Consider the following 72,089-nt stretch of genomic DNA (forward strand, 5'->3'; position numbering starts at 1 on the left):
GGCAGCTCCACAAGCCTTCTTGCTGCGCTGCCCTGCGTCAAGAGAGAAGGGCAGGAATGCGCTGTATCTAGAAGGTACGGAGCATTCCTGTCTTTTTTCCTTGCATTGTCACACAAAGGACTGGCACAAGCCAAGGTTGTGAGAGAGCGTAGTCTAAATAATGTACTAAAATGAAATGCTTAGATCAATGTGTAATGATGCTACATAGAAAACAATAATAATAGCGATTTTGCTTAAACGTGCACCTGAATTGTGACCACGGAAAATGGCCACCAATGTATATGCAAACTAATAATGGTGAGCAAAATGTTCATGTTATGATTAATTAAGTTTATATTAACATTTATGTTACTGCATTTATATTGAAAATCTTTATAGGCCTTAAGTTAGCATGCGCTGTGGGTTTTAGCTGCCCAGCTCTCATATTAAATGCATTTTTTCTGTTTTTCCAGTGTGCTGACTCGCAAAGGGCCATGACCCTGCAAATGTTCTTTTTTCTTCATCTTGGAAGACAAATGTATCTATGTCGATTCCGTTCCCAAGCGCATATTTGGTGCCTTGGTTTAAGAGTTATGTACAAATTGAAACAAATGTATATTAATGTAATGTACAAGGTCATTTAGACCGATTGACAATGGATCTGCTGACCCAAAAGACGTGCCAAAAAGTGAAGTAACACCGGACGTGCCACCTCCGAAGACGTCAATTATGAAGACCAATCAAAGTGCTATGAATTAATGTGGGGTGACAATTGGGATTACCTAATGCTAAATATGATAGGTTAAAGACAGTGGGGTATAGTAAATGTCCAATAGAATTTTGGGGGAATGTACTATGAAAAAGGGATAAAAACCCATGTCACGGAAGGGTCATTAGAACTAGGTAGGGAATGCTATTGATCTTGTCCAGAAACTCTGCCACTCTGTCTGGTGACTTTGAGACTTATTAAAACCATCCTCACCCATAGGCTGCCCATTTTACACTTTTCCTCCTTACGAGGGAAGTGTCCCCTATGCCCTTTAGTTAAGCTTAGACTGCTGGCGTTTGACGGATGTCCTGGGGACGAAGACTGATCCTGAGTGCTGACCTAATCCTTGGAGGGTAATTATGACAATGACATTTGTAATTTGTCTGTTTGCTTTTTCTTTCTAGGTACCAACTGCTCATTTTGATAGAGACCATAGCTAGATGTTTTTCCAAATTGATGTTCTAAATCTTTTGCATGAAGCCCAACATGTGGATGCTAATCAGTGGTTAGGACAAGGGTTCATCAAACCTGATGCAAATACACAAATGACTGACATTATGCTATGTTGAATTGACGTGTGTTCAGCATTCTGCTATCTTGATCTATGTTTACGCCGTGTTATGTTCCAATATTTGTGATTCTCGCGTTAATGAAATCTTATCACAGTTGCCACATCGTGACTATGCTATTATGCTTCTTGGTATTGAGATTAACCCTTTTGTTCGTAGATTGTAACCAATAGGGAATAAAATTCATAAAATTCTATTAAAGGTGTGGTTATTCATGGCTGAAAGGTCATGGTTGCATTGTCAGTTTTGATTAATGTCTTTGACCAAAGTGAAGTGTATTGTTGTGATAAATATTGATGACATTATTGATATATTGATTGACATATTGATCGGCTATCTCGTCCTACGGTGTCTCTCAACTGGGTCACAAGATTCATTGGCCTAAAACAAGTCCTAATGTGTAATAAATTAACATAAAAGAACGCGTTACCAGTTCTGGTAGCAGAGGGACGGTTTGGCCCTTTGGGGCCCTAGGACGGAAAATCATTGTTTAAATTGTTTTTCTGTGATAATGCAAATTGGAGGTATGATGGGTTTCTAAATTCACCATGACTTTCCTGGGATCTCGGAGCCTGCCTAAGTGAGTTGGGAATGTTCTCTGCGTCATAATGTGTGTAGTATAGGGTTTTGTGCTTGCTCAGCTTATGCCTTTTTCGCAGGTGATTGTGAAATCTGTATGTATCCAGGCCAGGTAAATGTTGTTTTAGTAGGAGTGGGCGTACTCCGCAGTATGAGAGTCGGGAAGTCGGTGTACTTCATGTGAGTGTGGCGCTTTGTGCTCAAAATGATCCATGTGGTTGGTTGTTTATGTGCGGACCCGTCCTGGTTTAAGACTCCGGAGTATATTGACAAGTGTAGGAGACACTTGAGTTTATGTTGTAATCTGTGCGGTTTAATAGGTCAATGGGGTGTGGTTGACAAGTCAAGTTTGAGTCGAAATGTATGTATGAAACCTTCGATGGAGATTTGGCAAGTTCTAAAGTGCACTAGGACGAACCATTGACAAGTCGAGAGTAGAGTTTGCGGGTCGAATTCTGCTTGCGTTTGCGGGAGCTGAGAAGGAGAGAGTAGCGGCAGAGGCTTCAAGTGAAATCTCTGTAAAGTTCTGAAGCGAATGTGTTACCCTTCCTGTAGTAAACCAGCAGATTTGTGTTGTCATTAAAGGTGCTCGCAATAGTTTTGCATTAGTTTCTGTGAATTCAGTGAGGGGTGGACGAGCCGCAAGACTTTGTCAGCTGCAGTGTGTGAGTGTGACGTCAGTGGTGCTGCACTGAGATAGGCTAGTTGTCGAGATGGGTCGCGCACGGATTGGCTGCCGTCCGTGAGAAGCAATAGGTTGAGAAAGGTGGGTGAAGAGTGTCCTGGGAACTACGTCAGTTTCTGATTAAATACAAATAAAAGAAAATCGCAAAATGAATTTTGTCAAAGCATTCAAAAGCGCTCTGAAAGGAGACGCATATATTATGGCAACTGATGGGGAGCCTACACCGCCTGAGGGTACTCCAGCCTACATGGTCATGGAGGAGAAAGGTGTTGCGCCTTGTTTATGGATGAAACAGTGGTGCAAATTAACAGAGAAAGAGGGATGTTTAGCGTTCCCAGAACATGGGACGTTTAATCCGAAGGTGTTATAGAACTTAAGGTGGATGTTAAGTACACAAAAAACACCTCCGAGGCCAGCTCAATATGAGGCTTTAGCGATTTGGGATTTGATGGCTCTTAAACATAGACAAGAAAGGTTTCAGAGAAGACTGAAAAGGGCAGAAAAATCTTATGCAGAGGCTAGGTGGGATAACGAGAACAAAATGTGGAGACGTGGAATTGTAGATGGATTAAAATTGTTCCCAGCAATAACTCAGGGAGAAGAGACACAGGGAAAGAAAGCCTCCTGTAAAACAGATAAAGACTCTAATAAATCTAAAGAGAATAAAAGACCTTGGGAAGAAGAAAATGATTCAGACGATGAGGAATTCATGGACAGATTATTACATGATCGCCCGCCACCTTATGCGATGAGTGACAGTGCTCCAAGCACTAGCGTGGATCCTGGGAACCAGACGTTGGAGAAGGGAGTTGCTGATACGGTACAGACTAGTGATACGACTTCGATACAGAATGGTGTCAGTGTACCCACTGCACCAGACATGCAGATACAGTTGCAGCCTCCACCGCAGATACAGAGAATCTACCCAGACGTTCCAGTACTTGAGACTACTACAAATCTGATAGTGCCGCCAGACCCGATATATACGAAATCAAGGTTAGTGCAAATTGAGTCAACTCCGAAATTGCTGTCCCAGCCGCACCCACAATTGATACCAGGGTATAACCCAGTGGCTGGTCTTCCATTAGTGCCTGTCCCAGGTACTTTGGAACAGACCTATGGAGTTACTGTTCCACGAAGTTTGGGACCAGGTCAGACACCTGCTGCTATATCATTACCTATTACTGTCGGTCCCCCAGTGCCATTGTATGCACAAGGCAAATCTGGCATATGTGATCAGGGAGTAATGACCCAAGATGTGATAAGAGGAGGGTCTATAGGAGCTCCCCAGATGATGGCCCCAGGAGAACAAGCAGTTGAAAAGCCGAGGTCCTTAATAGACCTTAGCCCAGTAGAAGCACCCTTGGAAGCAATGCGTCAGGCAGGGTTGGGGGTTTTAACTCCACAGACGATGAGTATGAACGCCTCACAGTCACCAATGATACATGCAGGGAACATTTCACTGCAGGGTTTTACAGTGCAACAGTTGAACGAATGGCTAGAAAGGACTTATACTTCACAAAAGACTACAGTAACTGCAGTGGAACCGGAAAAGGCAAGATGACTACCTAAATTTTGTAAGACTGGGAGTGGAAGCTGCTGAGTTAGTGGAAGGTACGATGGAGATAAACAGATTGGAGTCATACACTGAAGCAGAATTGAGATTCCTATGCCCCAAGATTACTAAAGAAGTGGGCATGGTGCACCAAAGATTAGCAAACTTGGCAGACAAATACAATATTGACATTGAAAACACTAAACATTTGAAAAGGAGCTATAGATTAGACTTTGATTCAAAAGATTTTGAGCACACGAGGTCTGCTGGAATGAAGGCGCATTTAAAAGAATTATTGTAAAGTGCGCAAATTTGGGGTGCATTCGAAAAATGGGAAGACAGATGGGCAAAGAAAAGAGATAAGGAAAAGGGTGACAGTCCAGGGACAAGTCAAGCCAAAGCCTCACCTGATTCAGAATCAGTAAAAATACTACCCATGAGAGAAACAGCTGGTGGTGTCTTAGTCCATGTGCCGTGGTCCAGAGAAGACATCCTATCCTTTACTAATGATTATCCCAGATTGAGGGAGAAACCGATCGAGTGGTATCAGCAAACAGATAGGTTTGTGAAACTTGCGAATTGTCTCTGGGAAGATTTGAATACCTTGTTTGAGATCATTGTTCCGCCTGATTTGTTGCTCGAGTGTAAGAGAGGGGTAGATTGGCCGATGAAGGAACCGGCAAGGTATAAGGTGACCGGAGCACCCTCTGAAGAGGTGATGAAATATTATCACAAGGTGATTGAGTTTTTGAAACAAAAGGTGTCACCGAAGGTGACTGATTGGCAGAAGATTGACCGGACCTCTCAAGAGGTTAAGGAATCAATACATGCTTACTATGAGAGGTTGTTAAAGGCATTCAAACACTACAGTGGTACTGAGACTATTGAGCCAAAGGACATGAACCATCTTGTGTTCAGATTCGTTGAAGGGCTGAGACCAGAAGTTAGCCAGATGATTAAGAATCATTTGATTTGTTGGCAAGCGAAGCCGATTGATGAAGTGTTGCAGTATGCGAAATACTGTAGTGATGAGATTGAGCTAAAGCAGAAAAAGCTGAAAGAGAAAGTGATGGTGATGCAGATAAGGGCTGCACAGGCAGGAATACAGGGAAATGGAGTCCAACAGACGATACAGCAGCAACCGCAGATGAATGGTATGTTTCAGGCGCAACCAAGAGGTCGAGGGTTTGTGAATCGTGGTCCAGACTTGAATACCGTAGTGGTTCAAAATGACATACAAGGGGTGAAAAAGAAGTCACCATGTCACGTGTGCGGGGGCGTGGGGCACTGGAAATGGGAGTGCCCAAATATGGTGCAGGATGGCGTTGTACAGCAAAGCACTAATGTCGGTACATAGCAAAATGTAAGAGGTCCGAAAATGAGACATCAAACTCCAAATTTTCAAAATAACTTGCTACAAATGCAAGGGGTACAGCCCATGCAGCAAATGCAAATGCCGCGTTTTCAGCCAGCACAAATGCAACAAGTACAACAGCAGGTTCCCATGGTACCTAGACAGCAAATGCAATTACCAATGGCTCCGATGGGACAGCAACAGGTGACACTTCCTCAACAGGTCACAGGACAGGTAATGAGTCAAAATAACACAGTACAGCAATTCCCATTACGAGGTGAAAATGGCATGAATGGAGAGTGGTCAGGTGACAGCTCAGATAGCAAAGAATGTAGACTTGCAGAGTCCCTAGAGGTAGATCAGAGGGGTCCCTATGTAGAAGGGAAGGTAATGGGTTACAAAGTTTCATTCCTGGTCGATACCGGAGCTACACGCTCTACAGTCAGGAGTGTGGTGGCCCCAAAACTGCCACTTTTGGGGCGTACCATAAGGGTGGTCGGAGTAGCAAACCAGTATCTGACAAACCCGATTACAGATCCAGTACAGGTTGAGATCGGCAACTTTCAGGGGCTACATAGGTTTGTAGTCTGTGATTCAAGTCCAGTATCCTTACTGGGAAGGGACTTACTGTGTAAGACAAAGGGGGTTATTACAACTTTGGAGGAGGTGTTAATCCGTCCCAAAAGTGACGGTAAAGTGACGGATATACCACCAGCCGTATTACGAGTTCCATAGGATATAATGGACTTGTAATACGGCTGGTGGTATATCCGTCACTTTACCGTCACTTTTGGGATGGATTAACACCTCCTCCAAAGTTGTAATAACCCCCAAAATGTTCGATTACCTGTTCCAATGATGGAATCGAAGTACAGACAAATAGTGACGATGAAGGAGACGAAGGTCAGTTTTCAGAGGAAGAAACAGGGACGACAAATGAGGATTATCCTTTAATTACCTTGTTTCGATGCTTACAATGATTGATCTACCTGTCGAGTTACAGGGAACAGTGACAGAGAGAGTGTGGGATCTGACAGGAAAGGAAGTGGGACTAATACAAGGTGTGGAACCAGTTAAAGTACAAGTGAAGCCAAATGCAGTGTTTCCCCAGGTGCCACAATATCATATGGCACAAGATGTTCTTATTGAAGTGTCACAAATAATTGCAGATTTTCTGAGGCAGGGAGTCCTAAAGGAAGTTTTGAGCAGTCCATGTAATTCTCCAATAATGGGTTTGGAAAAGCCCTGTGGGAAAGTCCGAATTGTGCAGGATTTGAGAAAAATAAATTAGATTGTGGTAAAATGTTGCCCCATAGTGCCCAATCCAGCAGTGATCATGTTTCAGGTTCCATGTGATGCTGAGTGATTCACTGTTATAGACCTGTCACAAGCCTTCTTTTCGATACCTCTTCATGAGGACAGCCAATTTGTGTTCAGTTTCAAATTCCTGGATAAGGTGTACAGTTGGTGCAGAATTCCTCAAGGGTTTTCTGAATCACCGTCCATTTTCAATCAGATATTGAAAAAGGATTTGGAATCCTTAGTACTGCCTTTTAAATCGCCCCTAGTGTAGTACATCGATGATTTGCTGATTGCATCCAAAACAACGGATAACTGTAAATATGATACCATTGCCTTACTGAATCATTTGGGAAAGAACGGACACAAGGTATCACCTAAGAAGCTGCAAAACTGTCAGAAAGAGGTGAAATGCCTAGGGCATCTAATTGAAAGAGGGTCTAGGAGAATATCGAAAGAAAGAATAACAGCCATACTACAAATGAACCCTCCAACGACAAAAAGGGATGTCAGGATGTTTCTTGGAATGGTGGGCTACTGTCGCCAGTGGATACCCAACTTCTCGATCATCTCAAAACCTTTGATAAAACTGACAGGCAAAGAGATCAAGGATGAGCCATATACCATAGCTTTGTCCAAAGAAGAGCTTGAGTCATTCATGGAGTTGAGAGAGTGCATGTGCAGGGCACCAGCGTTAGGTATGCCTGACTATGCGAAGCCTTTTCTATTGTTTTGTCATGAACGTGATGCTTGTTCTTTGTCTGTTTTGACACAGGTCCATGGAGGTGCAAATCGCCCTGTAGCATATTTTTCAGCTACCTTGGACCCCGTCGCAGCAGCCTTACCGGGTTGTTTGCGCGCAGTTGCAGCAGTTGGTCAGAGCCTTACGCAGTGTGAAGGCATAGTCATGGGATACCCCCTAACAGTAATGGTTCCGCATTCCGTTGAAATTTTGTTGACTCGAACCAAAACTCAGCACATGACAAATGCTCGTCTCACTAAATATGAGACAATCATACTGGGGTCACCAAATGTTTCGCTGAAACAATGTACTGTATTGAACCCAGCAACTTTACTTCCTGCTGAGAATACTGAAATTAACAATGAGGAAGAATTTGAACATGATTGTCTTGAGGTAACGGAATTATGTACCAAACCACGACCAGATATTCAAGACATACAGCTGAAAGAAAATGATTGTATCATGTTTGTCGATGGGTCCTGTTTAGGAGATTCCATCGGAACACTGAGGGCTGGTTACGCTGTGTGTACCACAGCTGGTATCATTGAAGCTTCCTGGCTCGAGAAAGTGTTTTCCGCACAAGTGGCAGAATTAATTGCCCTTACTAAAGCGTGCCACGCAGCTGTGAATCTGGGAGTCACTATCTATACTGACAGCAGATATGGATTCGGAATTGTACATGATTTTGGCCAACTGTGGTCGCAGAGAGGTTTCATGACCTCTTCTGGTTCTCCTGTGAAAAATGGTAAACAAATAAAGGATTTGTTACATGCAATTCAGTTACCTCTTGAGATTGCCGTGGTGAAATGCAATGCTCACGTTAAGTCACAAGATTTTGTGTCCATGGGAAACGGTTATGCAGATCAAGTCGCAAGGTTTTGCGCATTGAACTGTATATCGTTCAAGGAACAGTGGGAATTGTTACCGCAAACTGAAAATTACACATGTTTGAACCTTGCATTAAGGGTGGTCGAGACCCTAGATGAGTTAAAAACATTACAGGGTCATACTAGCAAAGAGGAAAAACAATCATGGCAAAGAATGCAATGCGTACAGAGAGCTGATGATTTGTGGGTCTCAGAAGAGGGAAAATTAGTTTTGCCAAACAGCCTTCTGTCCCAGTTTGCCAGGCTAAACCATGGACAGGCTCACCTTGGGAGAGATGCAATGATCAGGTCATTTAAAATCGATTGGTTCAACCCAAAGTTCAGACATGCCGCAGAGGTTACCTGTCACAGGTGCATCATCTGTCAACAGATGAATGCTGGAAAAGGGACTGTGGGTAACTTTGAGCCACATTGGGAGAGCTGGTGGTCCGTTCAGCAAAATGCAAATGGACTTCATTGAGATGCCTGTTTGTGGAGGACTGAAGTACGTGTTGGTGATTGTGTGTATTTTCAGTCACTGGATTGAAGCCTACCCCACTCGTAGAAATGACAGCCTCACAGTTGCAAAGCTGCTGCTTAGGGAACTAATACCAAGGTTCAGGTTTCCAGTCTCTACAGAGTCAGATAGGGGAAGACAAAAGCTGCATTGTAGCTACCGCCCTGAAGCATCAGGACTAGTAGAGCAAATGAATGGTACTCTGAAATCAAGAATGGCAAAGATGTGCGCAGCTACAAATATGAAATGGCCAGATGCATTGCCCTTAGTGCTGATGTCAATGAGGAACACCCCTGATAAGAAAACAAGACTGTCCCCCCATGAGATCCTCATGGGCAGAGCTATGAGGTTGTCAACAGTACCTGCGAATGCTCTAGTGAATATCACAGATGATATGGTGTTGGACTACTGCAAAGGTTTGGCTGATGTGATTCGCTCTTTCTCTCACCAGGTAGAGGCTAACGCAATGCCACCGATTGGAGATCCAGGTCACACCCTACAAGCCGGTGACTGGGTGGTTGTCAAGAAGCACGTGAGAAAGTCGTGTTTGGAGCCACGTTGGAAAGGGCCATATCAAGTAATCTTGACAACAACCACTGCTGTGAAATGTGCAGGCGTTCCAAATTGGATACATGCCAGTCACACAAAGAAGGTAACGTGTCCAACTGACGAGGATCTTGAAGTTTCCGACACAACAGTTCCAGGAAGAGAAGTCTCAGGGCCAGAAAACAGCCAAGAAGGAACTGAGACTGCAGGAGAGCCCACTGAGAACAGCCTCGTCCCTCAAACAGTGAATGAGTTCGAGAGAGGTGACAGAGTGCCTATCTCAGTAAAGGCGGCAGGAGAACTAAGTCAAGGAGAGGTTCTCCCAGAAGTAGACGGATACGGGTTAGAACTTGAACCCGTTACAGATCAAGAAGAAGAAGAAGAAGAAGGAGAAATAATAGAAAGAGATCAGGGTGTGCCAGCATCCCCTGAGCCGGTTGCAGGTCCATCAAGTAAAAACATCATACCGCAAGAGGAGGGTGCTGTCCAACGTCCTGAAAACACATATCGGAAGAAGACGCATAAGGGTGATAACTGGCCAGAGAAACCACTTTTAAGGATAAGAAGCATATCAGATGAAACAATAATAGAGGAAACTGATACATCCCGAGTGGAAGACCTAAGTGAAGGAGAACAGCAAGGTGAACAAAGGTTGAAAAGAAAGAGAGTCACAAACAGAATATATACAGGTCCTGAATGGGCATATGCTACAACATCTGAATGGCAACAAGAATTCCTAGCATTCTGTTTTGATCGAGAATACTACGGCCAATACTACGGTACCTGAACTAATTCAAAGGAAACACTTGGTTAAAAATCGAAATCGAAAACTGAGGAAAGAGACTTATAAATTACCGAATGTGACATTAGAACCAGATTCGACTTTGAGAAACCCGATTACGACAAGCTGCTAACCTGATTTGACAAAAGGGGTCCTGGAGCGAGTGAAAGCGCTGTAAATACATGCAGAGAGCAAGAGAAAAGAGTTCTATATCACTCTCAAGTTGATTGTTATTCTACTATCTGATTCTATACAGACATGGCTTATAATAGAGATAGGAACAAGGGAAGTAAGGTGTGTGGTTGGTTAAGCCTTATAATAGGTATTCTGTGTGCAATAATAATTGTGGGAGTGATTGTGGGAATGCCATGGATAGAGAAAGAGACTATTAACGCTACTTCAAAACCTGAACCTACAACACTAACACCGTGGGAAAGGTTTGAGCAGGATGCAAGACACTTGCATGAGGGAACTAATTCAAAGGGGGAACTTTCTACTAACGTCTTCTATCGCTTGCTGAATGCGTATGTAGAGACTATGGATGCGAAAGACTGTTATGTGTGTACCAAGATTCCTTAATCTGTACAAGAAGGGGTTACCTACCATAGCCTTCCTCTAACCTACTGGATTAACTGTAGTTTGCTACTAACCAGATTTTATAATCAAGAGCATGTGCAGTACTTTTATTCAAATCTGGATGTTATGTTTTCCTTTGTACCCGTGATTGAATTCCTGAACAAGCTAGCTAAAGAACATGGCATAAAAATAGTTAGAGGATTCTTTGAGCCAACGCTTACATTTGGAACTGCTTATGTACACCGCAATAATCTGACCTGCTTACTGTCACCTACAGAGAAAAGCTTTTTAAATCACACTGATGATAGACGCAAAGCATTGAAAGAAAGATTAGAAAAAGGGTTAGAGAAACGCACATATGCGAATGATTATGCTTACACTGCAATCAAAACACAAGGCAAACTAGCTATAGATGCATTACATGTAGGTAGGCTTTGTATATATAGGCCAAAATCTGAGCAAGACAATTTGTTTGTGGGAACGAGTGAATGCAGATTTGTGTTTTTGTTTCAAAGTAAGTGGACATTTATGCTGAATGGACAGGATCCAGCGATCCTTGGGATCTATTACATCTGTGGACTTAATGCTTATTACTGTCTCCCTAGGGGATGGTATGGGACATGGTATTTGGGAATAGTTTTCCCAAAGCCTTATCAGATTGATGACTTAAAACAGATACCTAAAACGTCTGAATTACAACATCCTAGGCAAAAACGAGAATCAGTGGCTGCTGTCATTGGTGATATATTTGGAGCTATAATCCCGTCAGTAGGGGTTATCTTGAATTCTATGAAGATTCAAAAGTTGTCTACCATTGTGGACAACATGCTGACAAATTTTACAGGGGCTATACTCCTGATGGATACTGAACTTGCTGCAGAAAGAGCTCTGACTCTTCAAAATCGCTTTAGACAAATTGCTTTAGACATTCTTTTAGCAAAGAGTGGAAGGGTCTGCAAGATGCTCAACGAGCGCCATTGTTGCTCGTTCATTCCGGATAATAGTAAAAAGATTAGAGGTATGCTTACTAGCTTAACTAGAGATAGTGCAGATTTGAAGGATTTGAAGGAACCTGGAGATTGGGAGAGATTTGGAAAAGCAATTGCCAGAGTAGGGAGCTGGTTCACCAACATTTGGAATGGGGTACTTGCAAAAATACTATTGGATCTATTAATTGTTCTGGCCTGTCTATCAGGATTATGGGGGTAGGCAAAATCAATTATAAAATTAAGAGAAATTGGACCAAAAGAACAAGAAGAAATGAAGAAAGTGAAAGAGAGAAAATGTTCAATGAAATTTGGGAGAGTTCACAAGATGTTGAAATGCGCATTATGCGCAAGGTGAAAATTTAAAATGAAGGGTTAAAAAGGGAAAGGTTTGTATGATGACGAGCGTCATCAGAGGAGGGACTGAGAGAGCATAGTCTAAATAATATACTAAAATGAAATGCTTATATCAATGTGTAATGATGCTACATAGAAAACAATAATAATAGCGGTTTTGCTTAAACGTGCACCTGAATTGTGACCACGGAAAATGGCCACCAATGTAAACGCAAACTAATAATGATGAGTAAAATGTTCATGTTATGATTAATTAAGTTTATATTAACATTTATGTTACTGCATTTATATTGAAAATCTTTTTAGGCCTTAAGTTAGCATGAGCTGTGGGTTTTAGCTGCCCAGCTCTCATATTAAATGCATTTTTTCAGTTTTTCCAGTGTGCTGACTCGCAAAGGGCCATGACCCTACAAATGTTCTTTTTTCTTCATCTTGGAAGACGAATGTATCTATGTCGATTCCGTTCCCAAGCGCATATTTGGTGCCTTGGTTTAAGAGTTATGTACAAATTGAAACAAATGTAGATTAATGTAATGTACAAGGTCCTTTAGACTGATGGACAAAGGATCTGCTGACCCAAAAGACGTGCCAAAAAGTAAAGTAACACCGGACGTGCCACCTCCGAAGACGTCAATTATGAAGACCAATCAAAGTGCTATGAATTAATGTGGGGTGAAAATTGGGATGACCTAATGCTAAATATGATAGGTTAAAGACAGTGGGGTATAGTAAATGTCCAATAGAATTTTGGGGGAATGTACTACGAAAAAGGGATAAAAGCCCATGTCACAGAAGGGTCATTAGAACTAGGTAGGGAATACTATTGATCTTATCCAGAAACTCTGTCACTTTGTCTGGTGACTTTGAGACTTATTAAAACCATCCTCACCCATAAACTGTCCATTTTACACTTTTCCTCCTTACGAGGGAAGTGTCCCCTATGCCCTTTAGTTAAGCTTAGACTGATGGCGTTTGACTGATGTCCTGGGGACGAAGACTGATCCTGAGTGCTGACCTAATCCTTGGAGGGTAATTATGACAATGAAATTTGTAATTTGTCTGTTTGCTTTTCCTTTCTAGGTACCAACTGCTCATTTTGATAGAGACCATAGCTAGATGTTTTTCCAAATTGATGTTCTAAATCTTTTGCATGAAGCCCAACATGCGGATGCTAATCAGTGGTTAGGACGAGGGTTCATCAAATCTGACGCAAATAGACAAATGACTGACATTATGCTATGTTGAATTGACGTATGTTCAGCATTCTGCTAGCTTGATCTATGTTTACGCCGTGTTATGTTCTAATATTTGTGATTCTCGCGTTAATGAAATCTTATCACAGTTGCCACATTGTGACTATGCTATTATGCTTCTTGATATTGAGATTAACCCTTTTGTTCGTAGATTGTAACCAATAGGGAATAAAATTCATAAAATTCTATTAAAGGTGTGGTTATTCATGGCTGAAAGGTCATGGTTGCGTCGTCAGTTTTGATTAATGTCTTTGACCAAAGTGAAGTGTATTGTTGTGATAAATATTGATGACATTATTGATATATTGATTGACATATTGATCAGCTATCTCGTCCTACAGTGTCTCTCAACTGGGTCACAAATTTCATTGGCCTAAAACGAGTCCTAATGTGTAATAAATTAACATAAAAGGACGCGTTACCAGCTGCATTGCGGGGATGATTGTTTTTGTGTAGGAAGGGACACTTTTCTGCACAAAAACAATTACGAGAGGCATTTTCCTCTTTCTATGTGTAAGAAAAATAAGAAAAAGCGGGGAGAAATAAAGGTATTTATCCTTGTTGTGCCTCCCTTAAGCCCCCACTAGGGAGGCATAGGTTATGACGTATTCCCAGGTTTACAAATCCGTGTACGTCTGAGACTGAGTCAAAATACATAGATGTTGAGTGGGAACACCCACAGCACCACCCATGGAACACCTCTTTGACGCAGAGAAAGGCAACACAGAGACTTGCGCTGCCTGCCTTACTCCATATCTACAAAACCATGAAAAGCCAAGCAGCCTGCGCCATCGGTGCATCAAAAAAAGTGACGCACCGGCAGCGCAATCCGCTTGTAAATATGGCCCACAGTGTTTAGAGGTGGTCTACTATGTCTCATCTGACATGGAATATCTATTCAGCTGTGCCTTTACATATCAAGCAAGGGCAAAGGAAGAAGTAAAGACTTGCAAAGGGGTTGCAGATAGCAGACAATGGGCAGAAAATGTGAATACAGCTGACACACACACTCTTTCACAGACATATATACACAGAAACAATTCCAAACAACCATCACATCTATGTACAAAGTGTAAATGTAGTGCAAGGTCAAAGACAGAGGTGGAGATGATTTGGAGACAGTGGGTATACAGCAAGTAGGAAAATATGCCATCTAGCTAAGCTTGCAGGCCCTTAGGTTTGACTAATACATATTTACCTATACATATGTGACTGAGTGTGTGGTTAAAGGCAAAAAGACAGTTATGTCCTTAGGTTTACCTTTTATTGAATATGGTATGTCTCTATGTAATGCAATTATAATATGACTAGTGACAGGGCAGAATGCAAATAGTCACTTGACCCAATACCAATATAATTGGCTTGATTTAGATCTTGGGGTGCAGTATTTAGGGGCTCGTTTAGAGTTTGGCAGAGAGAGTACTCCATGGCAATGAAAATTTATTCCCAGCCAAGTGGACCCTGAGTCTATCAACCACAGAGCAAACGGTGGCTCTGTCATTAACATACTTCTCTGATGGGTGCAAGTGCAAGTATTTAACTCTTTTGTTCTGATGGAGTCAGTGCTGTACTGTGATCTCTAAATCAGACCGTTTAACCCTCAGGGTGATGGATTAAAATACTCCATCTTCTGTCTCATTACCTGTACTCCATATTTAGAGTGATATGCTAGCCCTGTAGACTAGTATAGCTAGGTCAAGTCACTAGGTCACTGTCACAGTGGTTCCTGTCAAAAAGTTAAAAGTTTGATGAACAGCTTCGTCACACATGATTGTCGGTAAACAAACATTTAACTTGTTTTTGTTTCTTCAAAAATAAATTCCCAAAGTGGGATTTTAACAATCCATCTGGCAATGCCACCCTCTTAATTGTAGTTCCCATGGTGATAGTTTGCAAATGCAACAAAGAGTTTCTCTGTTTAGAGAATATATTTTTTCTGTTGGTGTGGTACATCAGAGTTCTCTTGTAGGCAAGTGTATGTAATGCCCTTTCTGCTACTGTCTATGGATGTTGGAATTAAATGGGCATATCAGTTGTTTGGTTTTCTTGTAAATGGAAAACCATATTTGGAAGAAATCTGGAATTGATTCTTATGACAACTCTAGCCTTGTTTGCCTGAATAAACTGTCCATTACTGCTGACATGTGCAGCTCCATGCCTCTGCTTTCCTTTTTGTAGTCAATTCATAAAGAAACCTTCCATGATAGAAATGTATTTTTTGCAAGCACGTAAGGACTTACATGGAGCCCAATACGTCTTGTCAGCACTACACTGAGATCGTCGGCAAAAGCTGGTATAATTTGTGAAGGGATTACTCTTTTAAGGACCTCAATAAAAGCCCTGACAACCATTGAAATCAATTCACCAAAATGCCAGAGGTAGCCAAGGTTACCTCACATACCCTTTGCCTTTAGTGACAGCACACAAAGTGACATTATATGAACTTTGTCTCTGAATGTCCCCAAAAAGTGGTCACTTGACCTTAACCCCCATCAAGGCATCACAATAATTGACATCCCTAAAAGTCCATAATATCTCCATAATTAATATAACACAACACAGACAAATATCCATTTTAATTACCATCAATATTAGGATGCTGACATTCTCTTTGAAAAAGGTGGGGCATAATCCTTGCCCTCAATTGTAGTGTTGAAGTGAAGTGAGTGGGTCAGACCTTTTCTAGAGAGGACTCAGAGGTTTCTCCCCCTGAGTTACGTTTGAAACAAATGTGACAAACATTACATTTAAAATAATCATTTTCACATAAACTTGCTAAAAAGGCATGGGCTCTGAAAGGGCGCTTACAAAATAATGAAGTCTACAGATCATGTGCCAAGTCAATGGAACCTGACTTCTTCAGGAGTTGAGGCTATTGATTTCAAAAAGTACTATTGCTGCTCCCATATGTTAAAAAATACCTTCATTGTGCCAGGGCCAATATTTTGTCATTGGTGCCCCCGTAAGCCATTGTTGCACCCTTATGTCAAAAATTACATTCAGTATGCCAGTGTCAGAATTTTGCCATCATTATCATCCATATCCCATGGGTGATATTTATATCAAAACTTACCTCTAGTGTGAAGGGGCCATTATTTTGTCATGGTTACCGTGACATACAAATAATCACAGTCAATTAGCTAATGCTAGCATTTTGCCATGGGTGCCTCATGCCAAGAATTGTCTGAAGTTTGTCACACTAGCATTTTTCCACAGGTGCCCCATATGCCAAGAATTACCTCGGGTATGCCAGTACTAGTATTTCACAATGGCTATCCATTATGTCAAGACTAGTTTTTCACAGGCGCCTGTTATGTTAACACTTGCCTCCATGATGCGAGATGCAGTATTTTGCCATGGATGCCACTATAAGCCAAGAGTTTTATGCAGGATGCCAAGACCAGCAGCAGATTCACAAGCATAACACCACATTTTCACTAACACTCACTTACATGCGCTCACTCACTGACAGTCATTTTCACTTATTTCCACTCATTCAGTCTCACTCACACTCACTCTTACTCATTCATACTCACTTTCATTCCTATTCTGACTCACTCATACTTATGCTGACTTGCACTCACTTTTACTCCCTCATTATCACTGTCTCACTTGTTTTCACATACCCTGAATCACTAAATCTCCCTCATTCAATCTCATAGTTTCTCACTGAGACTTACTTTCACTCACTCTTACTCTCACTGATTCTCACTTATTTTAACTTTATTTGATTGGGCATTCTCACTCACACTCACTTGGATTCACTTAGTGTCACTCACTCATTGTCACTCACACTATCAAACACTACCTCACACTCATTCTTCCTGATTCATTCTCTCTGAGCCACTATTACTCACTTGCAGACACACATACTGTTACTCATTCTCACTTAGACTCACTCATATTCACTCACACTCAGTCTCACTCATTTTCACTCTCTAACCTTTACTGACCATCATTCTGTCACTTTCACTCATACGCATGCTCTTCCACACAGACACATCCAGACAAATAGAGCTCTCTCTCACGCAAACACACTGTCACCTCAAAGTACACACACAACATTTATTCTAAAACATTTTTCTACTTACCTCAGCTGCCAGTGGATATCTCCATCAAGCGCCTGATGCTACATTTTTTATTACGGTAATAGTAAATAAGTAAATAATGGGCTAATATTCACTATTGTTATAATGCAAAATAGGCATAAAACAAGAAGGGTGGAACCACAGTACCCATAAGAGTGAGCTGACCCTGTGTTCTTAGCACTGATGTTGTTACCTCGGAGGCTAGGTGTCACAAAGGCAGAGCCAGGGGCTACAAAGGGAAAGCAAGGGGAAAGCAAGTGGTCACAGCTGAAATGCCCTGGTGACCACTGACTAAATGGCAATACTGACCAAAGACATTTTAAAAAGAGACAAGTGTTACCTATTACCCATGTAATCTGAAACTGCAGCTACGTGTACATGTATAAAAGTGTATGTTAATCCCGCTTTTAAAAAAATGCATTAAGTAGCAAATTATATTATTAGAAATGGGTATTTTGTCCGCAGTCAGGTTACCGACTGTCCAAGCAAGGACCCTTACTTTATTCAGGAAAAAGGAGAAACACACCTGGTTAACTCCTGCTCGCCCCCCTTGGTAGCTTGGCACGAGCAGAAATGCTTAACCCAGAGACAATGTGTAAAGTATTTGTACCAACACACACAGTAATACAGTGAAACACTACCAAATGGACACCACACTGTTTTAGAAAAATAGTAAGTATTTATCCAAGTAGAACAAGACCAAATACAATAAAAATCCACAAAACACAATTAAAAATATGGCTTTAGCAATTAAAAACACAAACAATAGTGCAGAGAAGCACCAATGCTGCAATTTGATGTTGAGCGGCATTGTGACGGAGTCGTTTCCCACAATGCAACACCACTGGCACCGTTTACGGAGTCATACGGACCCCCAGGTACAGTACCTTAGCAAAAGTGTGGAAAACAGGCCGGTGTACGGAGTTGGGAAGCGAGGCGTCACTGGATCCAAGGCGACATCAGTTCCAGTGCTACGAGGTGAAGGAGCAGAGGTGTCACGAAGAGGAGTCGGGTCCTTGCTGAAAAGCGGTGGAGGTGAGCAGGCGTCGGTTGTGAGGAGTTGGTCTTTGGGCCCCTCTGAAACTCGAAGTCCGGCGAAGTCACGATGCTGTGGGGTAACCTCATGGGGTCATGTCACAGGGTCACAGCACAGCAACGGAGTCGGTTGTCATGAACTTCGGTAATACGACACTCTAATCTTGCAAGTTCTTGGGAAATCAACGACGTCGTGATGCGGGGCCTGCAATGTTGGTGGGGGTTTTGTGCTTCTGTGAGGTTCACAGCTTCAGGTGCAGTGGTGTTATGGGTTCCAGGCAGCTGCCCCCATGTTAACTATGGGAGAGATAAGCCTTGCAACAGTAAAAACCGAATTTAGCAGTATTTCACTGTTAGAACATGAAAAACATATCAGTACATGCCCCACCTTTAACATACACTGCACCCTGCTCATGGAGCTACAAAGGGCCTACCTTAGGGGTGCCTTATAAGTAAAAAGAGGGAAGGTTTGGGCCTGGCAAGTGGGTACACTTCCCAAGTCGAAATGACAGTTTAAAACTGCACACACAGACATTGCAGTGGCAGGTCTGAGCCATGTTTGCAGAGCTGCTCATGTGGGTGGCACAATCAGTGCTGCAGGCCCACTAGTAGCATTTGATTTACAAGCCCTAGGCACCTCTGGGGTACTTTACTAGGGACTTACTAGTAAATCAAATATGTAAATCATGGCAAAGTCAATTACACATACATTTTTACATAGGGAGCACTTGCACTTTAGCACTGGTCAGCGGTGATAAAGTGCCCAGATGAAACAAAAACAGAAAAAACAGAGTCCAGCACATAGCAACAACGTGGGAAGTAGAGGCAAAAAGTTAGGGGAGACAACGCCAAAGATGCCAGGTCTAACAGATATTGTACACTAATGGATTAAGTGGCTCTGTCTAGTTTTCTAAGCAGCAGTTAAACATATTTCCAGTTTCTAGCACAGCAGTCTTGCATTCTACGCTTGTGTGCTTCATGCAGTACTTGCAGATAGTCTTCTGGGAGTTTAAGATAACCAAACTCCAAGACCTCATGTGCCAGATCAGTAGGATAATTTTCATAAGGTATGGAAATCTGAACTGAACTTGACGTTGAGCTTGACAACTGGTAAATTATTTTTTTGTGTGGAAGGATTGACATTTCCTGTAGTACTGAATTCCATGACTGCCTAGCCAAAGTTGGCGCAACCAGAATGAGAAGAATGGATGTTTGCCTGATTCTCATCTCTACATATGGATCAGGATAGTTGAGGAAACGCATAAGCAAAGATCCATGCATTGAACATTGACTGTGATTGTGGATTACTGGAGGTGAAGCTTTAAAGATGATGTAAAAGACCCTAAGTGCCTACTGGATTGCTGTCAACTCTAGGTAGTTGATACTCCAACTCTATTGTCCTTGCTTTCCAGGTGCAATGAACAGCTTTGTGGTTATGGTATGCTCCTTAATTCACATGGTTAGGAGTTAGGAGTACTTCTTATTCACAAACAGGTACACTGCTTAGATAGAGCTGGTAACCGCATTACAGGGCAGGCCCAACCTACTATGCTGCTATGTTCTAATTTGCTTAATATATTGATAAACTGTCATATGTCCAATCCTGCAAAATGTTCTCTGATGCTTACCCACTGCTCTGATTTGACTTATGTTTTAAATGCACTTCACTTTCCAACTGACTGATTTCACGATGTTGTTCTCCTGCCATCTGCTAACTTGTTGATTATAGATATGTCAATATGTTTAAAAAAGGTATGCTCCTCAACTCATGAGCAAAGCATTCTCTGTAACGGTCACCTAAGGTTAAGGGTCCAGAAATGGCTTGCCCAGTAACAAGTTCTTCTTGTGTCACCATTTTAGGCTTCACTGACCTTACCAACACTTGGTCTTCCCATTGACCCTCCACTTGCAGTGAGCTCAGATGTAGTCTTGCATGTAGTACAATTGCTATACATGAAGCCATCATCCTCAACAGTTTCATCACAGTTCTTTAAGTAGGGGGATGTGGTGTCTGAAAAATAAGCAGTAGTCTTTGAAGTTACATCATCCTCTCTTGCTTTGGTTAGGATTTCCCAGACACAGTGTTTAATATGGCGCCTAGGAAAAGCAGGGTTTTCTGATATTCAAGAAGCAACATTTGTGGATTGAATGTGAATCCTAGCTTGTGTTATAGAGACACTGCACCCTGAGTGCATGCTAGGCACTGCCGTTGGCTGCTGCTCTTTATCAGTCAATTACCCAGGTACAGAAAGGCGTGAATGGTGTTGCAGCACAGTTATGCTGCCATTACTGCTGGACACTTGGTAAATACGCTTGAGGCTGTTGTGTCCATGAAGGAGAGAACATTTGAACTGCTTGTGCTGCCACTTACTTCAAAGCGGTTACAGTGATGCCCCAAATGTATGAAGTCGAGGGTTGCCATGTGGGCTCCTGTGCAGAGTAGCAGAATGACATCCTGTAGGGTGGTCATTTTCAAGTGCTCCCTTAGGATGTATCGGTTTAATGGGCTGGGCCCTAGGACAATTTGCAGGGTACCGTCCTTCTTTGAAATAAGGAAGTACAGGAAGTACACCTCTTATCCCAACTGGTCTGTAGGTACAGAGTCTATGGCACATTGATGAGTAGTGCCTGTACCTTCTCTTGCAATAGTTATAGGTAATCTTGACTCCTAGGGTGTTGATGAGGTAGTGTATTGTCGAAATCTCTGCAGCACACTTGGTGTTCTTCCGAGAGCACCCACTTGTCTGAGATTACTTCCTCCAATTTCTCTAATTGTGGAAGGAATAACCTTAATTTACTCTGGGCAGGTGTTGTGTGATGGGGTGTTGAAGGGATGGTGGGTAAATTATTGTTTTGAAGGGAGAGATATCCCTACCAGGACCAGCTCTGTGGGTATTTGAGTATCCAGGGCACCCTTTTCTCAAGCATTGTGTCAACTTGAAGACATGCTCTCATTGAAAAGAGACATTTATGAGGTGTTTAACCTTTGGTAGGTAATAACCTGACCTCTTAGGTCTGGAGAGCATTTTTCGTTTAAGTCATTTTCCTCTTAGGCTATATGAAGCCTCACCTTTCGATGGTTAGCCACCCTCTGGAAAATGACAAGATATACTGTGGTGTCATCTGGGAGACAGGCTTTAACAAGGTGAGGCTCTTAGCCAGTGTCATCCTGGGTATCTACCTTATAATCTTCCCAGGGGTCATTTCTATCTGCAGGCAGTGGTGGCAATGAACATGGATGCTGCATGCCATACTGACCCCCCTTATCTGAGTTTGTGTGGAAAGAGAACACAGTTTGCTGAGATGATCGGAGCATGGTGGTGTCTCTCGTCATGGAATAGCTGGGGAATGAGATGAGGAAATTATGGTAGTGTACCACTGCCCTTAGCCCTACCCTTCTTTGGGACTCAGATAGAATTGCAATTCCTCCAAGATTTGCTCCTCAAAGGTTAACTTTCTTTTCCTTCCCATTATTGGTGATACTCAGGCTTGGAGTCATTGTCCAAAGGCTTCTCAGGAGCCAAAAGGGTCACTAAGGATCCAGAGGTCTCAGAGCCATGAGCAGAACCTGAAGATTAGTGATTATTGTGAATAGTCTTGGGTCTTGCTGCCTTACTCACTTGTGAGCGGCACTTTACCTCTTGCTGAGACAGTTTTTGAGGTTGATTCCTGGAGGGTCAATCCTCAGTCATGGGTTAAAGACTATGCTCTCTAGGTTTGGTCATTGTTCTGAGTCTTGAATTGACTGCATGGGTTATTCAATATGATCTCTAGGTTTGGCCATTGTTCAGGGTCTTGGATCAAATGCTGTGGCTGTGGCCTTCCCCTTGAAGTTGGAGCTCTCGCATGTCTACACTTTAAGGTCCTATACGTCTTGCACTGGTGGAATGTCCAACGGGCTCCCTCCTTCTAGTAGGCTTCCTCAATGTCTTCAGGGCCAAAGATGTAAAGTATGTTGGGCTGCTATGGGCCCCGCAGTGATTTTGCCAGCGCTAGCGCGACCGGTCCTTAATAAGTAATCTTACAAGGGGACGCGTATAGGTCGATGAACCTATTGATTCGCATGGAATATCTTAGTCATGTAGTAACCAATGTCCATCAACAATCAATTACACAAATCAATAATCATTAAGCAGAACATTAATCAGCAGTTAATAGCGTCAAACAATTCATGAATAACCACAACTCAATATACGTTTTAGCAATTTTATTTCCCTATTGGTTACAATACTAATTCATGAGATTAACTTTATTCAATCAACTCAAGATTAATTCATTAGTGACCACCAATAACATAATCTAATCAGAACTTGAGACAAAATACTAACTAGTGCATCAGCATAAGCCAACATATGAATCAAAGGTGAATATGTCAACATAAATAGCAGAGTTCAGCAAATTAGCCCATCAATCATTTGTCACTGAATATGTCAATGTCTTTAGAATAGGAACCTCATCTAACCCAAATTAGTATTAGCATGTGGGACTTCATGCGAAAACACTTTAGAACACAAATTTGGAAAGCATCTAGCTAAGAGAAAAAAACTATTTAGACAGCGCAGTTGGTACCTAGAAAGAAAAGGCACAAAAGTAATTCAGTCGCATTGTCATAGCTACCTATCCACGGTATGGATCAGCAACAAAGTCAGTCTTCGTCTTCCGGTCATCGGTCGATCAGCATCGCATCAGGCTCTCAAGAGCATGAGCCCAATTACAGAATCTTGAAACTCTTCGTTCTCGCATCTAACATTTCTCCGTCAGATCTCTTCTTATCTATTCTGAAGTTTTCCCCTTTTGTCACAACATTATATCAAAGTCACCCAGACTCTCCCCCTATTCCTAATTGGTCAATTAATCACCAGTTATGACGTATTTTCAACATTTCACATGTTTTAGTCACTTTATAATATAATTCATGAGTGATGGCTGCCACTCTTCGAGGGCACATTTTCAAACGTACACATTAATTTTCTTCGTTAATCACTCAAACTACTTAAACATTTACTAATCATTTCTCATTAATATCTCTGCTTTATCACCAGTCTCGAAATGCCTTAAAGTGCAGAGAACTTGTTGACAGTCCTGAAACTCAAGGTGAATGTCTGAACCAGAAGGTGGAAAAAAATCTGAGGTTGAGTCCAAGCCTTGGTGCATTGTGGGCTATGGGAGTTGTCACAAGAAATCTCGAGACTGAAGATGTTGTTGAAAAAAAAAATTTGCACAACATGCAAATGGTATACATTTTAGAGCAGGAGTATACACAACATGTGTATCTATAGCAGCACATGTTGCTAACAATTTATAATGCACTAAAAATACATTGATAAAATGATGCTCAATGAACATAATTATCTATTATTCATGATCACTCAATGATCCCAAACACTGAAACACTTTGCAAAGCAAAAGATACAAAACAACCAAGCAGTTGCTGTGAAATAGTTCAGGGCCAGATGTACAAAAGAAGAGTGACTCACAAAACGGTTGCAAAGTGGTTTTGTGAATGGAAAAATTACCGTACCCAATGTATGAAAGCCATTTGCAGCCAAATAATAGCGATGCCTCCGGTTTGCAAGTCTGTATTTTTTGCAAACGGAGATAGCGATTTCGAAATTGCTAATAGTGCCTCGCAAAAGGGATGTTTGAAGCAATCGCAAAAAGCGATTAGTCGTTATTTAGCCCGTTTGTACATGCAATTTACCACCAATTCAAACCAGGTTGTAACTGGGTGCAAACTATAAAAACAGGTCCAGAATGCATCATTTCTGTATACAGTAGCTGCCCTATACATGATAGCAAGAAGGATGCGCTCAGCAGAGGAAGAGGTGGAGAAAAGAGAGGATAGTCAGGCAGACCATTTTTTAACAAATAGAAGAAGAGATTTATGATAAATACAGGGTAAGTAGCACTGTCATTTTGGAGTTAATTACACTTTTAAAGCCACACATACAAAGCAGTACTCTGCATAGTTTTTCCATCCCCATCCATGTCCAGGTGTTGTGCTCATTACACCTATTACCCACTGGCAGTTACCAGGATGTGGTAGCTGTTGCAGGTGGGATGTTGCAAAGTGCGCTTTCTCATTTCTTACGCTCATTCCTCACTGCCGTGCTGCTCAACATCCACTGCCACATTTACATGCCCACAAATGCTGAGGAAATGTGCATTACCAAATTGCAGTTTTACCGGATAGCAAAATTTTCCCAGGTGATAGGATGTATAGATTGGGCACATGTGCCCATATGACCTTCATCCCATCTTGCACACCTTTGAAGGAACCGGAAAATATACATTTCCTCAATATACAAGAGTTTTGCAATGCCCACAACATAATAACTAACATTGTATCACAATACCCAGGTAGGGCCCGTGACTCCTTCATGTTTAGGCACAGCGGAATATACAGAAGACTAGAAAGTGGGAAGTTTGATGAGGAATTATTATTAGGTACTGACAATTTATGTAAATGCTGATATGTAAGTACTGAATCCTCACAATATCTATGTTGTCTCACACTAATATATGTGACAGCACGTATGCCATACATCCCTGGATCCTCACAACCTACCATTCTCCCACCACCCAAAAATAAAAGGCGATACACACTGCACACCATCGCATCAGGACTGTGATACAGCAGACATTTAGACTTTTCAAATCTTGTTTTCACTGCCTCCATTAGAGTGGGTGTGGGGTCTTGTAATATATACCAGAAACTGCTTGTAAGATTGAAGCAATGTTTGCCATCATACACAATATTGCCTGCAGGAGAGGCCTTAACATTGCAGAGTCCAGATCTGATTCAGAGGAGGAGGATCCTGGCGCACCTGTTCAGCAGACAACAAAAGAGAGCAAAGCAGTTGAAGGGAGAAGGTGCAGGGACCACATTGCTACACATTACTTCACAATGTAACACATTTTCATTTCCACAGTACTCTAACAAAACGCCACCACACTTGATTAATTGCTCAAAGTAAAGCTGCCTTTAATGGCAGGTGTTACCAAACAATTGACAGAAAAGCTGCCATTCTCATTAATTTTGTCACCATAAAGTCAACATGTAAGTCAGTTAACGCACCGACAACAAAAGGAAACACAAATATAGCAACTCTCCGATTGATGCCCCTTAATTCTATTTTTGGAGTGTGTCCTGTAGGTGATGTGCCACCATGTTGAAGTGTAGGAATGAGGCTGCTACTGTGCCGCGGCACACATGCATCTGTGATGGAGATGCTGCTGACACTAGATAACTCACTATCAGGAGCCTCTGCACCCACACCATTAGCAAGTCGAGCAGTTTGGATTGACTCCATTGCTGCAGTTATCTGGCCAAGGCCCCTCAAGACATCCCCACTGAAGTGGCCCATCTCCACCTGTAGCATCACAGTATGCTTTGATAGTGCAGTATTGGCCTGTGCAAGTCTCCTAAAGGCCATGGTCATGACATCCATGCTCACAACGCTCCCTCTGTACCTTTGAGTGCTCCTGTCCTCTGACACCTCAATGCAGAGTTTCTCAACAGAACTTTTTCAGTTTGTCCATTTTCGTGAACAAGCTGACCTGATTGTCTGCAAACTGATTGGCCACTGTGCTGAAGTCCACAGTAATGAACTGTTGCATTGACTGCAATTTTCAGTTAACCATTTTAATTTGTTTGTGCTGCAGGCGCTGAACCTGAAGCACTGACACTTCAAGCCCACCATACACAGCCTATTGCTCGGCAGTCACCTGAGTCCCAGAAGTCTGAGAAGTGTGACGGCGCCTATGGATATGTAGAGTGGAGTGCTGCTATCAAGACATAATGACTGGCATGGTTAAAATTGGCGGCTGTATGGCATCTTCAGCCTCTACTGATGGTGGTTGTGAGGAGAAGGGCACACTGCTGAAGTGGCCATGAGGTGTTGTGGGCAACTCTCCAGGACTACTACTTTTTCTTCCACCATCTGTGCCTGTTCTTTAACCTCATCTATTGCTCCTCCAATGTCTTCCTCGGGTGCATCTAATTGAATTATGGAAATACCATTAAAAATGTTATGTGAAGGACACTTTCTCATTGTTTGTGCAAATGTATTCAACAAATGTATGACACTGACAACACTGTGTTTGCCTATGACTATGAGTCCCATAATGTACCATGAGGGTTATTTTGGACATGGAATAATACCAAAATGTCTGTTTAAGTTCTTTGACATGCATGTGGACACGAGTTTCAAGCTCAAAAATTCCCAAAATTAATGTTTTGAACCTGCCTTGCGATGGTAAAGGCGCAGATGAGTCCAGGTTGGCCAAACCAATTGCAGCCTCTGGCTCCAGGGTGGTCTGTACCATTGTCTCCAGTGTATTGGGTGGGGGTGCAGTTAAGGGTCTGCCACATACGGCAGGGGCTTCGCTCAGGCGTGTTGTGACCTTTTCCTTCATGGGGAAACAGAGGTCTAACCACCTCTTGCACATCTCTTCTGCAGAGTGGTGCGCCACACCTACAGCATTTACCTTCTGCTGCATCGCCTTCCATATCTTTCACTTCTGTCTTGCTGTCAGATGCTGTCATAGATGCCCGGCCAAACAGGAGATTGTGGTTGTTGCAGCAGTCCTCAGTGAGTATCTCAAGTTCCTGCTTTGAGAACTTTAATTTATGCTTCCTCCTCCCTGCCTCCTTCGTCTGACTGGCTGGCCATTCCCACTTTTGGGTGACTAGTGTTTGCGATCCTCAGATCACTGCCTTTGCGCTACAGCTCTCCAGCCTCTTTCTGCCTCCCTTCCTGGCTGCTGGGATCCTGCACTTCCTGTTTCAGGGGTCATCTTCCTCAACCAGGAAGCAGAATTGTTATTTTTCAATGTGATCGCTATTTGTAAACGCATTTGCTATTTGCAACCTATTGGGTAATCGCAAATAGAGATTTCCTATTTTACAAAGTGACCCATTTCCAAGTAACAATTTGAGCATCTGTACACGCTGATTTGCGCTTTCAAGTTGCAAATAGCTAAAAATCACAATTTGGAAAGGGCAAAATTGATTTTTTGTACATCAGGCCCTAAATGTTCCGTATAATATTTGTAAACAAGTAACATGTGCAATTGATACTAGGCATAGGCGGAGTTCGCATAGCCGCCCTATGCAGAACTCCACAAAGTTGAAAAAAACTCTGTCGCACTATGCGGAGTTATGCTAGCGGGCACAGTTTCTTGCCGCGCACGTTCGCGTGGCGTTTAACATCACTGGCACTGCAAAGTATGTCCTCATGTTGGAATTCTCACACAAATGGCACCACGTGGTTCGCAGGGGCGCGGCTGTCTTGTTTTCTTTTTTCTTGTTAGGTGCTGGGGCCTACTTTTATATCCCTCTACGTCTCTCCCACCCCACACTTTTAAAACCTATGTTCCCCTATTTTCTTTTTATCATATTATCTTTTTTCTTTGTGTTTTTGTATTTTAAACTTTCTCCTACATTTTTTGTGTTTTTTTGCAACGCTTTAACTTTTTCATTTTTTTGCTTTACTTTCTTTTTTCCCTTCCTTCTCCTAATCCTTCCTTATCTCTTCCCCCTAAGTCCCCAGTGCCACGCAAAGCAGAGGATCAGCAGTACCAGGCCCCCAACCACAAGCCACAGCCTGTCTGTGTAGGGGTGCAGCAACATGCCATATTACGGCTTCCTGGAGCACCAGCAACATTGGGAGAGGGTGTGCCGTGCTGTGCGCCACAGCTCTGGAGTCGGGCGCACCCAGAGACAGCTTACGCACGGGTAGACCTATATCTTGGACCATGAAATGGACCTGCTCGATGTGCTAGGCGTCAAGGTTGCGGGGCTCAGTGAGTAATAAAGTATCAGTTGTATTCTATGCTAATAGTTTCTTCCCAAATAGCAAGCATGCTGTTCACACGCAGGTAAGTTAACTAAATGTCACAAATATAACATTATGTGATCGTCATCTAGACAGGTGCTAGGCGCTACCTAATTGTACTTGTTTTTGGTGCTTGCATGGGCTGACTAAGAAGTAATGCAGCGACTTCTCCTGTGCCCTGTCTCAGATAGTCATTGTTAATATTAGTATTAGTGAGTTTGCATGGTCTCTCACGTCCCTGTGCCTTTATTTTTTGTAGGTCGTACAGTGCCAACTGACAAACAATTTCCCAGTGATGTGTAGTAGTTTTGCATGCATCTACTCTATACATTGAGAGATTGAGAATGAGAAGAGAACTGTAGAAATCATTCTTTGAAATGTATCAGTAAATCCAAAATGTAGTTTAGGAAATCTAGATCAGGGTTAGGAAATTTGGAATAGAACAGTCCATGATACTAGTATTATTATTATTATACAGGCGCTCTGAACCTCTGATGCAGAAATGCTACTGCGTTTGCCTTTTCCTTTAAAAAAAATATATATTATTGGAGAGATTATTTATTAAGATTACCACTAATATTTTCTAATTGTTTTTCTTACATCATCCAGCATTCAGGGGCAGTAAGATGCTGGTGGTAAGGCGGGTGAGGCAGCTGAAGGTGGCCCCTCCACAAGTGCCAGGGCAGATGGCTCTGCTGGCCCCAGTAAGTCCTCCTGTTGTTAATATTAATATTTATTTCCCTAACTTTTACCGCTCCACACATAGAATTATTTTATTTCCTTTTACTGTGCCTGGCTCCTATTGTTTTCCAACTCCACTTTAATTTATCTGTTTCATAAATTCTTCTCATCCCTACTTGAGCCTATTTACTTATTTTCTATATTTCAAGTTTCTTTACTTCAAAATGTCTGGCTGTACTAGTCTATCTGTAGCTTCATTCCTTCTGCTTTGTCAGTGAGCTTTCCCTCTCCCCTCATGTATCTTATCTTGTGGAGATGTGGTAAGGCTCAGAGAACTCATGTACTGAATATTGCATGCCCATGTAAGTTATTCTACGCAATGTTTGTGAGAAGGCTTTCTTTTGATGCTCCATCTCAATCATTAAAAAAAAGGAAAAAAAGGTGTTTTTGAACATGGTCATGTAATTGTTTGTACCATCCAATGCTGTGTCTGTATTATTAGTATACTAGCAGTTGATTACCGTGCACCATGGTTGGAAGTATGAGGAGAATGGCCCCTTTGCATTAGCCAGCCAAGACCATATGTCTGTCATTGACCAATTCATGCACCTTTTCATTTCTCTTGAAAAACTCTGATTTGTCAATAGCTAGTTCTGCCCCTCCACTACCAATTTTATTTTTGCTTGACTACCTGACTTTTAAAAAATTGCCAACCAACAAAATGCTCGCCTGATAGTTTGATAGAAGAAAAGTCTGTAACCTAAATATAGTGATGCATTGCAGTTGTATTTTGCTATTACCAAAAAACAGTATGTGCGTCTAAATTGTGTTAGGGCCAACAGCGACAGCGCAGACTCAGCTGCTGGAGCGGATTAGGGGGGAATTCCGGTCAGTGGCAGTGGCTGGCAGTGGTAAGTCCTATTGCTTGCTGAGTGACAATTAGTAATATAGTCACTGCAAGGGTGTACTAGTGTTGTTGACTCACTCGTCAACACCCTGCATTAGCAGATACAGTAGGAGTTAAGTAAATGATAATGTCTTCTTATATCTGCAACGCAGCAGACTAAGGTTCCTAAAATGAACTTGAACTATGATGTGTTTTGGAAAATTGAAAGAAGGCTGGAGGTAGAATGGATGGGTGAAATATAATATGAAGAATGAATGTGTGTGTGGATGAAAAGGTGCATACTAATCATATAGGTGGGTGATGAGGAGGATGATTGCAGGCATGGGTGGGTGAAGGATGGATGAAAGGGTATATGGGTAAAAGGGTGGCAGCCCAGGTGGGTGAAAGGATTCCATGCCTTGATGGGTGAACAGACTCCTCGGATGGGTTAGATCTCTTGCAGGGGTGAATGGGTGAAAGGATGCATGCATGGGTGGTTATTGAGTAAATGGATGTTGGTCAAAGGTTAGAAGAGAGCCATGTTTGGAATTTGGATGGTTTTAAATGGTGAAGGAATAGATGAGAGAATATAAAGCTTAGCTTAAATTGTGTGTATCAAAGCCAAGAGTGAAGAATAAGAGTAATGGAAAAACAAATTTGCAATCAATAAATGCTTGGAATGAAGAAACAAAAGAGCTTTTCTGGACAGGGGTGTCTTCTCACCTACTTTACTTGCTTGGAATAGTTTGTATCAAAGGTTTTGATTTAAAGGTTTGGATAGTTTTTTGATAAGTGCTTGGAATGAAGAAACAAGAGAGCTTTTTGGACAGGGGGTCTTCTCACCTACTTTACTTGTTTGGAATGGTTTTTATCAAAGGTTTGTATAGGTTTTCAAAATATTCTCTTGACTCACAGTATTTTTCAAGCTAGGTAGGTAATATGTATCCAAACATCCATTAACCATCGCCTCCCTTTCTTGCTATGGCCTTTCACCAGTGTCACCCATGATGACCTAAGAGCTGCTTTCAATTCAGCAGAATCGGCACTGTAATGTTAGCTGTACAATGTGTGTCTGTCAGCTTAATTTAATGTGTCAAACACTTTTCAATGCATGGCAATGCAAAAACAAAGTGTATTTCCCTTTCCTCCCAGTCCCCACTGTGTCAGTAACTTCCTAGTACTTCACTCCTTTACTCTTTCTCAAGTTCTGTCCCAGATTTATAAATAATTTGAAAAATCTAATCTTTTCTTGTGTCACATTTTCCAAGCCAAGTGATAAATATAATTGATTAAGACTTCCATAACAGATTTACTTCTATTCTATTTTTTCCCTTTCAACATTTGCCAACCACAGTGATTCACACTACTAGCCATACCTTAGGCACATGATGATGATGATAATGATGAATTGATTGATCAATAAAATGTGTATTCTACCTACCCATCTTAATCCCCTCTACCTTACTTTGCAGTTGAGTAAATTAAGAAGATTCCTTCCATTACTGCAAACAAATGTATTGTTTTGGAAAAATGTAGTTATTGCAAAGTGTGGTGGCGGAGGGGCATGAGTACAGTGAGTAAAGTGATGCATAAGTAAGTGCCTTAATTTTCCTGAATGGGATAGTCTGTGATGATGAGAATGCGCTACATATATAAATCCCATTCCTTAACCTTTCCCTGTACTGCAGTGCATCGCTTTTTCCACCGCCTACTTATGGCAGACAGGATGTCTGCATGATTGATTATATTATACTACATGGCATATTTCATTCTTAGCATTCATCAGCCTTGTAGTCCAGGTACAAAGACAGGGCCATTGGAATAGGATAACTTTCTAGTACAGCTGCCCCAGCGACATACAGTAGCGAGTACGATTAGGGGGCCAGCTGAGCTAGCAATGTCACCATTAATTTAGAACAACAGTAGAGAGAATACTTGTACTCCATAATGCATATTATAGCTGTGACAGATATCACCTTAAAATTGAATGGACTGAGGTGACCACCAAATGTACTGCTACTGTGCCATTACACTACATGATTTTCAACAAGTGTTTTGCTCAGAGCATTGTTTACGATTTTTTTTTCTTGACATAACTATTCCTGCTGGTCCACCATCATGGCAGGAAACATAAGCCTGGCCACGGTGGATGAAGCTGCAGGCCATATGGGCCTAATACCAGTGGCCGGTGATCCTTGAGGAAGAGGAGAATGAGACAGCAGCAGTTGCTTCCATTACTCAGGGTCCCAGCCAGGCCCCAGTGCCTCCAGCGCAACAACACCTCCACTGCAGTATCAGGGCAGCCGCCTGCCGCCATATCATCCCTGCTGCCCCCCACCAGAGACCGTGTTCCGACGCCACATCCTTTGGAGGTTGGTGCTGCTAGGGGTCTGTCAGGCCCCTATGGAGTGGCTCCTCAGAAGAATCCTAGCCCGCCTTTATTGCCTTCCTCTGCCCCATTTTTAACCTTTTATTGTGGTGGGTGGGACTTGTTGTGGGTGGAGAGGGTGGGAATGGGCTTTTGCAGGACTTTCTATTTTTTTTGTGTTATTCTTCACCATCGACAATTTGACAGGATTTTTTCGGACATTGGTTGGGGAAAGATACATTTGTTTGGACATAGGGATGGTCCAGTTGTGGGTGAAGGAGTGTGTATTTATTCTTTTTGTTAGAGATAAACAATTATTTATAGTTCTTCATGCCTAAAATCTTTTTTGGGGTGTTTTACTTCTCACTGCTGCCTTTACGTGGCGTGTTTTTCCAATCTGCTGATAGTGTATTTCTTTTAGCGCAGCATGTTTTAAAATCTGCTGATACTGTATAACAGTTATTTATGCAGTTAGGTAACCTTGTCCTAATACTCTCCTAGTCTCTGCATTGCATTCTGTAAAATTTGACCCAAAGGAGTGGGTGCAGAGATTTGCCATTGCCAATTATAATGCCTAAACTAATAGTACAAGAAAGCTCCATAATTCTCTTAAATAAATGGATGAAGCGAGAGCTGCATGGCTTCTCAAGGTACCATGGTAGTGTAGTAGTAGCATGCTAGCGCACTAAAAGTAAAGGCATCGGAATTGAGATCCCACTCCACATAGGTGAACTCAAATAAAGATCCTGCACACTGAGTTGAGGCTGCTTCTACCACATCCACCCCACCAACTGTGTGATTAATCAATGGTATAAATTATTAAGTAACACCTCAATAAATCACACAGCCCGGGTGAGGAGGGCTACGGATTTGATGAATGGATGGGAAAGGGATTTTCGGAAAGGTGTGACAAAAAGACAAAAACTACACAAACACAGTATTCATCTGGGAAATGATCAGAAGCCTGTTGTGGGAGGAATAGACAAATATGAATATGTATGACACAGATAACTTTACGTTCTGTCAGCCCCAATGAGACCCAAGTTGTTATGATATATATCCAATAATGTTCGGTCACCTACGTTTGCAAAATAGTACATATGATTAATCTTGGGGTGAAGCTAACACACACAGTTCTAAAAAAAGATTATTGAAAGAAAAAATATACTATTCTGTATTGTCAAATTGGGTGGTGCATCTGCAATCTTCTTGGATTGCCCAGTCAATCTTCTTGGGTGCCTGCCTGAACCGGTCCGATAAGGTAAGCATGAGTGTTATGGTGCAGGAGAAGAGAAGGCCTGCTGATTGTAAAACAGAAATGATTATCATGATATTGTAGAATAAAGAAGGATGGAATAGAGGGTAAGCTTCATGAGGAGTAGTATACCAAGAAGACTCAGAGGTGGCAGAGGAAGAGCAAAGACATTTGCGATCATTGATTCTATGACTGATGTGCAATCAATTAAGTGAGAGTAATTACAACAACCAACAATCACGGAGAAGTGTCAGCATGTATTGGAATGATCAAACTTGCCACTGTCATGCTCATCATAACATTTAGCCCAGAGCACGTGCATAATGTGACATTATCATCCATCACATGTCTGTCTCCTCCAGTTTCCTACAACAGCCCCATCCAACAGCATAGTTTCAATTTTGATCCATCAAGCGGACACAAACAGCAGCATTGCATTTCACAAGTCTAGTAATCAATGCACCTCTCACCATCAGCCCACAGAATGGAGTAGGCTTCTTAGAGTCTTCCTCACATCATTCGTGTTGATTTCCATGACATTTACAACTTCCTTCTTCTGGTAGTTGTTTAAGTTGTCAAATCGCACTCTGATTCCTTCCATCATTCTCCAGACTCTAATTAAAGATTATTATGTCCAACTCCATACCAACTGCTCCTGAGAGTCAGAGTCATCCAACCCAATTGAGATAGAGCGACCTGTAGCACATAGTTGTATTTAACAACAAGAGAAACATTGAGTAGTTTTTTTTTCTGGACTAGAATTTTGTTTGTTAGATAAATGGACTGGTCCGGTCTTCTTTGACAAATGTGAACTAGAAAACAAAGCACCAGAAAAAAAAGCAGTGTGAAAACGCCGGCAAACAAAGGGAAAGGGAAAAAAATCACCTTCAGGATAAAAATGATCACCCATTACTATTATGCCACCAACACTGTAAATCGATCCCGACACAAACACAAACCAGCGTAATAATATATTTAAACAGTATAAATGCCCACTCTCACTATCTGCCACCACTAGACATGAGTCACACAAACCATCTCAACATTGAAACAAGTATCCCTCTTATCAATCATTGTGGCATCTAGCATTACTTACCTGTTTCAATCAAGCATAGTGGCACATTGCTGGTCCTCTTCGACTCAGGAAATGAAACACACGTTGGCCATTAAGTTGTAAATCACATATCTGGGGCAGTCCTGCTTGGGGACAAAAAGGAAAGATAGGCACAGAATGAAGGCATGCATTGCCTCTCAAATCTCCTTGAAGTGAATTTTTTGGGGATTGGGGCTTCTTTAATGCACACTGGTACAACTCCAGTTCGGTCATACATGTGCCTAAAACAGTAACGTTTCATTAGTCATTTAGATAGAAACAAACAATATAAAATAATAATAAAGTTCCTCCACTTAGCATTTTTTTTTTCTCAAACCAGTTCATCAATAGTAGAAAGTAGAAAATTCTATGGTGCCCCAAGTCTAGTCAGGGAAGTAGAGTTTGTGCTCTAACTCAGGTGGTTCACCTAGTAGTTGATCAGCTAACACCCTTCCATGCCCAGAGCCTGATCAATCACCCTCATCCAGGTCCTGTTGTACTTCAGGTATGCTGTAGTTTGATGGTATAAAGTACTGTTTCATTTTGATCATGGTCAATCTCTCGATGTTTTGGTGCAAGAGACTGGTCCTTCTCACTGTGTCAACCCCACCAGCTGCATTGAACACATGCTCAGCAGACATACTGGCTATAGAGCAAGCCAGATACTTTATTGCCAGCCTGCTGAGCACTGGCCATTGGCATCACTTCCCATACAAATACACCAATGGGTTTTGATCCAGATAGACCTCCGTTGGGTCATCCAAGTAGGCGTGGACCTTCCTCTTCATAGTCATTGGTGCTCTACCTTGCTCGAGCTCCTTTGTCTTCGCCTTTGCAGTGGACATAAGCCCTTCTTTAGAAACCAATCAAATGCAGATTTTGTGGCTGCTGCTCCTGTTCTTGTTGTTGTTGCTGGTGTTGATTTTGGCTGCTGTGAGCCAACAGCACTGTCCACAGGCTCTATGGAAGTTGTAGGCTGCACCAGAGAATGTCTTCTCATGAGTGGGTCTCTAATTTCTGGCCATTCTTTTTCTAGGTCTCTGGCTCACTCAGCAAGTAGAAAAAAGGAAGGAAAGTTGCCAGTAATTGTTTGTACAGTCAGTTAAGAATTGTGGCACAGATGGATGACACAATGTCTCTTTGCAGCCTTGAATTAACAGATAAGCGAAGGTTTAAGCTCTCCGCCAACTCCCACGCACATGTTTTTTCATCCAAACCTGCTTACGTTTCAGACACCTCCTTTAACTGTTTCTGTAGCATATGCACCAATGGGATAGCTTGGCCCATGCTACAGTCCTCCTTGCTGGCTTCCCATGTGAAATTTCAAAAGGAAGCAGCATCTCTGTCAGGCATTTGACCAGGCCCCATTGGTCCATCTCGATGACCATGCCATTCACTGTTTCATCCCCTCTTTGCATGACGTATTCATTGATCAGCCTGTACTGCTCACATAGATGTTGTAACATGCAATAAATAGAATTCCAATGTGTTGGCACCTCCTGTATGAGGGCCTTAACTAGCATTCTATTATCACACGAGAAAATCCTCAGCAGCTGGCAGGCTTCAAAATAATGGCTAAAATGAGTGCAGATTCTTCTGCATGTGGATAGTAAGTTGCTGACTCGGGTTCCTTTGTGAGGAAGTCCTGTACAATTATGTTTATGCAGTGCGCCAAACACAGGACCCCGAAATAGCCACCATCCGACCTGGTCTTAACTATATTACTGCCATGGTCCATGGCAACACATCCTATGTTAAGCTCTCTGAGGCTCAGACATCTACAGACCTTGCTGTTAAAGTCATCCAAGATGTTTGCAGCTGTATAGGATTTCTCCATGGCGAACATAGCTAATGTTGCATGCTTCCGAGCACCATTAAAAATTTCAGCTGTGTCAACCACTGCAGATATCATTTCTATAACCCCCACAAAAGAGGCCCAGTGTGCAGTGATGCACATGTAATCAGTGGCTTGGCAACTGCTCCACCTGTCTGTCGTCAGGTGGATTGTGCATATAGGACTCTGCTGCAAATCTTGTCCAACCAATTCCAGCACATCGTGATGTGGTGCTGGAACAGCAACTCTGGCAAAATAGGTCATACTGGGAGTCTTCCATTTCGGGCAAATAGCTGCCACAAATTCGAGAAAACCCACTCCTTCCACAAAAGAAAAAGGGAGGGGGTCCAATGCTAACATTTTAGCCAACTTCCCATTGTGAAAACGTGCTGTTGGGTGGTTACATTCATACTGCCTCTCCTGCTTAACATGACAGTAATAGTAGCCTGGATTTTTGTCTTTGCTGGTGCCACTGATGGAGGTGACTTAGAAGGTGGTGGCAGGCTCAATATGCGTCTCAGGGGGGCAGCCACTGTATGTTCTTGCCTTGGTGCTTTGATCTCACTCTGAGCCTTCTTGTGGCATTGTGACATTGCTGATGTGGGCGACGAATACACTGCACTGCTAGGGACACGACAAATGTGTGTAATGAAAATGTCACCCTCTTCTTCACCTTCACCTTCCACCATGATAGGATTGGATTCCCTGCTTTTAACACCTTCATTAACACCCCTCGCAGGCTTATGGCTGCTAAGGTGCGCCTCCCAGTGGATTGCATGTTTTTTTCTCAAATGTGTTATTTAGCGTCCGGTTACAGAGTTTTACCAAGCTTACCCTGACTAACACTTGCTTGACAAACGGAGCATAGGGCAATGTTTGGATCCTTTTCACTAACCATAAAGAAGTCCCAAACTGTGGTGGTCAACTTTCTAACACTGGGGCCGCTGCCAATGTCTGAAGAAGTAGCGTAGGTGGATGTTAGTTCTGATGATTTTTGCCTCTCTGCAGTGCCTTCTTCTACTGAGGTGGCTGTGGATGTAGGTTGCACCCGGGCATTGTAAATATGGTACATGGTGGAGGTGGTGGTATCTGCGCCACATCCCTCGGAGCAGGTTGAGAAGGTGGGGTAATATTTGACTCCACAGGGGCTTGGCGAACATCCATGATGACTGGCTCATCTTCAGACTCGTCATCCTCCTCTTCTTCATCCACACCTCTAAGGTTTTCAGAAACCTCCCTTTTCACTCCTTGCTTCTCCTGGCGTGTCTCAGACTGAGGTGGCATCCAAGTGGAGTCGTGATCATCAGAAGGGGGGGGCTTGAAGAAGAAAATGGCAGAGATCTGGAAGACAATGGATCTAGTGAAGGAGGGGCTTCTTCGGCTTCCTCTGCATGAAGCTCAACACCCTGATGTGCACCTGCTTCAGGAGGAACTGCTATTGCTGGCTGTGGCTGTTGTTGTCCACTGGTTTCCAGCAACGATTGGGTACCGCTTTGAGAAAGAGATAAGTCCAATTCAACGTCACGGCTTGTTGGTGTTCCTGTGATTATAGAGGATGCCTCTGTGCCAGAAATGGGATTGGGCTTGGGCCTAGTTTGGAATGGGGATGCTGATATAGGAGTGTGCTCCCAGTTTGCTCCCCAGAGGCTGGTGAACCAGGCTCATGTTTATGCCCAAAAACGGTTTGGGGTGGCATACCAGTGGTGGAAAGCACCTTCTTATCACTGGCCGCTTTCTTGGTAGCAGCTTTCTTTGGGGCCATTTTGAAGCTGTGAGTTGGCAGTAGCACTTAGCTTCACAAGCTGAAGAGATGTCCATGTTGTGAGTGTGGTCATGTGACACGTCGTGCACAGGCCTTCTGTCTGGCAGTACTGTGGGTGATGTCTCTTTCTCTTTGTGCATCTAAAAGCAAACATGCAAGAACGATCAGTGAAACCTGCCATTGTTGCAGTTGCATTAGTAGTAGAAATGTAACGGTTGCTTAACTATGCATGTAAATAATTATGACATACAGTGTATTCATTCGTAAAACCACGCCAACATTAACTTTCATTATCATGTACAGTCATGAAGGATAAGAAGGAGCAACAACTACAACATACAGAATGTAACTATTAGATTAATCTGTCTGCATCAAGTTGGTATGTGGCACTCAGGGAGGTGGTGCTGACAAATGGAATAATAATCCTTGAATAATGTAATGTAGTGCAATTGTATGCCTATGGCAGACGTGGGGCTGATAGGGAAAATAGGAAACATTAAAAAAAAAAAATATATATATTTTACTAAAAATCTTAAACCAAGAAAAAATAATAAAAAAATAATTAAATATTATTAATATACTGTTATTATAAAATGAAATTAAATTACGTTTGTGAAACAAATTCGAAAAAAGGAATATATTTAAAAAAAAATAGATTTCAATTAATGATGTACTAGGCGAAGAGGACTACCATGAAAAACCACGGGGATTTGGGAGGCAAGGAGTGGTGGAGGTGAAAAATGCAAAAAAAAGTATATAATAAAATATTAAAAAACTGTTCATACAGTACAGTACATTTAGTAATAAGAATTGACCTTTTAGGCCTCAATAACACACAAAATGGCCACCAGCCACATAGTCAAACAACCAGCAAGGAGTCATGGCCACCACAACAAATAAGAACACATGCAGGCCTAAAGCACACTGGCTGCATACACAAAATGGCCGCCAGTCACATGGTCAGACAACAACCAGCAAGGAGGCATGGCCACCACAACAAAGAAGAACATATGCAGGCCTAAAGGATACTGGCTGCCTACACAGAATGCTGCCAGCCACAGAGTCAAACAACAACCAGCAAGGAGGAATGGCCACCACAACAAATAAGAACACATGCATGACTAAAAGCACACTGTCTGCCTACACAAAATGGCCACCGGCCACATGGTCAAACAACAACCAGCAAGGAGGCATGGCCACCACAACAAAGAAGAACACCTGCAGGACTACTGGCTGCCTACACAAAATGGCTACTGTCAGGAATCCCCAAGGTGCCTCCTGCGTTATCGGTCAGCATCCCCAGGGATTAGGGTTAAATCATATCTCTGTTCTTGGTTAAACCTTCATGTTTCTAAGTAAACATAATGTGCAGTGTTACACAATTGGTTTTATCAAGGCTTGTTTTACCAATGCTTGTTTGCTAATGTGAGCAGGTGTAGACATGTGCTTCTAATTGGGTGTGGTATAGACATGTGCTTCTAATTGGGTGTGGTGACTCATCCACATGTGGAAACTCAACTGCTTTCCTGATTGGCTATAAATAGCAGATTGAAGCATGCCTCCCTGCTTGGCTTTGTTTTGCTTCCTGATCTCCGCATCTGATTTGGCTGTCCAGCCCCTGCTGTCATCATCGTATTCAGGACTTTTGAGGCAATTCTTTTCTTCGTTCCTGTACCAGCTGACACCAGGCATTCCTCCAGCACTCCGGAAAAGACTGCAGCTAAGTGACTAGTATTCTCCAGGTAGTTTGTTCTTTGAGCGCCGCGCTTTCCTAGAACAGCTGGTGTATTTCAGACCTTGTATTTTGGCAGAATGCTTATCTTGAAGAAACAAATGCATTTCTGAACATTCTACATTATTATTATTGTAACTTGCCTAAATGTGCTTCAGGAAATCTGCTTGAGCTCAAGTACTACAAAAAGTGACAGTGTAATTTTGAAAGAGCATTTACGTGACTTTCTTTTCTCTAATAGCATAACTCTTGGATTTAAATTTTGTCATTCATGTCTGTGTTTCAGGTTCGAGGAATTTGCTTTTGAAGGGTTTTTCACACACACAGTAAAACCAAACTGTGCCACCCTAACTGTTTATACCCAGAGTGGACATTTGTATTTCTTGGATTGTTTTTGTTCCTTTTAGTTTAACCCTATGCAGGAAAGTTATATGTGATATAATTAATGCCCTTGTTTTTCTTTCTTGTGCATGATAAGTGCAACAGTGAATCTCTGTGAAGCCAGACCTAGTATCGTATGGTACTCAGTTTGGGTTTTTGGTAATGCAGTGTTAGTAATTGTGCCAACAGTTATTATTATCCAAGAAAAGTGCTGGAACATCCTGGTGTTCTTCTACCGCTCCCTTGCCCATATCAGAAAGAGAGATTCAGTTTCAAGGAAGTTGAGTACACTAACTCTACTATCACTCTGTCAACAACGACCTGCCCCCCAAGATACAGGGTGCCTGGCTGGACCGGCAAGACGTGACAGTGTTTTGTCTCTTTCTCTTCCACTCCCCCTTTCCTTTTGGGACACCGGCCGGGGTTTCTGTGTCCACCAGGAAGAGCAGAGAGGTGATCCAGGAGGTCAGGGGGCATAGCATCGTCCCTGCAGACATCATGCTTTTCAGGTGAGTGGCCCGGTCTCGACAGCTACCAGCCAAATGGTCAAACAGCAACCAGCAAGGAGGCATGGCCACCACAACAAATAAGAACACATGCTGGCCTAAAAGCACACTGTCTGCTTACACAAAATGGCATCAAGCCATAAGGTCAAACAACAACCAGCAAGGAGGCCTGGCCACCACAACAAAGAAGAACACATACAAGACTATTGGATGCCTACCCAAAATGGCCACCAGCCACATGGTCAAACAACAAGCAGGATGAATAGAAAACAGAAAACACATATAGGTACAGGAGTATAATTGACTATACCAAATGGGCCACTGTTCACATGGCATGGGGAACAAAGACAATTGGTGGCCTATGACAAAAACTCTCATGCACTGGCCAGACAAAACAGGCATTGGTACAGGAGAAAAAAACAGCATTACATCAGTAATTCTAAAAACTAAAATTAAAGGGGCTAACAATTTTACAACAACAATACACATCATACAAAGGCATTAAGCATAACCCCACAATACACTGTTTTCAGAAGAAAATGTGAAATAATACCCAACCAACATTCTATTATTTTTAATCCATTGTGTTTCAGTTCCACAGACACCACAAAAAGTTGTTTCATCATCCACCCACGACTAGTACTGGGCCTACTGCTTGAAGGCCTATTTCATTAGCAGGCTAGGCCACTTACCATTAACATAGTGAATTAAATGACTATTGCAAATTTTCAAAACTAAAGATGGAGACAATGTAGTGAACTGTAAAACATGTTTCCTTTATAGAACACAAGTAAAACTATGACTAGGCCCCAAATGCAGGCCATCCACCACAATAAATTAAAAACATTGAATAAAAGTACTTATAAATCCTGGTGCATGCCCACTATCAAACAAACAAGTTATACAACACCATTATACAAGTGCTTTAACTTATTTGTGAAATCTCAAATAAAACAAAGTCCTTAAATCCAATGATATATCCAGGAGACAAAACAGTGATCCTTCCAGCTTGAAATCCAAGTGAAAAGTGACCAGTAGATGGAGAAAGCAGTAGGAGGAACCTCCTGGACAGGAACAGGAAGTTGGAGTCTCTGGGGCACTTCCTGTTATTGAAACAAAAAATGTAAGTACTCCTCGCACAATAATATCAACATGAACGGTCAATTATTTTTCACTCAAAGATGTAGATTTTAGCTTCTTAAGCTTCACCAGCTTGCAGCAGCAGTCGATCGCGCTCACTTGTGCCCGCCTATGTCACAAAAGACGGGCCAGAAGACACTGGTGCGGCGGTAACTCTTGCATGCTGGTAAAGAATCTTGTTTGTACTTGCGCGAGACCAGAAATCTCTTGTCTCACTTCTTGTGTGCGCAAAATGACAGTAAGAGCGCGCCAAGGGGGGAAAAACAGAAACAAAACTCTGCTACGTTGTGGAGAGCAAGTCTATTGGTAACTCCATGTTCTCCTTGGGACGTGGAGTTGCCGAATTCGACAAACTCCGCTGGAGGAGCAAAGTTTTTCGCCCAGGCCTAATTGAGACCTGATTGGGAACACCACACTGAAATGAGATATTGCAATCCTCCAGCAAAAACCTTGTTATTTTCTGACAGTTCAGAATTCTCAAGATTGTGAGCACGCTGACAAAATGAAAAAAGATGCCATAGCTCCGCAAATGAAATGAGAAGTAAAAAATAGAATACAGGGTAGAAGATATACCTATGTCCCTGTTTAGGGCTATCTGTTGCTACTCCTCTAAAATGTAGATATCTCACCACCTATGGGTCAGTGCAACTACAAGTCAGGACTACCTGACTTAGAGGGGACTGACTTAGCAGATAGGGGCAAGGGAGTGGTGGCCACAATCTGATCTAAGGGTACAGGTTGTGAGGATATCGCACACAAAGAGTACACATAGTGAACCACTCCCATCCTTCTTGAGCTAGCTGGCGCATAGGCCAGTTGCGTGCTAAACCTCTGCACACAAAGCAAGCCCCCAAACAGGACAATAGCAATAAAAGGTGGTGCATGGAAGGTATGTGTTCACCAGGAACGGTCACCACTCAGGTCACGTGCACTTGCAGTAGCAGAGCATTGTGAATGCTTTCCCTAATTTAGGGGGAGGAGTTAAGAGGGGTACTTGGCCTATATGTATGTTTCTGGATGCTTTAGCTTTACCAGGAGCTTCCATGTACATAAACACCAGTAGCAGTGGAGGCAGGCAGAGCTTCAGCACAGCTTTCCAAAGCCACAATAAGCTTACAATTGAACCCAGCATTTCCCGCCATTTCCTAGAACAAACTCCACCTCTCCACACACCAGTGCAACTTCTGCATGTCCTTTCCGGATCCCCCCTCCAGGCAGCCCCCAGGCCCAAGAGGTCAGCATCCTCCACCTTATTGACTCTGAAGTTCTTAAGGGCTTACCCCTGTAATCATACAAGGATCATGGCGGCAGGTGCTTTGCTGTTATGCAGCATGTTGGAACTAACAGGACATCAGGGCCCAGGTTCTGAAAGGTGTCACGAAACTCAGCAGCCAAAAGTACGGCACTACGCTGCATGACAATAAGAGAGCAGGAGCGCATCATATTCATATAGATATGGCTCTCTCCTGTCTTTGAAGATAACAATGAGACGACACTGAGTAACTTGACTTTCTTCTAGATATTCTGAAAAGTGGTGCACCACCTAAATATCTATTATCTATGGCTCTCTCTCCTTCCCTCTCTCTAGCGCCAGTCCAGATTTCAGCTGCCGTGCACCACGCGCACACCTTAGCGCTATAGTGCTAGGGTGTGTGCGTGAGTCTAGCAGAGGTTTTGTAAATTAAGGTACCCTATCTGTACAAAATATTATGTCTAGACAAGTGAAAAAACTTTCCCTAATTTGTATGTGTGCTATACAATGGTGCACACATTCAAAGTTGGAAAAGCACAAAGAAATGATAATATTTCTCCGTTTAACTCCTGCTTTTCAGCTGCGTTAAGTTTTGGCACTAAACCCTTTCTACTAATATTAGCAAATAGGTTTCAAAAAGCACGGGTGGTTGCATGAGAATGCCCATATACCAAGCCCCCTAACTGCAGGTCAGTCCTTTATGCCCAGCTAGTCACAGAATTCAAACTTTTGCAACTCTCCAGCATGGACTCAGTCACTTGGCAATGAGATAGCCCACCTGGTGTGATGCAGAATACCATTAGCTTCCACTGCCCATACTTAGGAGACTTAGAAACTGACCTGTGGTCACCTGGGGTGTCTGCAGGTACTCTGTGATGAAGGAGTGGATGGCTCACTCTACGTTCAAATACCTTGCCTGGGTGTTTCTGAATCCTTGTGATAAAGTCTGCATGAACCTTTTGGTTTCCTAGTGTGCTTTCACCTAGTGAGGTGTAATCTTCTGGTGCCTAACACAAAGTGGCTTATAATAATCATCTACCTTTTGCCCTTGAAGGGGGCTCTATTGTCCTTTCTGATCTCTTCCACCAAACTATGGGTTACCATTGTTTGCTGTAGCTTGGAATCAACTTGCTGACAGAAGTAGAAGACACAAATCCAACTTCTCAGGATTTCAAAATGTCATCTATCACTACCAGCAAGTATCGTCCATCAGGCAGATTACCAAAGTCGGCAGTGACCCTGACCGATGGACCTCTCAGAACTTTCTCAGTAGTGATGGGCACCAGTGGATGAGAACTCCCAGTGGCTTGACACATCTGCCATCTTTTGACTAGTCATTCCACTATTTTAACCAACTGGGGGAACAACAGTTTATTCCAGAACCTGCTCTCAGTTTCACCATTGCTTGGTGACCATTGTGTGTCAGGTGAATCTCTTGCATTGCATTGCTCCTTGGGAATCACCAGTCTGTTCCCCTCAATAGACAACCTTCTTCCAAGGCTACCAGCTCAGGTTGCACTTTGTAAAGGGATGATAGTTTCTGTTGAGCCTCCCGAGTTCTTTGTGAAATGCACATTTTTAGCACATCTCAGTTTCTCGTCTGGACCATTTCCAGAGCCAACTCTAAGCAGTCACCTGGTTCAGTTGCACTTTGGATTTCTTGTAAGGCTATTGGTAGAACTTGAGAATGTTTTGTCATCAGGTGCATTTATTGTTTTGTTTCTTGCACTTTCATTTTTTTCCCCCCGCTGGTGCACTGTGATGACTTGACGGACAGTCCTCTGAATTCTGGGATACCGGCTTGTATTCTTGTAACTACAATATTTACTTTTCAATCCTGGGCAGAGGCTTAGAAGTTGACCCTGGGAAAAGGGGAATCAATGGTTTGTGATCATTGTTGACAATGAAGGGGTGACCATAAAGATAAAGATACACATTTCTATATCACAGTGAATTGCATAGGCCTCCCTTTAGATCTGGGAATACCAGAATACCGTTGTTCAGGGAGGGCAAGAGCCCTGCTAACATGAGCTATTGAGACCCAGTGGCTGCCGGCTTGTTTTTGCCATAGAACCAATCAGAGGGAATGGTTTTTTGGGAGACCTTTGCTTTGCTATATATCCCCAAATTCAGTCTTTTATATCAGAGAGGCATAGGTGAGTAGAGTAGGTGGCAGTCTATTGGGATACCCAAGACCAACATGATTTGATGATAGCCTCAGCCAAGGTCCATGGAGCACCAGCGCAATCCTGTTATCTCCCATATTAGATTGTTCAGTGTTACATTGAGGTGTCTCTCAAATCTGATTGACAGAATTGGGAGGTACATGTTGATGCAAAGCCTATCTCCCCTGATTGCTTGGGCTTGCAAGTTACCACAATTGGTGACAACCAGGGATGGGGCCTTCTAGTCTTTCTAATAGATTCTCCTTCAAATTTCTAAACTTTTTCTTCTAATTAGCATCAAGGGAGGAGGGACGTCCCCCTGTAGTGTTCCAACATTTCTGTTGTACTGACTGGATGATTTGAAGCCCTTCAGGTATCAATCTCATGGAAGTATTCTAGGAACTCTCCTAGAAGGTTATCTTATTCCGTGGTAAGCACACTGAGAGAGAACTGGATCAGTCTTAGGGCCAGATTTAGGACTCGGTGAATGGGTTACTCCGTCACAATGGTGCCGAAGTCTAAATCCCACAGGATAGAATGGGATTTAGATTTCAGCGGACAGGATATTCATCACTGTTGCGATGGAGTAAACCACCTACTGAGTACTATATCAGGCCCTTAGTATTTCTGCTGTATGGTAGTAGGATACCTACAACCGTTTCATCACATATAACTTGACAGAGGTGGTAAATTCATTGTGGACAAGCTCCATAACAAATTTAACTGTCATCAGTAGGGGATTTTGATGCCCATAATTTTCTACTCTCACCGTGATGGATTGGATGGTCAGTCAACATGCCAGAGTCTTATAACTATCTTGGACACTCACGTTAATGGAAGCTCTGATGTCGATGATGGTGGTTATCTGCTGATCTTCTATCAGGATTTAGCAATTTGCTAGGGATTGTGGCCATGTTTGAAACAGGTCTATGGCATACACTACGTGCACATGCACAGTGCCTTTGCCTTCCTTATCATTCATGTCATCATCTGCTGTGCCTCCCATGAAGGTACAACAGCATTCACAGCTTTCTTATGTGGATTCCAGTGGGGATGGGAGATTTACACACCTTTGCAAAGGGATTCATTTTACCACAGTCTGAACACCAAGAGGCAGATACGTGCAAGTGGAAAGAGTCCCCACAGCATCCACATGGTCGACACAGCCTATGGCATTATTTTCCCTTTTGCTGGGTGCCTGTCCATGTGATTTGGTTGGTTGGCTCACTTTTAATAGGTTTATAAAAGACTGCTTCCCTGTGTCATGCTTTTACTTTTAGAAATTGTTTTGAATAATCTAGGGTTAGAATGTCTTGCATCAATTTGCCTAGCTAGTGGAGTGCTTGGGCTCTCAGCTTGCAGACACTCACCCCTGTATAAACCACATTCAAATCTCCTCTGCTTCACTGTGTAAGGTGCATGTGCTGATGCATTCTTTCAATCACATATAGTATGTGTTCACTGACTCATCATGGCCTAGTTGGGCTTGGCACAAGAAGAATCATTCATTGTAGGGATTGGCCATAGGCATGAAGTGGTTGTTGAGTGCCACCACAGTAGTGTTAGAGGTAAATATAGGTCGTTTTTCAGGCAGGTTGCATCATAGCTTATAAATATTCTTCTCTGCCAAGTGAAGGAGCAGTGGGGGTTTCCTGTTGGCCTCTAGCCTTCAGGCTGCAAAGTACATTTCATACCTCCTTCCCTCCAACTTTCACTTTGGTGCTTGTGCCGATAGTGGCCCTATAAAAACAAATGGTTCAATGGCAACAATGGATGCCACGTTGTTGGCATACTTTGTCTTCTGTACCTTCTAAGTGGTGTGGTGTATGAGCGGATATTTCCTGACTTAGTTTACATAACATCCCTTGCAAAAGACAAACTCAGATTCATTGTATCCTCTGAGGTGCTTTATTCTCACGTGCTCTCCTTTGTCTGCTGTGATGTTGTGCTGGGGCCTCAGGCATGCCCTACGCTGGCTTGCGATGCTGGACTGGCTATTGTCAAGCTGTGCAGCCCACCTGGAGTAGCACTGTTGTGGTGTGGTGATAACACTTCTGGTGCTCTCAGGGTAACACATAAAATCTTGGTATCTTCTGGCCTTGGCTGCCCTTGCAGGGCTCTCGCTTCACGAGGCAAGGAGATGCTGCTGTGACTTTCTCTTAAAATGTATCTAAAACTAGTGCGCCACCTTGTGGGCAGACTGCTTCACTGCAGTGTACATCTGAGCCTCAATCTGCTTCGAGTTTCCATGTACAGAACAGGCCTGTTTCCACCGCCACAGTAGCAGCAGGAGCAGACTTCTTCTGCATTCTCCACTGAATGCAGTTTTCACCTGGGGCCAGGATTGTCACGTGGCCCTTTGTGGTCACACTGGTCTTCAGGCATCGGTAAGTGGAGGCAGCAGGTCAGTTCAGGAGCAGGGCTGGCCGATCATTTCAGGGGTGTGGGCTCTTCCCCATACTCATAGCATTTGCAGTGTAGGCCCGGGAATTATTGAAATTACCACACAAACGTCTTTAGACCAACTTGGACCTCCAAGGCACGGGTCCGACCCACTCTATTTCCCAACCCCAAATCATAATGACTGGACCAACATACCCTGGAGCTGGCTTGCCTTACTTTGTGCAGGGAGGCATTCCGTGGGTGGAGAATGGGCATTTCTGTGCATCCACCCATGGATTTTGACGTAAACTCAAATATTTTAAAACCATTAAACCTAGGTTTATGCCTACCTGACCTTAACATAACAAGTAGAAATATGTTTAGTTCTCCCTGTTACTTAGTCTTTGCATGTGTGCTGCATTCTGTGTCATATGTTTGTAAATGTTGTGCAGTTCAGCTCCCTCCCCTTCACACAATGCAGCACAGCAACTACTCTTGCTGCATTTCATTGCATGAAAGATTAGTAAATCCGCCCTCTTACATTGAAATATGCAATTACTAAGGAAGGTTTGCTCAATTTAATTAAAATGAACTTGTTCGTGGCCTTTGATGTTGGCTATAGAGAAACGCCATGGGCCAAGGTGGACCATATAGGTTAATAATTAATATTATGCAAATCTACACACAGGTCCCACAGTGTAAGTAAGATTTTTGACCGTGGGCTATAAAACTACACAAGTCCATATCCAAAATTTTGTCTAGCAGTATCTATGTTACTCCCCATCAGGGCCCTCTTTGATTTGTGAAATACAGCAATGAGTTCTGAAGCACAGCAGATCAGTGTTTTAAAATCATGCTTCTTACACCACAATGTGTAGCTTTTAAAGAAGGCATCATTGGTTTGCCTTTTTGGGCCTAGCCAACCCCCTTGAGACCATTTTCAGAAAGGATTCATGAGCCTGAATGGAACAAATGGAAAGAAAAGAGTGTGCATGGACTGTAGCCTGTAACAAAGTCCAACAAAAATGGCTAAAACTACAACAGAAAATGGGCACGAATACCTAAACTGCGACACAAAACTTTGTCAATGTTTTATTACATTATCAAAATCTGAACACATATTGCGCTTATCAAACGACAAAAAAGGAGTATTACTTTTACAAGCATGGCACATGCAAGTACACATTAGAGATAATCATATTAATATTCACAGGTAAAAGGTTCACTAACACTGGAACACAGCTTTCAAACATGTTAACTAACGCTGGTAAAATTAGAAAGCTCTGGTTTATCAAAAGAGATTTTGACATAAAGAGTGTGCAATTGAATTATTAATTCCCGTAGTGTTCTGCGCGTTTTTCAAGTTAATATACATACAAGAAATCTGAAACGTACCCTTTTACTGTAGAAAATAACTCCTAGAAAGCAAGCAACAAATGCTATCAAAGTTTTACAAATGCGCATTTCAACTGAGCACCTAAAATTGTCATTTTCAGCAGCAAAGACTTGCAAGAAAATTAACACATAACTTTAATATGAAAGTGGATTTCCTACTGTGCAGTCAAAACACAGCAGCTAAGAAAAGATCATATGAAATCTGCAATCGTCATCGAAGGTACAATAGTTGCAATGCTTCTGTTGGTAGGACAGCTGACTGACATTCTTTGGTTTTAAAAACGGTAGTAATGCTTTCCATTTAATTGGAAATCTACCTCCATACCTATTAAATGTCAAATAATTAAAAATCTCAAAGCGTAATTTGACAAAAATAAAACGATCTCAACATTTTATAATTATAAAATGTAAACTCGACCTGTTAAAATGGATTAATACCTGCTTAACATTGTCCTAAACCCAAACACATGTATGCCAGCATATTGTTAAAAGAAAATGTATCCATGTGTTTGTAGTAATGTGTGCAGATTGCCATAAGTCAAATGTTGACAATAACCTATGCATTTCATCATATAAAGTGGGTATATGCAAAATAAAAACAATACACCAAAAGCAAAATAAAATATCAGTACAATGTTATCAGATATCAGATCCTCACTGCTTTGTATAAAACACAATATATTCGATCGATAGATCGATAGATCGATAGATCGATAGATCGATAGATAGATCGATAGATCGATAGATCGATAGATAGATAGATAGATAATATCCCAGTAGCAGTTGCCCCTGGGTAGTTGTAGTTAGGTCAGTGTTTCTATAGGAAATGCCTTTTTTGTTTTGCTAATAGTTTTGGCGCCGTTTCACAAATCTTCATGAAACTTTCCATAAAAATGCTACTGTTTGCCTATTTTGTGCATGGAAACTGTTGGGGTGATCCATTAAACATGGGCCGAGAAAAAATGGGAGTTTCAAAACACACAGGGGGTCATTCAGACCCCGGCGGGCGGCGGGAGACGCCCGCCTGGAGGGAGCCGCCAAATGGCCGCTCCGCGGTAGAAAGACCGCGGAGGCCATTCTGGCTTTCCCGTTGGGCTGGCGGGCGACCGCCAGAAGGCCGCCCGCCAGCCCAGCGAGAAACCCCTCCCCACGAGGAAGCCGGCTCCAAATGGAGCCGGCGGAGTGGGTGTGTGCGACGGGTGCAGTGGCACCCATCGCGTATTTCAGTGTCTGCAACGCAGACACTGAAATACAAAGTGGGGCCCTCTTACAGGGGCCCCTGCAGTGCCCATGCCATTGGCATGGGCACTGCAGGGGCCCCCAGGGGCCCCACAACACCCCTCAGCGCCATCCTGTTCCTGGCGGTCGGAGCCGCCAGGAACAGTATGGCGGTGAGGGGGTCGGAATCCCCCATGGCGGCGCAGCAAGCTGCGCCGCCATGGGGGATTCCCAGGGCAGCGGAAAACCGGCGGGAGACCGCCGGTTTTCCTTGTCTGACCGCGGCCAAACCGCCGCGGTCAGAATGCCCTGCGGGGCACCGCCAGCCTGTTGGCGGTGCTCCCGCATCCCCGGCCCCGGCGGTCCTTGACCGCCGGGATTGGAATGATCCCCACAATCCCTACGCATTTTCAATGGCCTATTCCACTTGAGTCCTTTGCCTGTTCGCAGACCTCTTTCTATTATGTTGCCTACCCAACCCCTAATGACCTTAAGTCACCATCTTCTCCCCAACCCACTTCCCTGTTTTACTTACTCCAGCTGCTCCCCATGTATAGATCCCTCCAATGTGCCTCAGGGTGCCAGAGATGGCCCAAACACCCTTGTCTGCGAACCCTTGTGTAATATACTCAAAATGGATGAGAAAGAGAGGAGTGATGAGAGCCAGGCATTATATCTCGTAATGCAAAAAACTGATTTGACTTGAATGTTAGAAACTGTGAGAGGCTAACAAACCCTGCGCTCATGCCAGGTCAAGTAAAATGACTGGTAGAAAGCAAATAGTAAAAGGCATTGCACAAACTGAAGAGATATATGTGGCTCTGATCTTCTTAGTTGCCAAGAAGGGTTTCGATCAGGTGCCATGGCATTTCCTCTGGACAGTGATGTGAGAAATGGGCTTTGAATCTTTTTATGGAACTATTACAAGCAATCTATATTACTCCCAACACAGAATTATCATAAACAGTAATTCTTCTGGGCCCTTCAAGATTACCTAATGTACTTCCCAAGAATGTCAGATCTGTCTATTACTATGCTATATCTGGAGCCATATTTACAACATACATTGCGTAATATTGATATTTCTCCTGTAGAGATGAATAGGTGTGAGTTAACAATATCCACTTACGTAGATTACACATCCATATTTACCATTAGCATGAAAGCAGCAATGGGTGCTATAAAAATGAAGCCTCCACGTTTGGTAAGGTTTCAGGCTACCACTTTAACTCTTCTAAAACTCAGATAATTTGAATTACAGCAGTGACACACATGGTGAGAGTTCTGTTAGCGAGGCGGTATATCGAGGCATTAGGATAATTCACAAAGTTGAAACAATACTTAAGATAAACTACAAAGCCTTATTTACGGAAAGCATACTATTAATGCGAAATTGGCACAGACTATCCATTTACCCATTAGCCTCACTGGTAGATGACAATCCTTCCTATATTCCTCTACTACACTCTAGTTCCTGCTGGTACCCAATTCGAATTTTTAGGAAACTGGAGCCTGTCACAAATGTTTTTATATGGAACTATTAAAAAAGTGGATGAGCTGGAAGATTTCTTAAATCATCTTTCGTAAAAGGGGTATGGGCACTTCCTAATTTTTGGTTTTAGTACTGGGCATCACTGGGAGAAAGAATTTCAATTTTAGTGTCAACTTTAACCGAGAACCCTCCCTCAGCTTATCATTTTTGTTTTGAAAAGATACTAGTGGCTATTCTCTTAAAATCATTGATACAAATTTATATAAAGAGTTATATTTAAGGTAATCAAATCAACTATTCCCATTTGGACACCATGGTTGCTGCACTGTGCAACAACAGGGGACTCCGTGCCCCACTAATCACCGTGCCAAGAGGCACGCCCCACTACCTGCAGCAAGGGGGACGAGCAGACTAGCGCTTATTCAATTTACCAGACTCCTTCAGCATGGGACGTGTGAGGGCCGTGCCCAGGCAAAGCCCAAGAAAAGGGCGTGTCTGTCCTGTGCCAGTCAGGGCCAGGAAGAAGCAGGGCAGTGCCAACCCCTTGGCCCAGCGTCTGTTTTATATTTACCCCTGGACTGCGTCTGTTTGGCCGTCACGCTAAGAAATCTCCTCAGTTCGTCCCCTTCGGGTAATGCAAGCTTTCTTATTTGTAACATACTGTGAGGGACTGTCCCAGACACACTCTCTGTTGTTAAACTGTGCTGCGCAAATAATGAGTGCTTGGAGTCCCCCTTTTCCCCTTTGTGGGTTGCTGACTTTTAAATAATATGGGGGAATGTAAAATAACTTCGGCAATCATACCCAGCCACGCATCATCTTCCTTAGATGGCTTCATCAAGCGTGAGATGTTGAACTACGCCCTTCGGGTACATTGGTGGCAGGAGAAGGGCTGTCATCATGATTTCTAGTGAACCAGGGAGTGACTCACTGTCAAGTTTAGTATAGGACCAAGATATAGACTCTACAACTATCCGACATTCTATGAATTATATTAATTCTGGGGAGGAGGGTACACCTCCACGAATGGACACAAGTTCCCCAGTCACAATGCGCCAGCGGCAAAGGGGAAAAGCGTCAGGTGCCTCGCAAGTCAACTGTAACTAATAGTATTCAACTAACCCACGCTATGGATTGCACTTTGTCCTGCACTGAAAAATTTGTCCTGCTCAGAAAATCGTTGTTGTTAGAAAGTGTGCACAATGTCATTTATACCTTGTTTGCACCTTTACAGCCAAGGCTGGGCTTAATAGAAAAACATTTGATGGACTTCAAAACTAAAGATCTTATTTTTTCCACCTCCACTATACCTACTATTACCAAACAGTCTCACCAAGGGGCGGATGTGGGTGTCACACAAGGCTTGACCTCTCTCCCAGACAGTGGCTTGGGGGCCCTGGATGGTAGGAACTCTTGTAAAATGTACTCAGACAGGGCCATTGAGCATAATCAGCAGCCCGCACAGCAGTTAAATCAATCTTATACATGTGTATCTGCTGAAGCAACTGAGGGGAGGAGCGAGGGTGACTGAATACTTAAAGGGGTGGGCAAGGTATACGGAGACACCCCAACAGTAGGATGGCTATGCAACATACTCACCCGTTGACAAATATAGCTAAAGCTAGATAGGCTCCCGGAAGTTACACCTGCTTCAGGGAAGTTGGCTAGAGTGACAAGAGCAAGAGGGGTGCATGAGAGGGATAGGACGCCTGAATCAGGATGTTAATAATTTACCCCTGCATGTTGCCCCTATGTAGTAATTATGGCAAATGTCCCTCCCCTACCAGAGGTCTTAACGGAATCATCCAACCAACTAAGGAACAAAGTCCTGCATTGTTTTCATGCCAGATCAATATTTCCAATATCAGCGGCAGATCGACGGACGGTGGGATGGCTAGGGTCCACCAAAAGTAATTTGCAGGAGACTGTGTTAAAATAAACCTTAGGCATCCTATGTGTGTGGGGAGGACCTCACACGATACCTGCACAACATCTTTGTTGGAGAGGAATTTATCACTTCTCCCTCTAGGCTTTTCCTATAGACATCTGTCTCATGGCTGCATATGCCTAGTCCTCCACTCTGCTGTCTTCAACAGAAAGTAAGGGTTCTCAGCTTGCACTCTCAGATTTCAGCAACTGAATGATCTGCAGGATATAGATTGACTTTCCAAACCTTTAGTAGGTGTTCACTCACTCATTCTCTAGGTAGTATCAGGGACCTAAGCAGTAGTTACAGTCAGGCTGACATTGCAAACCTAATGTCCCAACACCGCTATAATGGAGTTTGTGGTATTGTCATGGAACATTGAAGTGCTGAAGAATAAATTAAATGCTCATGACTGGCTGAAGATTACCTGGACTACACACATAATTTGCACACAAGAAACCCGGCAGGTGGACCCCTTGCACATTAAGGGTTTTTTCTCGGTGACTACCCTAGCCACTCCATCTCCAGCTGGTCAAGCAAAGGGTAGGCTTCAGTTGCTGGTTTCCAATCTGCTCCCAGTGAAGATACAAAGACAGGACACGTCCTCTCCTTATTATCAATTGGTGCAATTGAATTTTATGGGAGGGTCTGATGTGATTATCATCAACTATTATTAACAGTGTGATTGACTTTACATAAGTGCATGTTGGGAAAGCCTTAGAATCAGATTCTGATGTGTTCCTTAGACAACGTAATACTGAATGCCCTATTACATGGGTTGGGGATTTTAATATCCAGAGATGCCGTCACTCAGCAAGCTGATATGTGGTTTTATGAATGGGGTCAGTGGAGGTATTTTGAATTTCCAACATAGCGAGTATGGGGACATTTTGAATAAAATGTTATACAAGTATGATTAATTATTGTTGGAAGGAACCACAAATGTGGCCAGTACACAGACACACACAACTGTGGGCCCAAGCACTCTAAAATTGATCATATTTTGATTAGTACATCCCTTGATCAGACTGTCACTAGTATTAGGGTTTCACCAACGGTAGCCAGTTCTCATAACCCATTAGTCCTCTCTTTCCTAATGTGATCTAATTGCCCCACAGCCCTTATAAGATCTCACACTTTAAGCCTCGTAGATCAAACAGAGTCTGTATTACATGGAAGGGAATTGATCCCAAATGCATTTTTCAGAAGTTTTTGACTCAAACGTCTAACAAGTTTGAAACATGTTTAGCCCCCCACGTGGGTGATGACATCCTGGTTTCAGCCTTCAAGTAGATTACTGTAGCTCTTAACTCTCTACTGGTCCACCCACAAAAATCAGGACATTTGCCTAGACAGGGATGCATCAGTCATGAATACACTCAGGCTCTAAAAAAGCTGAAGATTGCCTTGCATCAGGTTCCAGGAAATCATATCCTCGTCAAGCAGTTAAGGAAACAGTATAACAATGCCTTATTTGCTACGAAGGAAGAGATGAGGGAAAAGGTGCAGTTGAATTTGGTACAGGCCGCTGAAACCAAAAGCACTTAATTGTTTTGGAGCACCGTAAATACCCATTTTTTAAAGAAAAATGTAGGCCTCATTTTAACATCTTTTGTCTTTTCGCAGACCTGGGTCATTTTGAGAGTGTGGAATCGCATTTCTCCTGGAACCATCTTGGGCCTAGTGGGCCTTGTGATACACAATGACAACTAGGCCTGTTTCTGTTGAACACTCGACAATGTGAGATTAGCTAGGCCTTTGAAATGTTTTGCGTCGCTTGTAACGCATTGTGTTGCAAGGCCTGCCAAGTTACAGCCATCATGAGGCATAATCGCATGCCAGCTTAAGCAATCTGTACTCTCGAAAGTAGCAATGTATGCAGTTATTGTTGTTCCTATTTTTTTATAAAGATATCACACAATATGAGGCACATAGAACATATTGTGCAAGTTCCTTGTCTTAGCCTTTCACTCCATATATGGCACATTGAAAAGGATTACTGATAAATCATGAGTGCAGTGTTGCAAAATTTATCATGAGTTAATATCAAGACCAATGAAATGTATTGATGTGCTTGTGGTTTAATAGTATAAAAGATTCTGTATTACTTCCTTGTTCAGACTGTCCGAGCTTGATCTCTTATACTGTTCAGTCTCCGTGTACATGTATTAAACTACTTTATCTTACCAGAAGAGCAGGCTGGTCTTTGGCTTTGTGTCCTGAATTGCCTCCGACAGATTTGGCTTCAACATTTTGGTGAAGAATGCAGTGTTCGGATTGACGGTCTCCCAAGCCCCACTCCTGCCTCTGTGTGGGAGGGCGACGGCATAGCTGGACGGGCCTCTCCTGGACAGGGAGCTGGGGCTGTTGTGAGTATCTGTCACTTCCTTGGTCGCCTGTTGTTTTTCCTTGGAACTGCGTATGTTTGGGAAGGTTAAAAGAAAAACTGGGGGGAAGGGAAGTAGTGAAATAGTGCTACGTGGAATATCGATTTTCATTTATTGATGGAGCTGTGGATAATTTGTATATATGCTATTCCTTGTAGCCTGCTCTTCTTTCTGGTTATGTTTCTTATTTGTTATCGTTGGCATACTGATGTCCCTTCCCCTCAACTTCCAGGCCCCTCTACAGTATCTCGTTCGCACCCTTCGGTGGTGGCCTTTCACCTTTTGCCGGCTTCTGGAATTCTGTATTAATATTATTGTCTCTGTTCTGTTGCACAACTTCCTTCTCCCTTTCATTTAAATATGTCCAGGAGTTCCTTTTCTCCTTGTCTTGGTATTATTTTATCACATACACTGCCACTTCCCTTTTTCTCTTCTTCACTCTCTCTTTTCCCCCTGCCTTTCACTTTCTTCCCTTTTCTCTTTACCATCCCCTCTCTCACTTTACTTTTTACTTTAGTCTTAGTCACCTTTTCCAGCATATTGCTCACCATATGACATGAAATGTGTTGGCTAAGGGGAATATGTGTATAATCTGTTACCCCCTGGGTAGTGGTGGGTAGGTGAGTGCAAATATAACAATCTGACACATTTGCAAGTTCTTGATATAATGTCACCAGTTGTACAAATGCATTGTTACTGTAAGTGTCCCCATCTTCGTCCCACTTTGTCCGCTCTCTCTTTGTCAATAGATTCCTGTTGAAAGCATACAAAGGACGTTTGTAAATGAGTTTGGATAGGTTGTTGTAATCCATATACGAAAGTTGTTACAAACGCTGGCATTGCCTCCCCCAATGGATTCTTCATCCCACTACTCCATTGATATACCTGAAGAAGACGGTCATAATAGCTGTTTACGCTCTCATTCTTCTCTTGTTTTGTATGTATTATTTGTGACCAATCTACCTTTTCTTCTGGTACTTTGTCCCGTATATATTTTATCACCTTTTCTCTTTCTACTTCTACCTTGTCTCCTTGGACTCCTCCCTCGGCAGTACCTCCGTCGGCCACCCCACCACCTTCTTGCAATCTTCCCATAAATCTCTTGGTATAATTATACTGAATAACATATTCAAATCTTTCCAAAGCATCCCTCCCATTGCCATTATCCTATTCATTTCTGTGTACCACTTAAGCGGCACGTCCCGTAACTTTGGGAAGTCTTTGATGAAGGAAAACAAATCACTCCTGCTCCAAGGTACGTAAACATATGATGGAGTACGGTCATCCTCCCTTGTATTGGGTGATGGTACTTCCCTCAGGGGCAGTACCTTTATTATTTCTGAGTCTGTTTCTTTCTCTAGCTCCTTAAGGACATGGGCCGTGTTTATTCCTTCTATTAATTATCTAAATTTTTGTAATTTGAGTATTGCATAATCCAATGTTCCAGTCACTTTTACATTACCCCAGAAATGCAACTCTGCATCAGTAAAGCTCAATTGAGAAGTGTCCCAAAAATACTCCGGTGGTAGGGTACCCTTATTTTTTGTGTGTTGTGCATATTTTTTGTGTACCTCTGGAGAGAAGCCCATTAGTTCTTCACACGCTAAGGTCAATATTTCTTCACTGTGTGCCCTGGAGGTATCCTTTTCTACGTCTGAAAGCGGTTTTCTTTTATTAATAAGATCTGCCAGGAGAGCACAGCAGTTCTTGCTGTCAGATTTTAGAAACTTCTTTTTCTGTGGGACCGGAGAATTATGTGGTGTGCTTTCCTTAGAGGGTGTATTTGAAATTCTGTCTCTTCTATCTCCTGATGAGGTTGTGTCAGGGGATCTCGTCAATAGATGGATGTTGTGATGTGTGTGATGGGCATAGATGCATGTATCCCATATGACCTTACGTAATTCCTGTATAGCTTGAGCACTGTCCCTAGAGGAATCTTCAAATTCCTGCCTCCAATTTGTTTTCAGCAGGGATGGTCCTTTGCCCTTTTCCTCTTTTTGCACTAGTAATTTTTCACTGATCTTGCTCATCTTCCGAGCAGAATGGGCTGCCTCCTCTTTTATCTCCTGCAGCAACTGATAGTCCGTTACAGCCTCTAGCTCCATTTTTTTCACTTCCTCTTTTACTAAACCCTGTGTCAGCACCCAGGCTGCTGCCTTCTGGGCTGAAGACAGCTCAGGGGGTTGTGCCCCTGCCGCTAAGTGCTCGACCTGCACTTTCCCATCAGACCCCACTCTTTGGTTGGCATACCCTAGCCTTCCCATCAGTATGTCTTCCATAAGTGGGTCTTCACTCTCCTCCTCTTTCATTCCCCGCACCTCCTGTTCCTGTGGTGGTGCACTTGCCACAGGAAGACATGGTAATAATCCTACCACTTCAAGTGTCTTATCTCTCCACTCCTCTAGTTTCTCTTTCCTTTTGCGCTGTGAATAAAATCCCTGTTTCAATTCTACCAATTCGTATGCACTTTATCTTTCACATAATTCGTCATTCTTATATCTCGTAAAACTATGTCCCAGTCGTAGAAAGCGCCCCATTCTAAATTCCGAGGCTTATGTCCTTTTAAAATTAACATCTGTCTCAAATATGACAACTTATTCATGTCGTATGTGCCATTTTTAGGAAACTGCAAGTCCTCTCTTTTGGCAGTCAGTCTGTGCCATTTGTCAAGAAACATTAATGTGTGAAGGCCTTGTTTTACCACTACTTGATGTGCAGGTGAGTCCTTTGGGGGAGTGGGTTGGTGTGTGTCCAGGTTGTCTTTGCCAAGGCGGTTCCTCATAACTAAATCGCACCTGTCCCTCACAATGTTACTGCAACAACTCAATCACACTGGGAAACAAGAGGTTGTTGGCAGGCTGTCCTGGCCGCTCATACCCAATGACACATGAGGGGGTGGACAGTGGGTGCTTTCATTCACTCAAGAGAGTCACTGCCAATCGCAATTGTTATTAGTGTAGCAGAGAGCTTGATCACGATCATACCACAGTACAGTCTGTCTTGTTCACCGTAAGCATGCACAAGTTGGAAATAGATAAGTGCCCAAGGTGCTGAGTTACCGGCGTCCTTGCGGCGAAGAAAAGGTGACAGAAAGATCAGGAGAGAAAGGCAAGAATTCCACACCCTTGCTATCCTGCCCAAGGGCAGGGTACGGCTGTATGGAATTAGAACCCAGACCGGTGGGTAATACACAGGTGAGGCACAGGTGGTGAACAGTGCACGCAAACACACTCAGGACAACATAACACAAAACAGGTACTGGCCCTGAGCAATGGTAGTTCCTCCCGCCCTTTGCACTGGTGTATTATAATTGTAGAGTATGGTGTATAGGAGCCAAACAATGTAGTCGTTGCCTATGTCCCTGTAGCAGCACAGGTGTAGTATTGTCTGCCTCCTAGTCCCTAGAGCCGTCGCTGTAATAAGTTGGTATAGGGAAAATGTCACACACACCCTATCAGGGTCCTGGTAAAATAGCAGCTTTAAACCGTCAGATTACTATGTGTCAATACACCCCTTTACTAGGTCAGTGAGGAAAACCAGGGGACCCAGCCACTCATCAAAACATCGGCACAGTCAGTCCTCACACTCATAGCCTAAAGTGCATGCAGTCAGGCAACTCATATAACACCTTCCATTATGAACATTGCTCTCAACACCCGGGCACTTCCTGCCCGCAATACTGGGGTGTAATCCTAAAGTTATGACCCCCTCTGGCCAGAGTGTTCCGAGTGGTGAGCAATATGTTGGAAAAGGTGACTAAGACTAAAGTAAAAAGTAAAGTGAGAGAGGGGATGGTAAAGAGAAAAGGGAAGAAAGTGAAAGGCAGGGGGAAAAGAGAGAGTGAAGAAGAGAAAAAGGGAAGTGGCAGGGTATGTGATAAAATAATACCAAGACAAGGAGAAAAGGAACTCCTGGATGCATTTAACACAGAAAGGGACAAGGGTTATGTACAGGGCAATTCTTCCACAGAAATAAAAATACCATCACTTCAATTACATGAAAAGAAAAAAGCACCATGGTGCATTAGATATCGGAAAGGCAGCATTCCATTTCACAACCTGTTATACAGCGAGATGTGTACAGCTCTAGGGTTATACAGCGAGATGTGTACAGCTCTAGGGTTAGAAAAGTGCTTAAGCTCCGATTTTCCTGACAACAGCAGCATAAATGAGGAGGTCAGCACTTGTTCCAAATACTCTAATCTGGACCAAATACGTGATGGCCCAAAAGGTTTGTCAATAGGTACTTCAGCCCCAAGAGGAATATTCTTTGTATGTGGAACATCTGCATCCTTTAGCTTACCATCAGGATCGCAAGATAACTGCTATCTAGCGTTTGTACTACCTCGCATTTTATACGTGACCGAGTTGTCCAAGGTAATGAAAGAAGCACCTCGGGGAGTGCGCAGAAGAAGGGCACCCTCCTGGATAGATAGGGCTATAGCGGTAGAAGGATTTTTGATGCCACCATTAGGGGTTGCACATGCAGAATACCAAATACATAGGTTATTGTGATTAGTAGAAAACTTAGCAAGTTCCACAGCTGCAACCCTAGGGAATATTACCGTAGAACTAACAGATACGAGAGCTGTTGTAATGCAAAACAGACTTGCGCTAGACATCGTTCTGGCAACAGATGGTGGTGTATGTCACTTAATCCTCCAAGAATGTTGCGTATATATTCCGGACAACAGCGGAAATGTGAGGAAGACAATAGGGGAAATGGAGAAAATAGAAAAGGGAGCAAAGGAAGTGTCAGATTTGACAGATGTAGGAGGAATAATTGGGGACATTGCTTCATGGTTCCATGGTTGGGGATCATGGCTGATAGAAGTACTGGTGGTGGGGATAGTGGCATTAATAACATTGTGTGTGCTGGTAAGAGTTTGTCCCTCCTTTCTGACTATGCTGATGAAAAACATATGTCATAGGAATACCGAGCAGCCCTGCAAGAGGAGGTATGAGGGCAATGCCAGGGAGGGTAACTCTATTGAGATGACACCCATCCATCATGATGTTTAGGTTGTCATTGAGTATCAGAGGGGTGAATGTGGAATCACATTTTTCCTGGAACCATCTTGGGCCTAGTGGGCCTTGTGATACACAATGACAACTAGGCCTGTTTCTGTTGAACACTCGACAATGTGAGATTAGCCAGGCCTTCGAAAAATTTTATGTCGCTTGAAACAAATTGTGTTTCAAGGCCTGCCAAGTTACAGCCATCATGAGGCATCATCACATGCCAGCTTAAGCAATCTGTAATCTCTAAAGTAGCAATGTATGCAGTTATTGTTCCTATTTCTTTATAAAGATATCACCCAATTTGAGGCACATAGGACATATTGTGCAAGTTCCTTGTCTTAGCCTTTCACTCCATATATGGCACATTGAAAAGGATTACTGATAAATCATGAGTGCAGTGTTGCAAAATTTATCATGAGTTAATATCAAGACCAATGAAATGTATTGATGTGCTTGTGGTTTAATAGTATAAAAGATTCTGTATTACTTCCTTGTTCAGACTGTCCGAGCTTGATCTCTTATGCTGTTCAGTCTCCGTGTACATGTATTAAACTACTTTATCGTACCAGAAGAGCAGGCTGGTCTTTGGCTTTGTGTCCTGAATTGCCTCTGACAGATTTGGCTTCAACAAGAGGATTTTTGATCCAGCGTATATTAAGGCACCCAGCCCTTCATTATTGTTTCTATGAAATTAAATCGAGAACCCCTCTAATAACTTGCTTCTGGTATTCACTCTGGATGAAGTTTCGGATGCACTGAGTAAATGTGCATAAGAGAAAACTCCCAGTCCCAATGGGGTCCTGGTGGATTGGGTTAGTTATAGGCCCCTTAATGCTTACACACATTTTTTAATGCAGTAGCTGGGGCAATTTCCCCTCTCCTTTAGCTAAGTCGGTCATAGTGCCTATATATAAGAAAGGCGATAAAGCAGATCCAAAATGCTACCGCCCATCTCACTGGTGGATTCCTTGGAAAAACTCTTGGGGAGGGCTATTTTACAGAAACTAGAGGACTGGTCAATTGCTAATTCCATCCTGACCAAGGCCTATTATCGGTTCAGGAAGGGACTTGAGATAGTGAAGCAATGCCTAAACCTTGAACTCCTGATTGGGAAGTACACAAAAGCCAAGGCAGGAATGCTTCACTTGTGCTTTGAAGAACACTCTAGCACATTAGAACTAGTAGACCATTAAATCTTATGGCATACACTGCTTTCTTATGTGGCCCCTTTGGTGTTTGTTGGCCTCTTTGCACACCAATTTGAGAACCAAAAGTGCAGTTTGGCCCTAAAGGTGAGTTGACACCCACTTTTAGAACTAGGCATGGCATTCGACAAGGATGTGTATTAGCTCCCTTCTTATTATCTTTATTTATAAACTGAGTTGATGACACTCTTCGATGCCTGCAGACCGATGCTCCAATTGTTGCTGGTCGCCCGGTACCTGCACTTCTCTATGCAGCTGACGCAGTACTCAAGGGACCCCAGAGATTAATGGACTCTTTTGCAGATCTCATTGCCTCTAGGAAACTAATAATTACTTAGTCAAAAACATTTATAATGTTTTGTGGGACCCTCCCCATGAATATAAGATCTTTTTATCTTGAGGGGGCTCCGATAGCACAGGTCAAGTCCTTACCTGGGTGTGGTGTTCTCTTCAAAGGCCTCCTGGACAGATCATATACTTAACGCTAGGCTGCAGATGAAAAGAGCCTAAGAGGGGGATTTTAGATTTACTAGTAACTTGGGCAGTCACCCAATTAAAGAGTTGGTCACAATTTATAAAGCAAAGGATGTATCTGTTGCAAGTTATGGTGGGGGTGTGGGGTTACGAGGTTACTAAATCTTCGCAGGCCAAAGAAAACAACTTTTTAGGTGTCTGCTGTATACCCCTTCTTGGGCACCATCTACCATACTGCACATAGAAGTAGGCCTGTACCACTTGTATGACATTTTGTCATTGAAAACTATTCCCCTGTGGTGCCCTATATGGGCTAAACCGGAAACGGAAATAACAAAGACAATTATACAGGATTGTCTTACTTTGGACCGTGCCTTAAAACTCCCATAGCTGTCCTTCACTAACAATGTTATTAAAACAGTACTAAGTCTTCCAGGACTAGCAGACCAGGCCAAGATTTTGACATTGGGGAAAGCGGCAATAAAGTCTACTATGTTAGATGCAAGGAAAAGAGCTGCGGACGATGAAAAGAAACAAACAGCGGTAAGGTACATGTTCCACACTCTACCTGTAGGTTGTCAACCGTATTTAACCTGGGAGTCAAACTATCGGCATCGTTATGTATTGACTAGAATATGGCTGAGTAATGTTCATCAGCTTCTTGCATATCCTAAAGTATATCCTAAAATAATCCTATGGGTTCTAACAACAGCTCCATGATCGTGTGCTTTATGGTTTTTTGTCATTTTTATATAAGCCGTAGGAAACAATTGTTAAACCAATTTTATTAGCGATTTTAAAACTGCTATGAGTTTTTTGTTTGGCTTTAAATCCCCAGCTAACTGTTTTAATGTGGCTTCGTTAATCTGTAAAGCAATCCAGTAAAGCAAGAGAATGAGCTAAGAAAGTGGAAACTGCATGTGTCTGAAGTTTCCCCATAAAGTAACTGTTTCTGGTGATCAGTGTTATGGTTAATGTTATCTGTACTCGGGAATGAATATTTGCAAGATTCCTGAATTTTCACTATTATATACAAAGGACTTTGAGTGTTTGTTTCTTTTTAAGTATGTGTACTTTTACACACGGTTTGTACTGTTTATATTATGTGCTTTTGTGGCCTATGTTGGCGCCGAAATAAAGCTTTTTACTAACTGACTGACACTATGGTTGAAGATACTAAGCATCACTCAAATCCCTCCATGCGAACTCCTGTGGAAAAACTTACATATCACTCACTAACATTTTTCAAGTTCATTATTGAAAGGACAGGACTGCTACGGTGATCAAAGCAGTTGGTGATTTACCCTCTGCCTCTTTCAGGAACTGCAAAGTAAGCACACACCTCCTCGAACCATCTTTTTTTAGTACCTTCAGATTCGGACACATATAAATAGCATTCCATTAGCTCAAATTACCGTAGAAACTGTCCCTTCAATGGAGATATTAGTCAAGCCATGTAAAGGCATAACTAGCCATAAAATATATCAGATATTTAATAACATACTTGATGACGGTTTAGAATCACTAACATCCAGTTGGAGTAAAGACGTAGATAGCGAAATTAACTGTGAAATGATAACAATTTCAATAAACACTAGAGTTTAGGTCTGCAAATCTAAAACTGCAACACTGTTTAGTAATTATGATGCTCCACTATACTCCCTTTCAATTATGTAAATGGAAGTTAAGGTGGAAGTCTAACTGTCCACGGTGTGAGACTGAATATGCTGGCGAGTACATATGTATTCCAGCTGTTAAAATGTAATGGTGTACTGAGATATTGTACCACATACGATGAGCCTAATAACTGGGCAGAAAGTTGTAATTACCACAAAGACTATTATGATGGGATCAAATGAGCTGACAACTGATGATATATAAGGGTCATTATGTAGTGTCAGTGCTGTAGCTGTAGGGTTATCAATAGTTTAAAATAATCTGTGGACCTATGCAAATTTGGTATCAACAATATTTTAACAATATAAGTATTAGAAGGAGAAAAGCCGAGATAATTAATTTGATGATGTATATTGTATTATGCACTACTGTATCTAAATTATTACATCCCTTTTCTCCCACATTATTCTGCCCCCCTTCCCTGAACCTCTGGCTGCTTTAACAATTAAGCATTCCTTAGTTGTTCCTGGTCGGCAGAAAACATGGCAAAAGCCAAATTAGAGTCATCGTAAAAACGTACACCTCTATTCTGTAGTGGTGACACCCCAGGTAAAACACATGAAGGTGAGATTATGTTAACATATTAGTTCATACAGATTTTTCTAATTTCTCATCTCAGTAGCTCACACTTTCTAGATACCAGGGAAAATGGTAAACAAAAAAATAAGGGGCTGCGGTGGCTTGTGCAGGCACTGGGCCATGCGCCATCACAGATTGGGGCCCACCAATCTTTGTCCATCCCCAAGGGGGGCCTATATTATTACATGAATGAAGGGGTAGCCCACACATGTATTGCTTATGCTCCAACCCCATAATAGGCACAGAGGTCCTCCAGGGCTGATTGAAGAGATTTACTCCCATTCTACACATCAAGTGTGCAGAAAGCCCACTAGACACCAGGGACAAATGGTCAAAAAAGGTAATGGGGTGGTCCCCCAGGCATTGGGAATTTCCGCATCCCCCAGAACAGGCCCAGAGGGCCCAGTTGTCTTTCTGCAGCATCAAGGTGGCTGATTGGTGGTATTTATCCCTTATCTTCTCCCTCTGGGTTTGGATGGCAGAGAGCCAGCTAGACACCAGCATAAATATAATTAAATTCTAATTAAAGAAAGAGGTGGGATAGGACAGCTGCCAAGGCATTGGGCAATGCCCCCACCCCTTATAGGCCCATCAGTCTTCCTGTCCTCCTGGGGGAAGCTGGCCAGTTTTTGTCTGCAATGTAAAGCCTGGGGCTGAATGCCCGCTAGACACTAGTGACAGAAAAGAAGCTCTGGAGAAGAAGGTATATAAGGCATTGGGCCGTGCCCCCACATTAGAACAAGTCCAACAATATTTCTGCACTATCAAGGGGGAAGACTGGGGGAGGTGTTACCCTCAATTTGCCCCAGTAGGGAAAGGGAAAATATAATTAAAACAAATAAGTGGTGGGGCGACCCAACCAGGGTAGGGAGTCATGCCACTAAGGTATATGAAACTTGCGGTCTTTCTTTCACCCACAATGCCACCTTGGGGGGTCTTTAGCCCCAATCCGCCTCACCGTGGGCCAAAGTTCACTAGACACAGGGAAAAATAGAAAGAACTAAAGGGTTATGGTGGCCTGCCAGACATCAATCCATGCCTCCACTATAGAAAGGAAAGTAGTTTTTCTGCCCTGCAGGGACAGATTTGAGGGTTTTACCCCAGAACTACTCCATCAACGGGAGAAGGCCCACAAAACACCAGGGATGATATCATTTTTAAATAAAGGTGTAGGGCAGCCTGCTTAGGTATTGGGTCATACCCTCACTCCAAATGGACCCAGCTGTCTAACTGTCCCCCGTTGGGGGTAGGAAATATGGAGTGATTTTTTTTTTAAATGTGGCACAGATTGGCTCCTGCTCACATCAGGCCACACCCTAATGGCCAAACAGTTTTTCTGCCCCTCGCATGAACGTCAGCTTCACCAAAATTCCAGGGGTTGTGGAAGTGACATCTTACATTTATGACATCACAGGAAGTGACATTTTTGACCTTTGACCCTAAATATCTCCAGTAAGTGATATAACATGACTTGAAGACATTACAACAATTGTCATTACTAAAGTACCGTAACTGCATGATTAGCCAAATAGTTTTTCTGCCCTTCGCATGGACGTCAGATTCACCAAAATGCCAGGGGTAGCGGAAATGACATCTTACATTTATGACATTACAGGAAGTGACATCATTTGACCCCTGACCCTGAATATCTCCAGTAAATGATATAACATGACTTGAAGACATAGCAATAATTGTCATAGCTAAAGTACCGTAGCTGCATGATTACTATAACACAACGCAGACAAATGTCCATTTTAGAAACCACCTTCACTGGGGCATTGACATGACCTTTGAAAGTGGTGGGGAGTAATACTTGCTTTGAATTGTTACAAGTCAGACCTCTTCTTGTGGGTTCTCCCCCTGATACAAATTTGAGTTAAATGGGTTCAAATAGTGTATTTAAAAGCACAGTTTTCACATAATTTTCATAAAAAGCCATAGACTCAGAAAAGAGGCTCATTTATATTCAGTGCTTTCGCGGTGTGCCAAGGCAACAAAACCTGACACTAATGAGTAGAAGGCCGCATTGTTTTCAGCATGTGCTATGGGTGGCCCCACATGTCAAAAATTACTTCCATTGTGCCAGGGCAGAAGTTTCTCATGCTAGCCTCTCATGTGATATTGATGCCCACTTCTGCCATTTTGCAACAACTTCCAATTATGTATCATATGTTACCTCTAGTAGTCAGGGCCAGTATTTTATCCTGGTGCCCCCCTTCCAAATGGTACAGTTTTTCTCTCTTATCTTAAGAATTATCTCCAATGAGCTAGATCCACAGGTGTCCTAATGCCATAATGCCCTCAAGTATACCAGTGCCAGTATTTTTCCATGGGTGCCCCATATTCCAAAAATTAATTTTGTTATGCCACTGCCCGTATTTTATTTAAGGGTGACCATCATGCTAATAATTACCTCCAGGTGCCTATAATGCTAACAGTTGCCAGCAGCAGAATTTTTCCTCCATGCCTCTAAAGCCAAGAATTACCATCAGTCTGCCAGGGCTAATGGTAGACACTACGGCCCTCATTACGAGTCTGGCGGTCCTAGGACCGGCAGACTCACAATGGCATTCTGACCGCCGCCAATATGGCTGTCCGGCCTCCACATTATGTCTGTGGCGAATGCGCCATGGTCGGACCGCCGACACTGCTACTTTTACGCCGGCTGACGGCCTGGTGGTGCTGGTGATTTTAGTCCCCCAGGCATCCAGTCTCCTCTCCTCTGGCTTTATATGGCGGTTGCACCCCCATGTAAAAGCTGATGGAGGCGGGGTGCCGGGGGCCCCCTGGGGCCCCATGCACTGCCCATGCACTTTGCATGGGCAGTTCAGGGGCCTCCATGGACAGCCCTGTTGCACTTTTCACTCTCTGCTTAGTACCCGACGCACTGCAACATTGCCGCCAGTTTGATTACGAGCTGGCGTCAATGTTGTAGGCTGTTTCCCGCTGGTCCAGAGGGTGGAAACTCTTTTTCCAACCTCTGGCCCAGTGGGAAACTCGTAATAGGGGCTGCGGGAGGGCTGCCGCATAGGTGGTAACCCGACTGTGGGAGTTTGGCGGGTGGGTTTTTCCGACTGCCAAACTCATATTCAGGCCCTACATTCCTACCTATGCTCACAGACACTCACTCACACTCCCTCATTCATTCTCACTTACTTGACCTCATTCACTCATATTCAGTATCTTGCACACACCCTTACTCACTGACTCATTCATACTGACTGACTCTCAATCACCCCCACTCACTATCTGTCACTGACTCTCACTCACTGTCACTGATTTTCATCCTGTCACTCATACATGCTCACACATATAGATACATGGTCACAAACACATACTCTATTGCTCACAAGCACACACATCCACAAGCACACACACACAACATACATTTAAAACATTTTTCACTTATATCATGTGTAAGTGGACATCTCGTTCCAACTCTGTGTGCTACATTTTATATTCAACAAACAGTGAATAACGAAGTATTATTCGCTATTAGTATAATAAAACATGAGCAGAAAACAAAGATGGAGCACCGAAGGCCATAAGAGGAGGCTGCCTCTGTCTTTTTGGCACTCACTTTGCTACCTATGAGGCCAGGGGTCTCAAAGAGTACCAGGGGTAACAAAGGTCAAGCCAGGGGTCACAGCTGCACCCTTGTGGTTACCCCTAAATGATGTCCATGGCCCCTCAGAGGCCTAGAGCATATAGCTTATGCTAGAGGACATTTGAATTCTTTGAGGCATAGAATTGCCATGTAGGCTGACAGAAAGGGCAAAAATAGAGAGGGCAAAAATTACAGTATCCTTTCAGTTGCATTGGTGAATAGTCGCATACTTCAGGCTCTGGGTCAGTTGGCAACCAGGGAACCCTATGAACCCTGGACATTTCTGCGACCTGAAGATGAAGTCAAATTCAGGGCGGTGTGGCTTTTGTGGATCCGACTATTTTCACTAATCCAAAATGCCTTGCAAATGTCATGCTTTGGTTAAAATAATGCATTTTCCTTAAATTTCTCAGGGAAAGGTGTGGAATCTTTAGGGATCTACAAAATTACTACTACCCAGCGTCACCATACTTCTCCCCTGGATATACTTTCCTGATAGTCTAGTAGGTTTCCTAAATTGGTGGGGGGGAGGACGATGTGGCCATCAAGCCTGAGCTAAAATACAGTTGCCTCGAGCATCACCAAAATAGGTTAACTTTCAGGTCTCCATGTTGGGTTTTGGGGCCTTCTTTGTTCTGGGTGGATAACTCAGCGATAGTAGAGCACACACAATTGGTGGGAAGAGGGTGTCCACAAGGTGAGTAGGAGCCTGTGGGATATATCACATGACATTCTCATTAGGAAATCTGTGTCTGGCACAGCTCTACAGTTTACTTCAGGAAAGATATGTGAATAGGAAAAAAATGCACATGCACATTGAGATGGAGAAGTAAATTTCTATCTACACTTTTACAAAACGTTTTTGTGAATTGGGCACAAGTGTCTGGAAATAGAGTTCTTTAATCATCCAAACCACTGCACAATGGTGCAGGTGGATCCCAATGGCAAAAGCTAAACATGAGATATGTTTGCATGTATGTCACTTATAGCCAGGGCCACTGGAATTATGTGACAAGAGAGGACAAAACTCAAGAAAAGGCTAATTAGGTGGCAGAATGCGGCACATTTTGTGATAGTATTACCTCATTATTTTTACATTTTTACACATGTTAAAGGGAGAGTTTTCACCTCATTAGTATCAGTTTGACATCAAAATACAGCAATGAGCAACTCAAAGGTGACCAGTCAAAATTTACAGATGGCCTTCCACTACCCATCAACACATTTTGATGTGTTGTCACTAACTTTTGATCCATTTGAGTTGAACACATTTTTTGATAAAATCGGCAGAATATCTAGCAGATGATGGATCATATGGCAAATGCAGCAGATCCATAATTCTGTCAGGACCATAGGCGAGGATTATGCTTATCTTTCTCCAATTTTAATAAACAGCAGCCAATATAAACAGGAAGATTAACAATAAAAAACTACTGATCCCATGAAGCTTTGGGTATCAGTGAAGTAAAATAAAAGAATATCCAATGAAACAGCAGTCAATATGGAGGAACCAATCAGCATTAAACAGTCTCAAATATAGTCTGTCGTTAGTGTTTCCAGCTCCTCGTTCTTCGCTGCTCGCAGCCAAAGAAAAGTCATATTTTTCTATTCATTGCCTATAATTCTGGTAAAATTTATTCTCTTTCGGATAAATAGTTTAAGTATGTGGTATTTTCATATTTTATTTATTGCTGAATCTCCTTCACCCGCTGGAATGTTTGTTCTCTCCTTCGTGGCTGAATTTTATTGTTTGCAGCTCAGCTGGAGCTGTCAGTCGGACAGCGTCTGACTGACGTGCTTGCACTAATCCGGCGTTCAGTTTAGAACTCTCACTTTCTGAGAGACAAGCTGCGTGCCGGTATTACACACTGAATTCTGCCCGCCTGGAGAGAGGCGCCCCATTTTAACGGGGTCTGTAAAAGAATTTAGTCTTTTATTCTGTGTTTTCCCCGACGCCCTAGATATTTTTATGCCTCTTTTGGGGTCTGTATTTCCTTTGACCAAATTATTTAATATTTTTAGGGACACGCTCCCAAGCGCTTTTCCCTATTGTTAAATCATTTTTTCAAAGGGTGATGTGTCCTCATTTTTTCTCAAAAACATTTTAGCTTTTATACTCATACATATATTTGACACCCTGCCCGCCATAATAAAAGGGATTTTTTTCCAATTAAATAAACTCTTTACAAGAATCTTATCCTTTTTATAGAGGTTATTCCTAATTCTATTTATTTCTAATATTAAACTATCCTAATGGAATTTATTGATGTGGTAGATGCATCTATTTACCACGCAGTCTCAAAGGTTATGGGTCCTCTTTAACAAAGACTGTCTCAGCATATTGCACGTGAGTGTGGTAAAATATCCTCTTCCACCCCTTTCTCCACAGCTTCTGACACTCAAACATCTGTTGAGGAAGCAACGCATGCGAAGTGACGCTGAAAATCAGGGTTTGATCATGATGTTTTTGCCTACATCAAACAGATTTTTTATTTCAGATACTACTGATCTGCTTTCTATTTCCCCTTCTTCCAATACCAATCAGTTTTTTGATTCCTTCACTGACCCAGATGATAAGTCAGGCACTTCTAGGCCTTGGCTTCCATCCTCCAGATCTCCCTCAGATCCCATGCCTGAACCATCAGACATGATAGACCCTAATGACATTCTCATTCCTCCGTCTTCTGAATGGGCTCAATCTGTCAAAGTAGCCACTTATGTAGTGGGCCTCATCCTGAAACCTTTATAGAAAGAATCTTGTAATTGTCTCAGAGCTGAATCTCCCCGACCATCCTTACTAGACAAGGTGGCATTCACTCCTGATTTGTACCCTACAATGTCCACTTTTCTTAAAAAATTAATGAAAGACCCTAAGTAGGGTATTGATAGGTCCTGGCGGGTGTGCCAGGACAAACTTCTTGGGCCCATATTTAGACTTTTTTAGCGCCGCATTTGCACCACTTTTTTACGCAAAAATGGCACAAGCTTACAAAATACAATTGTATTTTGTATGTTTGAGCCTCTTTTGCACCAAAAAATGACGCAAATGTGGCGCTAAAAAAGTATAAATATGGGCCTTGGTGTTTTGGGTCCCTTAACAAAAATTTTAGACATGGCCGAGGACACAAAATCTACAGAGTCTGTAATCCCTCCGGAAGTTTCCTCAGGCTGGGAGCAGCGTACTATGATCTTTCTAGGAAATCCAAATTGTGCTCTCTCTCAACCGAACAACGCAGTTCTTTACTAATTCAGGTCAACACAAAACTTTGTGACTTGGCGGACTCTGAAGCAGGAC

Source organism: Pleurodeles waltl, chromosome 9 (genome assembly GCF_031143425.1).
Source record: "Pleurodeles waltl isolate 20211129_DDA chromosome 9, aPleWal1.hap1.20221129, whole genome shotgun sequence".
NCBI lineage: Eukaryota > Metazoa > Chordata > Amphibia > Caudata > Salamandridae > Pleurodeles > Pleurodeles waltl.